A 71,905-nucleotide genomic window follows, 5' to 3' on the forward strand; every position below is an offset into this window, starting at 1 on the left:
GAAAATAATAATAGAAAAAAGGAGAGAGTAATAGCAATAATAATAATAATTACAATAAAAGAAATAGTAAAAAATAAGGCAACACTAAAAAAGGAAAAGAAAAAAGGAAGAGAGTAGAAATATAACAAAAGAAGTCAAATGGGTTAAAAAAGAAAATAGAAAGGGGAAAAGAAACAAAGAGAAAGATACTAAAAGAAAGAAATAGAGAGAGAGCATAGAGAAGAAAAAGAAAAAGGAAAAAAAGTATCACCTAGCATTATTCAGCCACCCAGAAACCGTTACATTCATTTAAATCAAAATATAATATTTTGTTGTCTTGTTACATAGTATATTCCATTATTCCTTTCTCCAATCTGTCCAGATATGTATCTTTTCCATTTCAAAGTCATCAAAGTTATGAGTTCTACAAAGTTAATTCTGAAGCTATTCCATATACGGTATCATCATGTCCTTCTTCTATTGCCACACCCTTCTTTTGTTGCCACGTTTATTAGTTCAGTTTTCATTGTTCCATTTAATTTCTTCTTTCTAATCTTCAATAAATCTTCCAGTGAACAGATTATGTATCCTAAATCAAGTTCTCTAAGTCTTTTCCTCAAAATAGTCAATCTTAAATAACAAGCAACAAAGTTTCTCTTTTGGTTTTTGAATTGTTGTTGTTGTTGTTGAAAATAGAAGATGTTGGAGATGTTGATTTTAGATTTCAGTGAATCTGTCCAAGATGCAAGTAAGAGCCATGGAAATTTAGGAGTAAAATCTGTAGGTCGAAAGATGGTATTTCTCCATTCTTCAACCAAAACATTTTTTCAGTTACTCACAGAAATCTTGAGTCTTCATTCAATGTAGTCTTGAACTCTTAAATCGTTTGTCTCCTAAAACAGTGTGCTTTTATTTTTCCAAGCCATTTTTTTTTTACAAATTCTTTAGATTTCCCACTTTAAAAAGGAGAAGATTTGCCTTAGAAAGAAGGACAGTTCCTGGAGAAAACTCTTCGAAACAGATGATATTAACTGGTGTGAACACGACAAAATTCATATCATACAACTTCAAATATATTCTAGTTTCTTCATTAGAGGCTTAGATTTCCAATTCTTGTCATTCCGTTTTATACCTTCATCCCTTCCAGGTCCTTCAGAGCATTTTAAGAGCAGTTATTTTGAAAAATAATAATAATAAACTAGTTCTTTAGGTAGCTACATCCTTCACTGCATAATTTCCATTAGGAGAAAACTTGGCGAACGGATTTTAGCTGCAAAGCATTTAATCAGGACATGCTCTTCCTCAATGCTATTTATTTTCTTAATTAATTATCCTTGTCTTGATCAATATAAGCAAGGGAAAGATCTAAGCTTTAAAGAAATGTTTCCTTAAGAGAAGAGAGCCTTTCCTGCTGGACCTAATTCCCTGAAGGTTTTCCTTTTATCAGTTGAGAATATGGTACCTTTTAATGATCGCTTATTTCTTCTTAATGCATTTCCCTTTGGGTATTTTTGCATTTAGCACTTCATTCATTTGCCCTTTAGGGATTTCAGGAGCTTTCTTTCTTTCTTTCTTTCTTTCTCTCTCTCTCTCTCTCTCTCTCTCTCTCTCTCTCTCTCTCTCTCTCTCTCTCTCTCTTAGTTCAGAATTAATCAGGGGTGGGCTGCTGGGGGTTCGCAGGAGTTCGGGAGAACCTCTAGCTAAGTTTCTGTGCAGTTTGGAGAACCCCCAAATCCCATTCCTGGCTGGCCCCACCCACCCCACCTCACCCCTCCCAGGAGTCCCCACGCAGCCCATTTTGGATACAGGTAAGTGCAGGGCAAGCATAGAGCCTTGGGGAGGGTGAAAAATGGGCCTACCAGAAGTTTGGGAAAGCAGGAAATGGGCCCGTTTCCTACCTACAGAGGACCTCCGGAGCCTGGGGAAGCTGTTTTCACCCTCCTGGAGGCTCAAGGAACCCGGGGAGGGCAAAAACACCCTTCCCAGGCTCTGGATGCAGGGTGCTGACTAGGCCATGGCCACTATGGCCACGCTCACCCAGCAACCAGGCAGAGAACTCTGTGCTAAAATTTTTGAAGACCCACCCCTGGAATTAGTCCATGAAGCATTTATGAAGATCAGAATGTGCTGTGCTGCACATGAAATTCATTAAGGAAAACTGATGGTTTATAGAAGTGTGTGCAGTTGTTTTAGTTCCCCAAAATTAGTCATTTAAAGTGGATTAGAATCCAGGGGCCAGGTTCTGAAGATGAAACTCAAATACTTTGGCCACCTAATGAGAAGGAAGGACTCACTGAAGAAGAGCCTAATGTTGGGAAAGATTGAGGGCAAAAAAAGAAGGTGATGACAGAGAACGAGGTGGCTGGATGGAGTCACTGAAGCAGTAGGCATGAGGTTAAATGGACTCCAGAGGATGGTAGAGGACAGGAAAGCCTGGAGGAACATTGTCCATGGGGTCGCAATGGGTCAGACATGACTTTGCAATGAACAACAACAACAATAGAGTCCAGGGGCAAAAATAGGGTGAGTGGGTAATTGAAAATGGGACTTTGGAAGAGCCCTGGTGGCACTGGGATTACAATGCATTATTGCAGACTAACTCTGCCCACAGCCAGGAGTTTGATCTTGACCGGCTCAAGATTGAGTCAATCTTTCATCCTTCTGAGATTAGTAAAATGATGACTCCGATTGTTGGGGGCAATATGCCGATTCTGTAAACTGCCTTAGAGAGTGCTGTAAAGCACTATGAAGTGGAATTTAAGTCTAAGTGCTATTGCTGTTGTGTGATTTATGCCTGATGCACATTGCAATTCTAAAATGAATTCATTAGCTTGCTGTATGTGCCTCTTTTCTAGATAAAATGAATCCTCAAAGTAGCTTCCAGTCCAATAAAATGCAAATGCATACGAGAATAAATAAATAACATAACACATTCAAGCAGGATGAATAAATCACCTTTTGAGTTGTGAGGCCTGCCCCGTGGAATAGTCACTCCCCCTTAAATTTAATGCCTTAAATCTGGTCTTCAAAAGTTGAGTCCTATGGACCATGTGCAGCTCTTTGAGTCATCAGTCATCAGAAAGGGGAAGGGGTAATTTTAAAAAGTGAGGATAGTAGTTGTAATTGTGCAATCAAACTTTGCCTTTTCAATCACACCGTTGCAACCATCATCTTGGCTTTTGTTCTATGCCCCCTGCCATGGCCTCTCTGGGATCTGGGCTTCAAGATGTATCAAGGAGAAGCTGTTGCAGCAGAAAGGTTAAGAAGATCAACACGTGGTGATCCATCAGCTCTACAAACGGGGGTTCTCCTGAAACCAAACTATATATTCACCTGGTCATGTTTCATGGAATAACATAAAAAAGGACGCCGGTCTGCAGTCAACTATTTGACATACAGAAAAGATGTCAGGCATAAAGAATCAGGACCACACATAAAGTTCCAGTCAAGTTGATTTATTGTCCATGTCTATACTTGAGAATCTAGTCACCTGACAGCACTTAATTGGCACCAGATAAGAGTTAAAGCTAAAGGTAAAAGTTCCCCTCACACATGCGTGCTAGTCATTCCCGACTCTAGGGGGCGGTGCTCATCTTCGTTTCAAAGCCGAAGAGCCAGCGCTGTCTGAAGACGTCTCCATGGTCATGTGGCCGGCATGACTAAATGCCAAAGGCGCACAGAACTCTGTTACCTTCCCACCAAAGGTGGTCCTTATTTTTCTACTTGCATTTGTTATGTGCTTTCGAACTGCTAGGTTGGCAGCAGCTGGGACAAGTAACGGGAGCTCACCCTGTTATGAGGCACTAGGGATTCGAACTGCTGAACTGCTGACCTTTCGATCGACAAGCTTGGCATCTTAGCCACTGAGCCACCGAGTCCCCTTAGAGATAAGAGTTACTGGAATCTGAAAGGGAATGAACTTAGACCCTTTCTGAGAACATAATGACACTAGTCTGATTCTTCTCTTGACTCCACCATCAGACTCTGCCTGAACTTCTCCTACACCTCAGAGGGTTTGCCGCTCCAAAGGATGGGTGCCATGGCAGAAAAGGCTCTCCTCCTGTGTCCCATCAGATGTAAGTTCTTAATAGACAGGACCCCCAACGCGCCTCTCCTTCCGGATCTGAGTGGATGGGTAAGCAGAGTGGTGTTCAGCTGGTTTGGATCGATTCGCCCAAACCGGTAGTGGAAATCACGGGTGGCCCTGCCCATCTACCCCGGCTCTATGCCATCCTATTTAGGCATGTTTTTGAGGCCAGGTGCACGCGCGGAAGGCGCACATACCAGCAAAACACATGCGTGGAAGGCCGGGCGGATGCATGGACTGGGGAGAAATAACTGGGGAGAGGAGGTCCCTCAACTAATCTGGCCCTGTGCCATGTAGAGCTTTAAATGTCAAAACCAGCATCTTGAATTGCATCTGGAAGCAAACTATCTCTAGTTGTCCTGTTCTATTCATTAATAATCCCAGAGCTGATTCCACCACAATGTTTGTTTTCTGAAATCTGCTCACTCCACTTTCTAAATCGGTCTCAAACTGACTCATTAGGAGGTGCGGTGGTGTTTAATGAGACATCCAAAGACGCTGAATTAAGAAGACCAGGTCCTTGGTGATGGAAATGCAAGTGGGACTTGGAGAGAGGAACAACATGGGAGCATAGACAGTAACACTGTTTTAAAGGCAGTAGAAAAGAGAATAAGATTGGAGTTTAAAAAGGAGAGCTCAGCTTCCTCCTTATTAAGACAATGGACGGATTGCATGAACCATTTCCTCCTTCTACCACTACCTTGAGCAGTGTCTCTCAGACTCTTGGAGAGAAGACAAAATGCAAGCCTTTATCAAGCTGCCTGCAATAAACTTCTCTTCATCCTCAGTTGTGCTCTGACTACAGTTGGCATTAGCGGCAAAGTCTCCATCTGAGTGGGCTAGAAGGAAGGGGTTTGGGAAAGTGTCCACAAGCATCTCAACATGTGACCGAAGACATCTGAAAAGAAGTTAAGATCATAACCAATCTGGAGCCGTCTAATTCAGAAGTTACTCCTTCAACATTGCCTGATATACGTTTTTAAGGTAAGATAATGTCATCTTGGAGTCCTAGTAGAAAAGCATTTAAATATGAGCCAGCCGTGTGCAGCAGCTGCCAAAAAAGCCAACACAGTTCTAGGCTGCATAAACAGAGGGATAGAATCAAGATCACGTGAAGTGTTACTACCACTTTATAATGCCTTGGTAAGGCCACACTTGGAATACTTTTTGGTCATCACGATGTAAAAAAATAGTGGAGACTCTAGAAAGAATGCAGAGAAGAATAACAAAGATGATTAGGGGACTGGAGGCTAAAACATATGAAGAACGGTTGCAGGAACTGGGTACGTCTAGTTTAGTGAAAAGAAGGACATAGGGAGACATGACATCAGTGTTCCAATATCTCAGGGGCTGCCACAAAGACGAGGGAGTCAAGCTATTCTCCAGAGCACCTGAAGGCAGGACAAGAAGCAATGGGTGGAAACTAATCAAGGAGAGAAGCAACCTAGAACTGAGGGGAAATTTTCTGACAGTTAGAACAATTAATCAATGGAACAACTTGCCTCCAGAAGTTGTGAATGCTCCAACACTGGAAGTTTTTAAGAAGATGTTGGATAACCATTTGTCTGAAGTGGTGTAGGGTTTCCTGCCTAAGCAGGGGGTTGGACTAGAAGCCCTCCAAGGCCTATTATTACTCTACTATTCTACTCTATCTTTATATGCAGCTGCAAAAGGAGTTGGATGTGGAAGCTTCAAGCTTCCCCCAAGACATTTGAGCAGCCTTTTGGGGGATTGTTCAAGGCTGAGGGGATCAGCAAGGAACAAAGAGAGTGGTATAGAGACTTTAAGCTTATTGTTTTGCCCTCTTTCCATGATTGATTATACCCTTGATTTTTATTTATTTATTTTTTGGTTGCACAGATGGAAGCTAAGAATCAGACTTCATTGAATGGGTTTATCCTTGTTGGCTTTCCATATCCCGATAGTCTGAAGGAACCTTTACTTATCTTCTTCCTACTCATCTATTTAATGACACTGTTTGGCAATCTTCTGATCCTGTTGGTTGTTGTATCTAATCCCCATCTCCACAAGCCCATGTACTGGTTCCTTTGCCATTTGTCTTTTCTGGACATGACAGTCTCCACCGTGATTGTTCCCAAGGTCATTGCGGGATTTTTAGAAGGTGGGAGAATCATATCCTTTGGAGGCTGTGTCTGTCAACTTTTCTTCTTCCACTTTTTGGGTTGCACAGAATGCTTCCTTTATACATTGATGGCCTATGATCGCTTTCTGGCTATTTGCAAACCACTCCATTATGGCAACCTCATGAATCATAGGACGTGTCTCTTCCTGGCCATGGGCACCTGGGTTGGAGGATGCCTTCACTCCATAATGGAGACAGCCCTTGTTTTTCGCTTGCCCTTTGGTCGGGAAAACCGGGTCAACTATATCTTCTGTGATATCCCTGCTGTGCTGAAGCTGGTCTCTGCTGACACAACCCTCAATGAGATGGTAACCATGGTGGATGTCGGTCTTGTGGCCACCACGTGCTTCCTTCTGATTTTGACTTCCTACATGTACATTGTCTCCACCATCCTGAAGATCCGCAGTGCCCAAGGTCGTAAAAGGGCTTTCTCTACCTGTACTGCTCATATAACTGTGGTGGTGACCTACTATGTGCCCCTTGTCTTCATCTATCTGAGACCAGGATCTCAGGATCCACTGGATGGAGTGGTGGCTGTCTTCTATACCTCACTGACTCCACTTTTGAATCCCATTATCTATACGCTGAGGAACAAGGACATAAAAGCTGCCCTTGTAAACTTGTCGAGGAGATCATCCTAAGCTGGTTCTGTGAACATTTCTGGAATCTCATAGAGAGAATCTCTACTGGCATTGCCATACAACGTTGATTAGAGGACTTCCAATTCCATACATACATTTTATAGGAATTAACTTGTAAACACAGGCACCATGTAAGTCATCTTGAGATTGTTTGGCTGGGGTGGACATAAATTCAAATTCAAATAAATAAAAAGAGAACTGGATGCCATCAGCGCATGATTATTGACAATCCAGTTAATCAAACGGTGCTTGTTGTTACATTTATTGCTATACAATGTTGATTGGAAGACTTTTAATTCTACAAACTCTACAAGAATGGTTTCCTATGCATTAACTCATAGGCATGAGCACCAAAGCTTTTAAGAGGAGGCGTATCAGGGCTCACCCAGTTCAATCTGTTTTTCGTGATTCTAGCTGATTTTCAGTAACTACTTGCTTACTTCTAATTTTTCATAAGCTGAATCAGAAAAATATTCCGTCCATCTTAGAAAAGTCCTCATCCGTTTATCTTCTTGTGCCCAGAAAACAAGCTCGGGATCCAAAAAGATCTTGACAGAGTTGAACAGTAGGACATATCCAACAAGATGAAATTTAATGTGGAGAAAAGCAAGGTTTTGGGGCCATCCAGGTCTCAGGAGGATTTCCATTCCCATAGCTTGTTTTCTTGCAGAAATTTCATTAGCCTAACTAGGTAATATCATCCGTGCTAGTCACTGATTAGCACTGAACATGTTACCTAGTTACAGGGGTTGGGATTCTACCAGTTTAGACCGGTCAGATCTGGAAGCCATCTTTTACATTTGGGCCTTCAGGCCTGCCACATTTTCTACTGTGGGAAACTGGGAGGGGGGATTGCACAGAGTATGGGTGATATACAGTCAAAATAACATTTTTTTCTCAGAGAGTCAAGGCCACCTTGCCCTGCAGCTATGATGAGGTGACTGGGAGAGATCTCCAGTTTTGGATGGTGCTTGATTGGACCATGTGATTGACATGTGGGTGGTGGGCAGGGACTTGAACTTTCTTTTGGGTAGGGAAAACCTGGACACTTTCAGATTTGGGTTTTCCTAGATGTGCCAATATGATACCTCTAATAAAATGGAACTTTGCGGAAACTCAAGCCTCGGAGTCTTCTTTCATTGGGGGTGTCACTTGGAACCCTGACACAAGATTTTACATCTGGGCAGGAAAAACCAAGGTTACAAGTTCAGATTTGGCTTACAAAGAGTAACTGTGAGAGGGACTCTGGAGTGCTAGTGGATGATCACTTAAATATGAGCCAGCAGTGTGCAACAGTACCCCCAAAAAGCTACTACAATCCCTGGTTGGCTAAACAGAGGCACAGAATCAAAATACCACTTTATAAAACTTTAGTAAAACCACACCTGGAATGTTGCCTCCAGTTTTGGTCACCACGTTACAAAAAAGATATTGAGGCTTTGGAAAAAGTGCAGAGAAGAGCAACTAAGATGATTAAAGGCCTGGAGACTAAAACTTATGAAGAACGATTGCAGGAATTGGGTGTGGCTAGTTTAGAGAAAAGAAAGATGTGGGGGTAATATGATAGCAATATTTGAAGGGATGCCACAAAGAAAAGAGGGTTTTTTTTCCAAAGCATCAGAAAGCAAGATAAGAAACATGGATGGAAATTAATCCATCCAAAATGAGTACAATTATTCACATTCCCTCAATCAATTTTGTTCAAAATTTTATCCATTTACGTCTTAAAAAAAGAAAGAAAGAAAAAATATCTTATTCTAAACATTTATAATTCTACTATTACACCCAAAATTCTAAACATTAAACACCGTTCTAAATCTTTATCATTTTAACAATCAATATTTCATATATATTCCTCAATCCTAAAACCCATTACCTCAAATCTATATTTTACTTCTCTTAAATGACATCTAATATCCATAATCTTAACAAAAAGTATTTTCCTCCTCTCTTAAAGTCATTTCATAAACAATCAACATTTCCTTCTATAGTTTGTTACTTCCACAATATTTTATTTTTTTTACTTCAAGTTTATTCTCATATTTTATTGAATCTAATTTTTAACTGGTTCATAGTTTAAGTATCTAATTCCCAGCTGTATTTTCCAATACTCCTGTCTGTATTTATTTAAACTGGTTCACAGTTTAGCTACTATTCTCCAGTAAAATCTCTTCCACTTCCTCCTAAATGTATTTTTAGCTGGTTTGCATCTTAATCAGCTGCTTCCCAGCAATGCTTTCCTCCACTCCTTACCTTAATTATTTTAGCTGGTTCACAGTATAATTTTAACTGCACACCAACCTTCTCCTTAACTCCTCCTAAATCTATAATAAAACTGGTTCACAACTCCATATAATAATAAATTTATTTACGGTCACAGACCAAAATGCAAGCATAGCTACAGAAAAACATAGGGAAAAGAACATCACGAACAGCCGGCCACCGGAAGCCCCGGCTGAGAGGGACCACAGCGCTCTCCTCTAATGGTTACGGCTCTTAGAAAAAATTTTGAGACCTGAGAGGTAGTGTATGAGGAGCCATCCCCTAAACAATACAAGGCCAAATCACTATCATTGGGCCCACAGAAATCTGTCTCTAAGAGAGACATCAAATTAATCCTGGCTACGTTGTACATGGGGCAGTGTAAAAGGACATGCTCCACAGTCTCAACCTCCGCTCTACCACAGGGACATAGCCGCTCGCCCCTCGGAAGCCTCTTGAATCGACCGTCCAGCAATGCTGAAGGCAAGACGTTAAAACGAGCAAGGGAGAAGACTCTTCTATACTTAGGGATGGTTAGAGTATAGAAATATGAGGCCATCCTCAGTCCAAAATTATTAAGTTGGCTGAAGACCAGAGGGGAGCAGGTTTTATTGGCTCTAGCTCTCAGATATTGTAAGTCTATGTCCACAAGCCGTTGGACTACCCTACATTGGGCATCTTTAAGGCCATAGTCTCCCATGGCATCCCCCGAAAAACCTAACAGGTGGAGTTTCTTCGTCAGATCCCTCTCCCACCGAGACGTATAGGGGTCAGCTAACACCAGGGAGAGGTAGCTGCCAGGGGCTGCCAAAAAGAGTGCCCGAAACCACCATTTAAAGGTGTTGATCCACGCCATGCATTCGACTGATCGAATGCCCAGTTCCAGATACATCGGAGCAAAGCCAACACAGGGAGGGAGACCCAAAAGTTTCCTTAAAAAAGCAGCCTGCGTTCTTTCAATACACTCCTTGAAGCCCTGTATCCATATCGGAATTCCATAAAGAGTTTGGGCCAAGGTTTTGGCTTTGTAAATACGCAGAGCAGAAGGAATAAATTGGCCACCTTGGGTATAGAAAAATCTTAAAATCTGCTGATGGCTACAAAAAGCTGAATTCAGCACCTGGGTTCGGTGTCTAGTCCAAGCACCAGTGTTCTGAAAATGTATACCTAAATACTTAAAATGGGAAACCTGCTTAACAGCATTACCCTTAATAGCCCAGTTGTGTAACTTCCGGGCACTAGAGAACACCAAGACTTTTGATTTGTCGTAGTTAATGGACAAGTGATTCTCAGCACAGTAGGACCCAAATGCAGAGAGAAGCCTTTTCAGGCCAAGCCTCGTCAGTGATAGGAGGACCGCGTCATCAGCATAAAGGAGAAGCGGGATCTTCGTTGTTGACAGCTTTGGGGCGTGAGACTCAATACATCCAATATAAGAGGCCAAATCAGATAAAAATAGGTTAAACAAAAGAGGAGCCAGGAGACAGCCCTGCCTTACTCCACTCTTTATCGGGATAGGGTTAGAGAGTTCTCCCTGCAAACTACACCTGACCTGACTAGAAGTCTGATTGTATAGGGATCTAATTAGGAACAACAGACGTCTGTCGATGGAGCTTTTGAACAATTTTGTCCACAACAATTCCCTTGGGATTGAATCAAATGCTGCCTTTAGATCGATAAAAGCAGTAAAAAGTTTACCACCTGGTATGGTGGCATATTTGTCAACCAGATGCGCTAGGACAAAGCAGTGGTCCAATGTGGCACAGCCTGCTTTAAACCCAATCTGTTCAGCACCAATAATGTTGGACTCCTCGACCCAGGTGAGGAGTCTGCGTTGGAGATATTTAGCGTACAATTTCCCAATGATGGAGAGCAGACTTATAGGACGATAATCGGCTGGGTTGTTCCTATTTCCTCGTTTAAAAATAGGGACAATAATTGCTTGGTTCCAGGAGGTAGGAATCCTGCCAGAGGTATTGATATGGGTAAAGAGTGTTGCTAAAAGAGGAGACCACCACTTGGGATTAGATTTTAACAGATCAGGGGGTATAGCATCAGGGCCAGGAGCTTTGCCTGACTTAAGTTCAGAGATAAGCTCGTTGATCTCAGCATGAGTCACGGGGTGCCAGTCCGGAATTGCAGGGGGCAGTTGTTGTCCGAGTCCGGTCGTGACTATTGAAGCCTGGAAGATTGATCCAAAATGACTTTCCCAATCTCTGTTGGAAATACAACAGAGAGGGAGTTCTTGATGACCAGGCAGCGAACAGGCGACCATTTGCCAAAATAGTCGGGTGTTCTTCTGCTGAATAGAGAGGAGAAGTAGGTCCCACTTCTCTTTTTCTTTAGCCCTCTTTTTCTTAACAATTAGTCGTTTATACTCCCGCTTCAGGTGGTAATAGTCCTCAGGTAGGCGTTTATCCCCTCGATTACGATAGAGCAGGTAAACCTGTCTGATCTTGTTCCTGAGCAGCACACATTCTTCATCGAACCAGGGATTGCTTCTTGGACGATATGGGCCACTTGGCCTACGATCAGCTCCTAGTTCCCTTTGAATACTGTTAATTAATGATTCGAAGGTCGAGATTGCCGCTGAGTCACTGCATGTTAAGGCCTGATTGTATAGGCTAAGACACTCCGGCGATGATAAAAGAGAGTGGAACTTTCTTTCAGTCTTGGGAGACCATTTGATCCTCCTTGCATAAGAGGTCACATAAGGATCCAGTATTTGGGGGCCCTTAGGCAGATGTATATTTGTAAAGAGCCCAATGATTGTGACCAGGGGGTAGTGGTCGCTCTCTGTGAGGCAGTCCACAAAAAAAACATGGACTGCCTGTCTTAGTGGCTGGGAAACCATCACAAAATCAATAACACTACTCCCCCGTGAAGAGCTAAAAGTAAATTCACCCGCTAGATCGCCTGGGGTACTCCCGTTAAGGATTGTCATATTGTGTTGGGATGCTAAGAGGGCTAATTGAACGCCGGCAAAATTTGTTAGCTCATCCTTAGAATGCCTGGCTGAGAACTGGTGTCCTATGGCCTGGCAGATTTCTTGGGAGTAGAGTGCCTCAATTGGTGGGGGAATTTGGCCTCCCAATCGGGCATTAAAGTCACCCCCTATAAAGATGTACGGCGCTGGAAATTTAGTTTCTGTATGGGTAATATAGCTCTCCAGTTCGCCCCATTGAGCCTTAGTGTCGGCTTGCCTCACCGTCGGGGGAAGGTAAACGTTGAACACTAGCATGTTACTGTGTCCTCTCTTAATTAGGAGCGCCATGGCTAAGGACCCACTGGGGGGGAGCTCCACTGTCTCCACTTTCAGGGAGGTAGAGACCAAACAAGCTAAACCACCCTTAGGTCTTCCCGACTTGAATTGTTTGGTAGCAGCCAAAGAAATGGCCGTAAACCCTGTAAGGGATATCTTATCGCATGCCCAGGTCTCCTGAAGCAGGACCACATCAAATGACTGAATATAGTTAATAAAATCGGTGGTGCCGCACCTTCTCCCCCAACCTGCTATATTCCATGAAAGGCATCTAAGTGTGCAAGGGGGGGATGCCGGGTTTGCTAGTCATTCTGTATAATTAATTTTTTCCAGAGAGCCCTTCAAATCCGAAAAAATACAGCCGTTATTCGATGGAAGTGTCACCCTTTTGGGAGATAAAGGCAAAGAAAAGTGGAAGGGAGGCGAGCCTTGTTCATGAGGCTGTAGGGCTCTACACGCAGTCCAGTTTATGCTTCTATCGTTCATTGGTTGCTTACCTGGCAAGCATTCGGTGACATCAACAGATGGGGTTTGGAGTAGCCCTGGATCTTCAAGTTTACAAGTTGGACATTCTGGAGGGAGGGCCGAGGGAACTGCCTCTGATAAATTGATGTGGACTCCCTGGGGTCCAGGGGGATCCTTATCAGGTAGTGAAAGACTCCAGAGCTTGGATTTAACTGCAGACAGGCGCGTTATAATTTGGGCCCTTTCTGGTTGTGGAAGTGCGCGAAAGGAGTCGAAAAGCTGTATCTCCTCCAGATTCCAAAAATTGTCTTGAGATGGAATGGTTTCATAGATGGGTGGAATCCCAGAGGCACTAGCCTGAGGCTTATTCACTAAGGAACTTTGGAGGCCCTGGGCTGGTGTCGCTTCCTTTGGGGCCATTTCTTCCCAGCTGATCAGATCGTGACAAACTTCCTGATGAGATGGGCCTCGCTGAGGGGAGAAGATTTGACCAGCTGTAGGAGGAACAGACAAAGCATCAGAAAGCAAGATAAGAAACATGGATGGAAATTAATCCAACCAAAATGAGTACAATTATTCACATTCCCTCAATCAATTTTGTTCAAAATTTTATCCATTTACGTCTTAAAAAAAAGAAAGAAAGAAAAAATATCTTATTCTAAACATTTATAATTCTACTATTACACCCAAAATTCTAAACATTAAACACCGTTCTAAATCTTTATCATTTTAACAATCAATATTTCATATATATTCCTCAATCCTAAAACCCATTACCTCAAATCTATATTTTACTTCTCTTAAATGACATCTAATATCCATAATCTTAACAAAAAGTATTTTCCTCCTCTCTTAAAGTCATTTCATAAACAATCAACATTTCCTTCTATAGTTTGTTACTTCCACAATATTTTATTTTTTTTACTTCAAGTTTATTCTCATATTTTATTGAATCTAATTTTTAACTGGTTCATAGTTTAAGTATCTAATTCCCAGCTGTATTTTCCAATACTCCTGTCTGTATTTATTTAAACTGGTTCACAGTTTAGCTACTATTCTCCAGTAAAATCTCTTCCACTTCCTCCTAAATTTATTTTTAGCTGGTTCGCATCTTAATCAGCTGCTTCCCAGCAATGCTTTCCTCCACTCCTTACCTTAATTATTTTAGCTGGTTCACAGTATAATTTTAACTGCACACCAACCTTCTCCTTAACTCCTCCTAAATCTATAATAAAACTGGTTCACAACTCAAGTAGTTGCCTTCCAGCAATGCTTTCCTCCACTCCTACCCCTATTTTTAACTGGTTCACAACTTTATTTCAATTGATCCCCAGGTGTAGTCTCCTCCACTCCTAACTTTTTATTTTTGGCTAGTTCACAGTTTTGCTTTAACTGTTACCCAGCGTATGCTTTCCTCCACTCCTAACTCAGTATTTTGGCTGGTTCACAGCTTTGCTTTAACTGTTTTCCAGCACATGCTTTCCTCCACTCCTAAATTCATTTATTTAACTAATTCATAACATTTATCTCTTATTCAGTTGTTTAGCTCCAAATTACTTTGAAATGTATTACCAATATTGTTTTCCAATCTATTCTCCTCCATATCTCTTACCAATTTAAGATAAAAGTATATTTCAATAAATATCTTATCTCCTATTCTCTCTTGTTTTCTCCCATTCCATGCTTATTTCTTATTTTCAATAGGAAACATTTTGAAACACTTTAAAATCAATTTTTTATGGTTCTTAATTTTATAAATAATTAAACAACACCTTTAAAGGTAAACATTTTCTTCCAGATTATTAAATCTGTAGGTAGTGCTAGTTAAAAATTCAAAGTTTAAAAAAGGCATTAGAACATCCAAAAATCATGTTTTTCTTCAATCATTTATGCTCTTATTTCTTAATCAAATTGTTTATATATTTATATGAAAATAATAATAGAAAAAAGGAGAGAGTAATAGCAATAATAATAATAATTACAATAAAATACTAAAAAATAAGGCAACACTAAAAAAGGAAAAGAAAAAAGGAAGAGTAGAAATATAACAAAAGAAGTCAAATTGGTTAAAAAAGAAAATAGAAAGGGGAAAAGAAACAAAGAGAAAGATACTAAAAGAAAGAAATAGAGAGAGAGCATAGAGAAGGAAAAGGAAAAAAAAAAAGTATCTCCTAGCATTATTCAGCCACCCAGAAACCGTTACATTCATTTAAATGAAAATATAATATTTTGTTGTCTTGTTACATAGTATATTCCATTATTCCTTTCTCCAATCTGTCCAGATATGTATCTTTTCCATTTCAATGTCATCAAAGTTATGAGTTCTACAAAGTTAATTCTGAAGCTATTCCATATACGGTATCATCATGTCCTTCTTCTATTGCCACACCCTTCTTTTGTTGCCACGTTTATTAGTTCAGTTTGCATTGTTCCATTTAATTTCTTCTTTCTAATCTTCAATAAATCTTCCAGTGAACAGATTATGTATCCTAAGTCAAGTTCCCTAAGTCTTTTCCTCAAAATAGTCAATCTTAAATAACAAGCAACAAAGTTTCTCTTTTGGTTTTTGAATTGTTGTTGTTGTTGTTGAAAATAGAAGATGTTGGAGATGTTGATTTTAGATTTCAGTGAATCTGTCCAAGATGCAAGTAAGAGCCACGGAAACTCAGGAGCAAAATCTGTAGGTTGAAAGATGGTATTTCTCCATTCTTCAACCAAAACATTTTTTTCAGTTACTCACAGAAATCTTGAGTCTTCATTCAATGTAGTCTTGATCTCTTAAATCGTTTGTCTCCTAAAACAGTGTACTTTTATTTTTCCAAGCCATTTTTTTTTACAAATTCTTTAGATTTCCCTCTTTAAAAAGGAGAAAATTTGCTTTAGAAAGAAGGACAGTTCCTGGAGAAAACTCTTCGAAACAGATGATATTAACTGGTGTGAACACGACAAAATTCATATCATACAACTTCAAATATATTCTAGCTTCTTCATTAGAGGCTTAGATTTCCAATTCTTGTCATTTCGTTTTATACCTTCATCCCTTCCAGGTCCTTCAGAGCATTTTAAGAGCAGTTATTTTGAAAAAATAATAATAATAAACTAGTTTTTTAGGTAGCTACATCCTTCACTGCATAATTTCCATTAGGAAATAACTTGTCGAACGGATTTTAGCTGCAAAGCATTTAATCAGGATATGCTCTTCCTCAATGCTATTTATTTTCTTAATTAATTATCCTTGTCTTGTACAATATAAGCAAGGGAAAGATCTAAGCTTTAAAGAAATGTTTCCTTAAGAGAAGAGAGCGTTTCCTGCTGGACCTAATTCCCTGAAGGTTTTCCTTTTATCCGTTGAGAATATGGTACCTTTTAATGATCACTTATTTCTTCTTAATGCATTTCCCTTTGGGTATTTTTGCATTTAGCACTTCATTCATTTGCCCTTTAGGGATTTCAGGAGCTTTCTTTCTTTCTTTCTTTCTTTCTTTCTTTCTTTCTTTCTTTCTTTCTTTCTTTCTTTCTCTCTCTCTCTCTCTCTCTCTCTCTCTCTCTCTCTCTCTCTCTCTCTCTCTCTCTCTCTCTCTCTCTCTCTCTTAGTTCAGAATTAATCAGGGGTGGGCTGCTGGGGGTTCGCAGGGGTTTGGGAGAACCTCTAGCTAAGATTCTGTGCAGTTTGGAGAACCCCCAAATCCCACTCCTGGCTGGCCCCACCCACCCCACCTCACCCCTCCCAGGAGTCCCCACGCAGCCCATTTTGGATACAGGTAAGTGCAGGGCAAGCATGGAGCCTTGGGGAGGGTGAAAAACGGGCCTACCAGAAGTTTGGGAAAGCAAGAAACAGGCCCGTTTCCTACCTACAGAGGACCTCCAGAGCCTAGGGAAGCTGTTTTCACCCTCCTGGAGGCTCAAGGAAAGCCTCCAGAGCCTGGGGAGGGCAAAAACACCCTCCCCAGGCTCTGGATGCAGGGTGCTGACTAGGCCATGGCCACGCTCACCCAGCAACCAGGCAGAGAACTCTGTGCTAAAATTTTTGAAGACCCACCCCTGGAATTAATCCATGAAGTATTTATGAAGATCAGAATGTGCTGTGCTGCACATGAAATTCATTAAGGAAAACTGATGGTTTATAGAAGTGTGTGCAGTTGTTTGAGTTCCCCAAAATTAGTCATTTAAAGTGGATTAGAATCCAGGGGCCAGGTTCTGAAGATGAAACTCAAATACTTTGGCCACCTAATGAGAAGGAAGGACTCACTGAAGAAGAGCCTAATGTTGGGAAAGATTGAGGGCAAAAAAAGAAGGTGATGACAGAGAACGAGGTGGCTGGATGGAGTCACTGAAGCAGTAGGCATGAGGTTAAATGGACTCCAGAGGATGGTAGAGGACAGGAAAGCCTGGAGGAACATTGTCCATGGGGTCGCAATGGGTCAGACATGACTTTGCAACGAACAACAACAACAATAGAGTCCAGGGGCAAAAATAGGGTGAGTGGGTAATTGAAAATGGGACTTTGGAAGAGCCCTGGTGGCACCGGGGTTACAATGCATTATTGCAGACTAACTCTGCCCACAGCTAGGAGTTTGATCTTGACCGGCTCAAGATTGAGTCAATCTTTCATCCTTCTGAGATTAGTAAAATGATGACTCCGATTGTTGGGGGCAATATGCCGATTCTGTAAACTGCCTTAGAGAGTGCTGTAAAGCACTATGAAGTGGAATTTAAGTCTAAGTGCTATTGCTGTTGTGTGATTTATGCCTGATGCACATTGCAATTCTAAAATGAATTCATTAGCATGCTGTATGTGCCTCTTTTCTAGATAAAATGAATCCTCAAAGTAGCTTCCAGTCCAATAAAATGCAAATGCATACGAGAATAAATAAATAACATAACACATTCAAGCAGGGTGAATAAATCACCTTTTGAGTTGTGAGGCCTGCCCCGTGGAATAGTCACTCCCCCTTAAATTTAATGCCTTAAATCTGGTCTTCAAAAGTTGAGTCCTATGGACCATGTGCAGCTCTTTGAGTCATCAGTCATCAGAAAGGGGAAGGGGTAATTTTAAAAAGTGAGGATAGTAGTTGTAATTGTGCAATCAAACTTTGCCTTTTCAATCACACCGTTGCAACCATCATCTTGGCTTTTGTTCTATGCCCCCTGCCATGGCCTCTCTGGGATCTGGGCTTCAAGATGTATCAAGGAGAAGCTGTTGCAGCAGAAAGGTTAAGAAGATCAACACGTGGTGATCCATCAGCTCTACAAACGGGGGTTCTCCTGAAACCAAACTATATATTCACCTGGTCATGTTTCATGGAATAACATAAAAAAGGACGCCGGTCTGCAGTCAACTATTTGACATACAGAAAAGATGTCAGGCATAAAGAATCAGGACCACACATTAAGTTCCAGTCAAGTTGATTTATTGTCCATGTCTATACTTGAGAATCTAGTCACCTGACAGCACTTAATTGGCACCAGATAAGAGTTAAAGCTAAAGGTAAAAGTTCCCCTCACACATGCGTGCTAGTCATTCCCGACTCTAGGGGGCGGTGCTCATCTTCGTTTCAAAGCCGAAGAGCCAGCGCTGTCTGAAGACGTCTCCATGGTCATGTGGCCGGCATGACTAAATGCCAAAGGCGCACAGAACTCTGTTACCTTCCCACCAAAGGTGGTCCTTATTTTTCTACTTGCATTTGTTATGTGCTTTCGAACTGCTAGGTTGGCAGCAGCTGGGACAAGTAACGGGAGCTCACCCTGTTATGAGGCACTAGGGATTCGAACTGCTGAACTGCTGACCTTTCGATCGACAAGCTTGGCATCTTAGCCACTGAGCCACCGAGTCCCCTTAGAGATAAGAGTTACTGGAATCTGAAAGGGAATGAACTTAGACCCTTTCTGAGAACATAATGACACTAGTCTGATTCTTCTCTTGACTCCACCATCAGACTCTGCCTGAACTTCTCCTACACCTCAGAGGGTTTGCCGCTCCAAAGGATGGGTGCCATGGCAGAAAAGGCTCTCCTCCTGTGTCCCATCAGATGTAAGTTCTTAATAGACAGGACCCCCAACGCGCCTCTCCTTCCGGATCTGAGTGGATGGGTAAGCAGAGTGGTGTTCAGCCGGTTTGGATCGATTCGCCCAAACCGGTAGTGGAAATCACGGGTGGCCCTGCCCATCTACCCCGGCTCTATGCCATCCTATTTAGACATGTTTTTGAGGCCAGGTGCACGCGCGGAAGGCGCACATACCAGCAAAACACATGCGTGGAAGGCCGGGCGGATGCATGGACTGGGGAGAAATAACTGGGGAGAGGAGGTCCCTCAACTAATCTGGCCCTGTGCCATGTAGAGCTTTAAATGTCAAAACCAGCATCTTGAATTGCATCTGGAAGCAAACTATCTCTAGTTGTCCTGTTCTATTCATTAATAATCCCAGAGCTGATTCCACCACAATGTTTGTTTTCTGAAATCTGCTCACTCCACTTTCTAAATCGGTCTCAAACTGACTCATTAGGAGGTGCGGTGGTGTTTAATGAGACATCCAAAGACGCTGAATTAAGAAGACCAGGTCCTTGGTGATGGAAATGCAAGTGGGACTTGGAGAGAGGAACAACATGGGAGCATAGACAGTAACACTGTTTTAAAGGCAGTAGAAAAGAGAATAAGATTGGAGTTTAAAAAGGAGAGCTCAGCTTCCTCCTTATTGAGACAATGGAAGGACTGCGTGAACCATTTCCTCCTTCTACCACTACCTTGAGCAGCGTCTCTCAGACTCTTGGAGAGAAGACAAAATGCAAGCCTTTATCAAGCTGCCTGCAATAAACTTCTCTTCATCCTCAGTTGTGCTCTGACTACAGTTGGCATTAGCGGCAAAGTCTCCATCTGAGTGGGCTAGAAGGAAGCGGTTTGGGAAAGTGTCCACAAGCATCTCAAGATGTGACCGAAGACCTCTGAAAAGAAGTTAAGATTGTAACCAATCTGGAGCCGTCTAATTCAGAAGTTACTCCTTCAACATTGCCTGATATACGTTTTTAAGGTAAGATAATGTCATCTTGGAGTCCTAGTAGAAAAACATTTAAATATGAGCCAGCCGTGTGCAGCAGCTGCCAAAAAAGCCAACACAGTTCTAGGCTGCATAAACAGAGGGATAGAATCAAGATCACGTGAAGTGTTACTACCACTTTATAATGCCTTGGTAAGGCCACACTTGGAATACTTTTTGGTCGTCACGATGTAAAAAAATAGTGGAGACTCTAGAAAGAATGCAGAGAAGAATAACAAAGATGATTAGGGGACTGGAGGCTAAAACATATGAAGAACGGTTGCAGGAACTGGGTACGTCTAGTTTAGTGAAAAGAAGGACATAGGGAGACATGACATCAGTGTTCCAATATCTCAGGGGCTGCCACAAAGACGAGGGAGTCAGGCTATTCTCCAGAGCACCTGAAGGCAGGACAAGAAGCAATGGGTGGAAACTAATCAAGGAGAGAAGCAACCTAGAACTGAGGGGAAATTTTCTGACAGTTAGAACAATTAATCAATGGAACAACTTGCCTCCAGAAGTTGTGAATGCTCCAACACTGGAAGTTTTTAAGAAGATGTTGGATAACCATTTGTCTGAAGTGGTGTAGGGTTTCCTGCCTAAGCAGGGGGTTGGACTAGAAGCCCTCCAAGGCCTATTATTACTCTACTATTCTACTCTATCTTTATATGCAGCTGCAAAAGGAGTTGGATGTGGAAGCTTCAAGCTTCCCCCAAGACATTTGAGCAGCCTTTTGGGGGATTGTTCAAGGCTGAGGGGATCAGCAAGGAACAAAGAGAGTGGTATAGAGACTTTAAGCTTATTGTTTTGCCCTCTTTCCATGATTGATTATACCCTTGATTTTTATTTATTTATTTTTTGGTTGCACAGATGGAAGCTAAGAATCAGACTTCATTGAATGGGTTTATCCTTGTTGGCTTTCCATATCCCGATAGTCTGAAGGAACCTTTACTTATCTTCTTCCTACTCATCTATTTAATGACACTGTTTGGCAATCTTCTGATCCTGTTGGTTGTTGTATCTAATCCCCATCTCCACAAGCCCATGTACTGGTTCCTTTGCCATTTGTCTTTTCTGGACATGACAGTCTCCACCGTGATTGTTCCCAAGGTCATTGCGGGATTTTTAGAAGGTGGGAGAATCATATCCTTTGGAGGCTGTGTCTGTCAACTCTTCTTCTTCCACTTTTTGGGTTGCACAGAATGCTTCCTTTATACATTGATGGCCTATGATCGCTTTCTGGCTATTTGCAAACCACTCCATTATGGCAACCTCATGAATCATAGGACGTGTCTCTTCCTGGCCATGGGCACCTGGGTTGGAGGATGCCTTCACTCCATAATGGAGACAGCCCTTGTTTTTCGCTTGCCCTTTGGTCGGGAAAACCGGGTCAACTATATCTTCTGTGATATCCCTGCTGTGCTGAAGCTGGTCTCTGCTGACACAACCCTCAATGAGATGGTAACCATGGTGGATGTCGGTCTTGTGGCCACCACGTGCTTCCTTCTGATTTTGACTTCCTACATGTACATTGTCTCCACCATCCTGAAGATCCGCAGTGCCCAAGGTCGTAAAAGGGCTTTCTCTACCTGTACTGCTCATATAACTGTGGTGGTGACCTACTATGTGCCCCTTGTCTTCATCTATCTGAGACCAGGATCTCAGGATCCACTGGATGGAGTGGTGGCTGTCTTCTATACCTCACTGACTCCACTTTTGAATCCCATTATCTATACGCTGAGGAACAAGGACATAAAAGCTGCCCTTGTAAACTTGTCGAGGAGATCATCCTAAACTGCTTCTGTGAACATTTCTGGAATCTCATAGAGAGAATCTCTACTGGCATTGCCATACAACGTTGATTAGAGGACTTCCAATTCCATACATACATTTTATAGGAATTAACTTGTAAACACAGGCACCATGTAAGTCATCTTGAGATTGTTTGGCTGGGGTGGACATAAATTCAAATTCAAATAAATAAAAAGAGAACTGGATGCCATCAGCGCATGATTATTGACAATCCAGTTAATCAAACGGTGCTTGTTGTTACATTTATTGCTATACAATGTTGATTGGAAGACTTTTAATTCTACAAACTCTACAAGAATGGTTTCCTATGCATTAACTCATAGGCATGAGCACCAAAGCTTTTAAGAGGAGGCGTATCAGGGCTCACCCAGTTCAATCTGTTTTTCGTGATTCTAGCTGATTTTCCATAACTACTTGCTTACTGATTCTTTCTGATCCTTTTCTTTTCTTGTGCCCAGAAAACAAGCTTGGGATCCAAAAAGATCTTGACAGAGTTGAACAGTAGGACATATCCAACAAGATGAAATTTAATGTGGAGAAAAGCAAGGTTTTGGGCCATCCAGGTCTCAGGAGGATTTCCATTCCCATAGCTTGTTTTCTTGCAGAAGTTTCATTAGCCTAACTAGGTAATATCATCAATGCTAATCACTGATTAGCACGGAACATGTTACCTAGTTACAGGGGTTGGGATTCTACCGGTTTAGACCAGTCAGATCTGGAAGCCATCTTTTACATTTGGGCCTTCAGGCCTGCCACATTTTCTACTGTGGGAAACTGGGAGGGAGGGTTGCACAGAGTATGGGTGATATATAGTCAAAATAACATTTTTTTCTCAGAGAGTCAAGACCACCTTGCCCTGCAGCTGTGATGAGGTGACTGAGAGAAATTTCCAGTTTCGGATGGTGCTTGATTGGACCATGTGATGGACATGTGGGTGGTGGGCAGGGACTTGAACTTTCTTTTGGGTAGGGAAAACCTGGACACTTTCAGATTTGGGTTTTCCCAGATGTGCCAATATGATACCTCTAATAAAATGGAACTTTGAGGAAACTCAAGTCTCGGAGTCTTCTTTCATTGGGGGGGTGTTACTTGGAACCCTGACACAAGGTTTTACATCTGGGCAGGAAAAACCAAGGTTACAAGTTCAGATTTGTCTTACAAAGAGTAACTGTGAGAGGGACTCTGGAGTGCTAGTGGATGATCATTTAAATATGAGCCAGCCGTGTGCAACAGTACCCAAAAAAAGCTACTACAATCCCTGGTTGGATAAACAGAGGCACAGAATCAAAAATACCACTTTATAAAACTTTAGTAAAACCACACCTGGAATGTTGCCTCCAGTTTTGGTCACCACGTTACAAAAAAGATATTGAGGCTTTGGAAAAAGTGCGGAGAAGAGCAACTAAGATGATTAAAGGCCTGGAGACTAAAACTTATGAAGAACGATTGCAGGAATTGGGTGTGGCTAGTTTAGAGAAAAGAAAGATGTGGGGGTAACATGATAGCAATATTTGAAGGGATGCCACAAAGAAAAGAGGGTTTTTTTTCCCAAAGCATCAGAAAGCAAGATAAGAAACATGGATGGAAATTAATCCAACCAAAATGAGTACAATTATTCACATTCCCTCAATCAATTTTGTTCAAAATTTTATCCATTTACGTCTTAAAAAAAAGAAAGAAAGAAAAAATATCTTATTCTAAACATTTATAATTCTACTATTACACCCAAAATTCTAAACATTAAACACCGTTCTAAATCTTTATCATTTTAACAATCAATATTTCATATATATTCCTCAATCCTAAAACCCATTACCTCAAATCTATATTTTACTTCTCTTAAATGACATCTAATATCCATAATATTAACAAAAAGTATTTTCCTCCTCTCTTAAAGTCATTTCATAAACAATCAACATTTCCTTCTATAGTTTGTTACTTCCACAATACTTTATTTTTTTTACTTCAAGTTTATTCTCATATTTTATTGAATCTAATTTTTAACTGGTTCATAGTTTAAGTATCTAATTCCCAGCTGTATTTTCCAATACTCCTGTCTGTATTTATTTAAACTGGTTCACAGTTTAGCTACTATTCTCCAGTAAAATCTCTTCCACTTCCTCCTAAATTTATTTTTAGCTGGTTCGCATCTTAATCAGCTGCTTCCCAGCAATGCTTTCCTCCACTCCTTACCTTAATTATTTTAGCTGGTTCACAGTATAATTTTAACTGCACACCAACCTTTTCCTTAACTCCTCCTAAATCTATAATAAAACTGGTTCACAACTCAAGTAGTTGCCTTCTAGCAATGCTTTCCTCCACTCCTACCCCTATTTTTAACTGGTTCACAACTTTATTTCAATTGATCCCCAGGTATAGTCTCCTCCACTCCTAACTTTTTATTTTTGGCTAGTTCACAGTTTTGCTTTAACTGTTTTCCAGCACATGCTTTCCTCCACTCCTAAATTCATTTATTTAACTAATTCATAACATTTATCTCTTATTCAGTTGTTTAGCTCCAAATTACTTTGAAATGTATTACCAATATTGTATCCAATCTATTCTCCTCCATATCTCTTACCAATTTAAGATAAAAGTATATTTCAATAAATATCTCATCTCCTATTCTCTCTTGTTTTCTCTCATTCCATGCTTATTTCTTATTTTCAATAGGAAACATTTCGAAACACTTTAAAATCAATTTTTATGGTTCTTAATTTTATAAATAATTAAACAACACCTTTAAAGGTAAACATTTTCTTCCAGATTATTAAATCTGTAGGTAGTGCTAGTTAAAAATTCAAAGTTTAAAAAAGGCATTAGAACATCCAAAAATCATGTTTTTCTTCAATCATTTATGCTCTTATTTCTTAATCAAATTGTTTATATATTTATATGAAAATAATAATAGAAAAAAGGAGAGAGTAATAGCAATAATAATAATAATTACAATAAAAGAAATACTAAAAAATAAGGCAACACTAAAAGAGGAAAAGAAAAAAGGAAGAGAGTAGAAATATAACAAAAGAAGTCAAATGGGTTAAAAAAGAAAATAGAAAGGGGAAAAGAAACAAAGAGAAAGATACTAAAAGAAAGAAATAGAGAGAGAGCATAGAGAAGGAAAAGAAAAAGAAAAAAAAGTATCACCTAGCATTATTCACCACCCAGAAACCGTTACATTCATTTAAATGAAAATATAATATTTTGTTGTCTTGTTACATAGTATATTCCATTATTCCTTTCTCCAATCTGTCCAGATATGTATCTTTTCCATTTCAAAGTCATCAAAGTTATGAGTTCTACAAAGTTAATTCTGAAGCTATTCCATATATGGTATCATCATGTCCTTCTTCTATTGCCACACCCTTCTTTTGTTGCCACGTTTATTAGTTCAGTTTTCATTGTTCCATTTAATTTCTTCTTTCTAATCTTCAATAAATCTTCCAGTGAACAGATTATGTATCCTAAATCAAGTTCTCTAAGTCTTTTCCTCAAAATAGTCAATCTTAAATAACAAGCAACAAAGTTTCTCTTTTGGTTTTTGAATTGTTGTTGTTGTTGTTGAAAATAGAAGATGTTGGAGATGTTGATTTTAGATTTCAGTGAATCTGTCCAAGATGCAAGTAAGAGCCACGGAAACTCAGGAGCAAAATCTGTAGGTTGAAAGATGGTATTTCTCCATTCTTCAACCAAAACATTTTTTCAGTTACTCACAGAAATCTTGAGTCTTCATTCAATGTAGTCTTGAATTCTTAAATCGTTTGTCTCCTAAAACAGTGTGCTTTTATTTCTCCAAGCCATTTTTTTTTTTTTTACAAATTCTTTAGATTTCCCACTTTAAAAAGGAGAAAATTTGCCTTAGAAAGAAGGACAGTTCCTGGAGAAAACTCTTCGAAACAGATGATATTAACTGGTGTGAACACGACAAAATTCATATCATACAACTTCAAATATATTCTAGCTTCTTCATTAGAGGCTTAGATTTCCAATTCTTGTCATTCCGTTTTATACCTTCATCCCTTCCAGGTCCTTCAGAGCATTTTAAGAGCAGTTATTTTGAAAAATAATAATAATAAACTAGTTTTTTAGGTAGCTACATCCTTCACTGCATAATTTCCATTAGGAAAAAACTTGGCGAACGGATTTTAGCTGCAAAGCATTTAATCAGGATATGCTCTTCCTCAATGCTATTTATTTTCTTAATTAATTACCCTTGTCTTGTACAATATAAGCAAGGGAAAGATCTAAGCTTTAAAGAAATGTTTCCTTAAGAGAAGAGAGCATTTTCTGCTAGACCTAATTCCCTAAAGGTTTTCCTTTCATCAGTTGAGAATATGGTACCTTTTAATGATCACTTATTTGTTCTTAATGCATTTCCCTTTGGGTATTTTTGCATTTAGCACTTCATTCATTTGGCCTTTAGAGATTTCAGGATCTTTCTTTCTTTCTTTCTTTCTTTCTTTCTTTCTTTCTTTCTTTCTTTCTTTCTTCAGAATTAATCAGGGGTGGGCTGCTGGGGGTTCGCAGGGGTTCGGTAGAACCTCTAGCTAAGATTCTGTGCAGTTTGGAGAACCCCCAAATCCCACTCCTGGCTGGCCCCACCCACCCCACCTCACCCCTCCCAGGAGTCCCCACGCAGCCCATTTTGGATGCAGGTAAGTGCAGGGCAAGCATGGAGCCTTGGGGAGGGTGAAAAACGGGCCTATCGGAAGTTTGGGAAAGCAAGAAACAGGCCCGTTTCCTACCTACAGAGCACCTCCAGAGCCTAGGGAAGCTGTTTTCACCCTCCTGGAGGCTCAAGGAAAGCCTCCAGAGCCTGGGGAGGGCAAAAACACCCTCCCCAGGCTCTGGATGCAGGGTGCTGACTAGGCCATGGCCACGCTCACCCAGCAACCAGGCAGAGAACTCTGTGCTAAAATTTTTGAAGCCCCACCCCTGGAATTAGTCCATGAAGCATTTATGAAGATCAGAATGTGCTGTGGTGCACATGAAATTCATTAAGGAAAACTGATGGTTTATAGAAGTGTGTGCAGTTGTTTGAGTTCCCCAAAATTAGTCATTTAAAGTGGATTAGAATCCAGGGGCCAGGTTCTGAAGATGAAACTCAAATACTTTGGCCACCTAATGAGAAGGAAGGGCTCACTAAAGAAGAGCCTAATGTTGGGAAAGATTGAGGGCAAAAAATAGAAGGGAATGACAGAGAATGAGGTGGCTGGATGGAGTCACTGAAGCAGTAGGCATGAGCTTAAATGGACTCCAGAGGATGGTAGAGGACAGGAAAGCCTGGAGAAACGTTGTCCATGGGGTCGCAATGGGTCAGACATGACTTTGCAACGAACAACAACAACAATAGAGTCCAGGGGCAAAAATAGGGCGGGTGGGTAATTGAAAATGGGACTTTGGAAGAGCCCTGGTGGCACCAGGGTTACAATGCAGTATTGCAGACTAACTCTGCCCACAGCCAGGAGTTTGATCTTGACCGGCTCAAGATTGAGTCAGTCTTTCATCCTTCTGAGATTAGTAAAATGATGACTCCGATTGTTGGGGGCAATATGCCGACTCTGTAAACTGCCTTAGAGAGTGCTGTAAAGCACTATGAAGTGGAATTTAAGTCTAAGTGCTATTGCTGTTATTGTTGTTGTGTGATTTGTGCCTGATGCACATTGCAATTCTAAAATGAATTCATTAGCTTGATATATGTGCCTCTTTTCTAGATAAAATGAATCCTCAAAGTAGCTTCCAGTCCAATAAAATGCAAATGCATACGAGAATAAATAAATAACATAACACATTCAAGAATAAATCACCTTTTGAGTTGCGAGGCCTGCCCTGTGGAATAGTCACTCCCCCTTAAATTTGATCGATGGTCTCAATCCTGAGAGCCTTTAGAAATGCTGTGAAGTCCTCACTGATATTCTGACATTAGGACAAGAACATCAGATAAGTTCATCACGGGAGGTGTAAGAAATGTTTCAAGTTTCAAGTTTATTAGATTTCTATACCACCCTTCTCCCGAAGGACTCAGGGCGGTGTACAGCCATATTAAAACACATAGATTTATAAAATTTAAAACCAAATTAAAATCAATATATAAAATTGGCCCGCAAATTTAAAACACACATACACCCATAATAAAATTCATATTAGGCCAGGCCGGCTTGCTGGAACAGGAGGGTCTTAAGGGCGCAGCGAAAAGTACACAGGTCAGGGCTAATACAGAGCTCTAGGGGCAGCTCATTCCAGAGGGCTGGTGCCCCCACAGAGAAGGGTCTCCCCCTGGGTGTTGCCAGTCAGCATTGTTTGGCCGACGGCACCCTGAGGAGCCCCTCTCTGTGGGAGCGTATTGGCCGGTGGGAGGTTGTTGATGGCAGAAGGCGGTCTCATGTATATACCCCGGTCCTAAGCCATGGAGCGCTTTAAAGGTGGTGACCAACACCTTGAATCGCACCCAGAAGACCACCAGGAGCCAGTGTAGCTCGCGCAGGAGGGGTGTTATGTGGGCGCGCTGATTCGCACCCATAACCACCCGCGCAGCTGCATTCTGGACCAGTTGGAGCCTCCGAGTGCTCTTCAAGGGGAGCCCAATGTAGAGAGCATTGCAGTAGTCCAGATGGGACGGTACGAGGGCATGAGTGACCATGCGCAGGGAATCCTGATCCAGAAAGGGATGCAACTGGTGCATCAGGCAAACCCGATAGAAAGCTCCCCTGGCCACGGCCATCATATGATCTTCCAAAGACAGCCGTGCATCCAGGAGAACACCCAAGTTGTGAGCCCTCTCTGTGGGGGCCAGTATCTCGCCCCCAATAGTCAGCGATGGAGCCCGGGATGCCGGTATAGTCAATGTTGATGTGTGGTTTTCTTGTTTTTGTTGATTTTTGATCATTTTTGTCATTAAAATATTGTAATGTTTGACAAACATCACATCAATTAAAAAGCAGGAGCCACGAACACCGGATTGCAGTCAAATGCCATGATCCCTAATTCTTAATCTCTACCCACACTGACACCAAACAACACCAGTTCAATGGGAACAATACAAAAATCATTGGACATGCTACCATCTGCCACACTTGTGAATTCATTGAAGCCTGGCACTCCACAAGCAGTTCCATCAACAGACAAATTGACCTACCACCAGCCTACAAACCCCTCAGAATCCAAATCAACCACACAGCCAACCAGAGATAGCACCAACCCTCAACCAACCCACACAACTTCTCCCAACCACCACTTCACCTCCCAATGACCCTCACCTGATGAAATCTCCTTATCACAAGACCCATCACAAGAGTCACTGATGACTCACAGCTGACCCATCACTTGACACACCCACATCTGAAACCAGTGGTGGGATTCAACTAATTTAAGAATCAGTTCTCTGCCCTAATGACCAGCTGGGTGTGGTGTGGCCATGGTGGGCATGGCCAGGGGGTGTGACAACAGACCTCCCGCACCCCTTTGGGAGCAAAAATGGGCTAGGGGGGCACATCACCCCCCGCACCCCTTTTTGGACCTAGTAGGCCTCCCTGCAGCACCCTGGGAGCAAAAACAGGCTGCGGAAAGGGGCATGCCGCACCCCCCTGAGCCCCGTTTTGGGCCTAGTAGGCATCCCTACATTTACCTGGGAGGCAAAATGGGTCACATGGGGACTCCTGGAAGGGGTGGGGAGGGGAGGGGCCAGCCAGCAATTTAACAACCAGTTTGCCTGAACCAGCTCAAAGCAGCTGAATCCCATCACTGTCGGAAACCCTTATAAACAACACTGACACCAATATTCCCTAAACTCTGCTGAAGATCTTACAAGCTTCCATAATCCAGAAAAAGGAATTTTTAACTCTAGGGGCTGTTCAGTAATATGATATAACTTGCATCCTGTGGATTTTAACAACAGAAGATATGTCTAATAGGAAGGGAGTCCCTTAGATCAAAGATGTCAAACTCAAGGCCCATAGGCCGAATCTGGCCCACAGAGCTGCCCTGGAAACAGCAAAGGACCAGCCTGTGGAGCCTCTACCAGTGAAAATAGAGCTTGAGAGGGCAACATGTGGTCCTCCCGAGCTCCGTTTTTGCTGGCAAAGGGTTGCAAGAGGCCGTCACAGGTGAAACCGGAGCTCGGGAGCCCATTTTTTATGGCAGAGTGCTCAGGCCACCACAGACGCCCCTGTCATGACTGACGTTGAGCCAACCACACCCACTCTGGCCACACCCATCCCAGCCCCCTGAAGTCAAACACAACCCTGATGCGGTCCTCAATGAAATTGAGTTTGACATCCCTGCCTTAGACCATCAGGCTCTAAGGCGGGGCTGCCAAATTCCCAGCCCATGGATCAGATGCGTCATGTCCACGCTCAGTTTAGTGAAGGGGGGAAAGTCCCGATAAAGTCAGATGTAAGTTCTCAATAGACAGGAACCCCAACGCACCTCTGCTTCCGGATCTGAGTGGATGGGTAAGCAGAGTGGTGTTCAGCCGGTTTGGATCGATTCGCCCAAACCGGTAGTGGAAATCACGGGTGGCCCTGCCCATCTACCCCGGCTCTATGCCATCCTATTTAGGCATGTTTTTGAGGCCAGGTGCACGCGCGGAAGGCGCACATACCAGCAAAACACATGCGTGGAAGGCCGGGCGGATGCATGGACTGGGGAGAAATAACTGGGGAGAGGAGGTCCCTCAACTAATCTGGCCCTGTGCCATGTAGAGCTTTAAATGTCAAAACCAGCATCTTGAATTGCAACTGGAAGCAAACTATCTCTAGTTGTCCTGTTCTATTCATTAATAATCCCAGAGCTGATTCCACCACAATGTTTGTTTTCTGAAATCTGCTCACTCCACTTTCTAAATCAGTCTCAAACTGACTCATTAGGAGGTGCGGTGGTGTTTAATGAGACATCCAAAGACGCTGAATTAAGAAGACCAGGTCCTTGGTGATGGAAATGCAAGTGGGACTTGGAGAGAGGAACAACATGGGAGAATAGACAGTAACACTGTTTTAAAGGCAGTAGAAAAGAGAATAAGATTGGAGTTTAAGAAGGAGAGCTCAGCTTCCTCCTTATTGAGACAATGGACGGATTGTGTGAACCATTTCCTCCTTCTACCACTACCTTGAGCAGTGTCTCTCAGACTCTTGGAGAGAAGACAAAATGCAAGCCTTTATCAAGCTGCCTGCAATAATCTTCTCTTCATCCTCAGTTGTACTCTGACTACAGTTGGCATTAGCGGCAAAGTCTCCATCTGAGTGGGCTAGAAGGAAGGGATTTGGGAAAGCGTCCACAAGCATCTCAACATGTGACCGAAGACATCTGAAAAGAAGTTATGATCGTAACCAATCTGGAGGCATCTAATTCAGAAGTTACTCCTTCAACATTGCCTGATATAGGTTTTTAAGGTAAGATAATGTCAAATCGGAGTCCTAGTAGACAAGCATTTAAATATGAGCCAGCCGTGTGCAGCAGCTGCCAAAAAAGCCAACACAGTTCTAGGCTGCATAAACAGAGGGATAGAATCAAGATCACGTGAAGTGTTACTACCACTTTATAATGCCTTGGTAAGGCCACACTTGGAATACTGCATCCAGTTTTGGTCGTCACGATGTAAAAAAAATGTTGAGACTCTAGAAAGAGTGCAGAGAAGAACAACAAAGATAATTAGGGGACTGGAGGCTAAAACATATGAAGAACGGTTGCAGGAACTGGGTACGTCTAGTTTAGTGAAAAGAAGGACATGGGGAGACATGACATCAGTGTTCCAATATCTCAGGGGCTGCCACAAAGACGAGGGAGTCAAGCTATTCTCCAGAGCACCTGAAGGCAGGACAAGAAGCAATGGGTGGAAACTAATCAAGGAGAGAAGCAACCTAGAACTAAGGAGAAATTTTCTGGCAGTTAGAACAATTAATCGGTGGAACAACTTGCCTCCAGAAGTTGTGAATGCTCCAACACTGGAAGTTTTTAAGAAGATGTTGGATAACCATTTGTCTGAAGTGGTGTAGGGTTTCCTGCCTAAGCAGGGGGTTGGACTAGAAGCCCTCCAAGGCCTATTATTACTCTACTATTCTACTCTATCTTTATATGCAGCTGCAAAAGGAGTTGGATAGGGAAGCTTCAAGTTTCCCCCAAGACATTTGAGCAGCCTTTTGGGGGATTGTTCAAGGCTGAGGGAATCAGCAAGGAACAAAGAGAGTGGTATAGAGACTTTAAGCTTATTGTTTGCCCTCTTTCCATGATTGATTATACCCTTGATTTTTATTTATTTATTTTTTGGTTGCACAGATGGAAGCTAAGAATCAAACTTTATTGAATGGGTTTATCCTTGTTGGCTTTCCATATCCCGATAGTGTGAAGGAACCTTTACTTATCTTCTTCCTACTCATCTATTTAATGACACTGTTTGGCAATCTTCTGATCCTTTTGGTTGTTGCATCTAATCCCCATCTCCACAAGCCCATGTACTGGTTCCTTTGCCATTTGTCTTTTCTGGACATGACAGTCTCCACCGTGATTGTTCCCAAGGTCATTGTGGGATTTTTAGAAGGTGGGAGGATCATATCCTTTGGAGGCTGTGTCTGTCAACTCTTCTTCTTCCACTTTTTGGGTTGCACAGAATGCTTCCTTTATACGTTGATGGCCTACGATCGCTTTCTGGCTATTTGCAAACCGCTCCATTATGGCAACCTCATGAATCATAGGACATGTCTCTTCCTGGCCATGGGCACCTGGGTTGGAGGATGCCTTCACTCCATAATGGAGACAGCCCTTGTTTTTCGCTTGCCCTTTGGTCGGGAAAACCGGGTCAACTATATCTTCTGTGATATCCCTGCTGTGTTGAAGCTGGTCTCTGCTGACACAACCCTCAATGAGATGGTAACCATGGTGGATGTCGGTCTTGTGGCCACCACGTGCTTCCTTCTGATTTTGACTTCCTACATGTACATTGTCTCCACCATCCTGAAGATCCGCAGTGCCCAAGGTCGTAAAAGGGCTTTCTCTACCTGTACTGCTCATATAACTGTGGTGGTGACCTACTATGTGCCCCTTGTCTTCATCTATCTGAGACCAGGATCTCAGGATCCACTGGATGGAGTGGTGGCTGTCTTCTATACCTCACTGACTCCACTTTTGAATCCCATTATCTATACGCTGAGGAACAAGGACATAAAAGCTGCCCTTGTAAACTTGTCGAGGAGATCATCCTAAACTGCTTCTGTGAACATTTCTGGAATCTCATAGAGAGAATCTCTACTGGCATTGCCATACAACGTTGATTAGAGGACTTCCAATTCCATACATACATTTTATAGGAATTAACTTGTAAACACAGGCACCATGTAAGTCATCTTGAGATTGTTTGGCTGGGGTGGACATAAATTCAAATTCAAATAAATAAAAAGAGAACTGGATGCCATCAGCGCATGATTATTGACAATCCAGTTAATCAAACGATGCTTGTTGTTACATTTATTGCTATACAATGTTGATTGGAAGACTTTTAATTCTACAAACTCTACAAGAATGGTTTCCTATGCATTAACTCATAGGCATGAGCACCAAAGCTTTTAAGAAGAGGCGTATTAGGGCTCACCCAGTTCAATCTGTTTTTCGTGATTCTAGCTGATTTTCAGTAACTACTTGCTTACTTCTAAGTTGTCATAAGCTGAATCAGAAAAATATTCCGTCCATCTTAGAAAAGTCCTCATCCTTTTCTCTTCTTGTGCCCAGAAAACAAGCTCGGGATCCAAAAAGATCTTGACAGAGTTGAACAGTAGGACATATCCAACAAGATGAAATTTAATGTGGAGAAAAGCAAGGTTTTGGGGCCATCCAGGTCTCAGGAGGATTTCCATTCCCATAGCTTGTTTTCTTGCAAAAATTTCATTAGCCTAACTAGGTAATATCATCCGTGCTAGTCACTGATTAGCACTGAACATGTTACCTAGTTACAGGGGTTGGGATTCTACCAGTTTAGACCGGTCAGATCTGGAAACCATCTTTTACATTTGGGCCTTCAGGCCTGCCACATTTTCTACTGTGGGAAACTGGGAGGGAGGATTGCACAGAGTATGGGTGATATATAGTCAAAATAACATTTTTTTCTCAGAGAGTCAAGGCCACCTTGCCCTGCAGCTGTGATGAGGTGACTGGGAGAGATCTCCAGTTTTGGATGGTGCTTGATTGGACCATGTGATTGACATGTGGGTGGTGGGCAGGGACTTGAACTTTCTTTTGGGTAGGGAAAACCTGGACACTTTCAGATTCGGGTTTTCCCAGATGTGCCAATATGATACCTCTAATAAAATGGAACTTTGCGGAAACTCAAGCCTCGGAGTCTTCTTTCATTGGGGGTGTCACTTGGAACCCTGACACAAGATTTTACATCTGGGCAGGAAAAACCAAGGTTACAAGTTCAGATTTGGCTTACAAAGAGTAACTGTGAGAGGGACTCTGGAGTGCTAGTGGATGATCACTTAAATATGAGCCAGCAGTATGCAACAGTACCCAAAAAAAGCTACTACAATCCCTGGTTGGATAAACAGAGGCACAGAATCAAAATGCCGCTTTATAAAACTTTAGTAAAACCACACCTGGAATGTTGCCTCCAGTTTTGGTCACCACGTTACAAAAAAGATATTGTGGCTTTGGAAAAAGTGCGGAGAAGAGCAACTAAGATGATTAAAGGCCCAGAGACTAAACCTTATGAAGAACGATTGTGGGAATTGGGTGTGGCTAGTTTAGAGAAAAGAAAGATGTGGGGGTGACATGATAGCAGTATTTGAAGGGATGCCACAAAGAAAAGAGGTTTTTTTTCCCCAAAGCATCAGAAAGCAAGATAAGAAACATGGATGGAAATTAATCCATCCAAAATGAGTACAATTATTCACATTCCCTCAATCAATTTTGTTCAAAATTTTATCCATTTACGTCTTAAAAAAAAGAAAGAAAGAAAGAAAGAAAATCTTATTTTAAACATTTATAATTCTACTATTACACCCAAAATTCTAAACATTAAACACCGTTCTAAATCTTCATCATTTTAACAATCAATATTTCATATATATTCCTCAATCCTAAAACCCATTACCTCAAATCTATATTTTACTTCTCTTAAATGACATCTAATATCCATAATCTTAACAAAAAGTATTTTCCTCCTCTCTTAAAGTCATTTCATAAACAATCAACATTTCCTTCTATAGTTTGTTACTTCCACAATATTTTATTTTTTTTACTTCAAGTTTATTCTCATATTTTATTGAATCTAATTTTTAACTGGTTCATAGTTTAAGTATCTAATTCCCAGCTGTATTTTCCAATACTCCTGTCTGTATTTATTTAAACTGGTTCACAGTTTAGCTACTATTCTCCAGTAAAATCTCTTCCACTTCCTCCTAAATGTATTTTTAGCTGGTTCGCATCTTAATCAGCTGCTTCCCAGCAATGCTTTCCTCCACTCCTTACCTTAATTATTTTAGCTGGTTCACAGTATAATTTTAACTGCACACCAACCTTCTCCTTAACTCCTCCTAAATCTATAATAAAACTGGTTCACAACTCAAGTAGTTGCCTTCCAGCAATGCTTTCCTCCACTCCTACCCCTATTTTTAACTGGTTCACAACTTTATTTCAATTGATCCCCAGGTGTAGTCTCCTCCACTCCTAACTTTTTATTTTTGGCTAGTTCACAGTTTTGCTTTAACTGTTACCCAGCGTATGCTTTCCTCCACTCCTAACTCAGTATTTTGGCTGGTTCACAGCTTTGCTTTAACTGTTTTCCAGCACATGCTTTCCTCCACTCCTAAATTCATTTATTTAACTAATTCATAACATTTATCTCTTATTCAGTTGTTTAGCTCCAAATTACTTTGAAATGTATTACCAATATTGTTTTCCAATCTATTCTCCTCCATATCTCTTACCAATTTAAGATAAAAGTATATTTCAATAAATATCTTATCTCCTATTCTCTCTTGTTTTCTCCCATTCCATGCTTATTTCTTATTTTCAATAGGAAACATTTTGAAACACTTTAAAATCAATTTTTTATGGTTCTTAATTTTATAAATAATTAAACAACACCTTTAAAGGTAAACATTTTCTTCCAGATTATTAAATCTGTAGGTAGTGCTAGTTAAAAATTCAAAGTTTAAAAAAGGCATTAGAACATCCAAAAATCATGTTTTTCTTCAATCATTTATGCTCTTATTTCTTAATCAAATTGTTTATATATTTATATGAAAATAATAATAGAAAAAAGGAGAGAGTAATAGCAATAATAATAATAATTACAATAAAATACTAAAAAATAAGGCAACACTAAAAAAGGAAAAGAAAAAAGGAAGAGTAGAAATATAACAAAAGAAGTCAAATTGGTTAAAAAAGAAAATAGAAAGGGGAAAAGAAACAAAGAGAAAGATACTAAAAGAAAGAAATAGAGAGAGAGCATAGAGAAGGAAAAGGAAAAAAAAAAAGTATCTCCTAGCATTATTCAGCCACCCAGAAACCGTTACATTCATTTAAATGAAAATATAATATTTTGTTGTCTTGTTACATAGTATATTCCATTATTCCTTTCTCCAATCTGTCCAGATATGTATCTTTTCCATTTCAATGTCATCAAAGTTATGAGTTCTACAAAGTTAATTCTGAAGCTATTCCATATACGGTATCATCATGTCCTTCTTCTATTGCCACACCCTTCTTTTGTTGCCACGTTTATTAGTTCAGTTTTCATTGTTCCATTTAATTTCTTCTTTCTAATCTTCAATAAATCTTCCAGTGAACAGATTATGTATCCTAAGTCAAGTTCCCTAAGTCTTTTCCTCAAAATAGTCAATCTTAAATAACAAGCAACAAAGTTTCTCTTTTGGTTTTTGAATTGTTGTTGTTGTTGTTGAAAATAGAAGATGTTGGAGATGTTGATTTTAGATTTCAGTGAATCTGTCCAGGATGCAAGTAAGAGCCACGGAAACTCAGGAGCAAAATCTGTAGGTTGAAAGATGGTATTTCTCCATTCTTCAACCAAAACATTTTTTTCAGTTACTCACAGAAATCTTGAGTCTTCATTCAATGTAGTCTTGATCTCTTAAATCGTTTGTCTCCTAAAACAGTGTGCTTTTATTTTTCCAAGCCATTTTTTTTTACAAATTCTTTAGATTTCCCTCTTTAAAAAGGAGAAAATTTGCTTTAGAAAGAAGGACAGTTCCTGGAGAAAACTCTTCGAAACAGATGATATTAACTGGTGTGAACACGACAAAATTCATATCATACAACTTCAAATATATTCTAGTTTCTTCATTAGAGGCTTAGATTTCCAATTCTTGTCATTTCGTTTTATACCTTCATCCCTTCCAGGTCCTTCAGAGCATTTTAAGAGCAGTTATTTTGAAAAATAATAATAATAAACTAGTTTTTTAGGTAGCTACATCCTTCACTGCATAATTTCCATTAGGAGAAAACTTGGTGAACGGATTTTAGCTGCAAAGTATTTAATCAGGATATGCTCTTCCTCAATGCTATTTATTTTCTTAATTAATTATCCTTGTCTTGTACAATATAAGCAAGGGAAAGATCTAAGCTTTAAAGAAATGTTTCCTTAAGAGAAGAGAGCATTTTCTGCTAGACCTAATTCCCTAAAGGTTTTCCTTTCATCAGTTGAGAATATGGTACCTTTTAATGATCACTTATTTCTTCTTAATGCATTTCCCTTTCGGTATTTTTGCATTTAGCACTTCATTCATTTGGCCTTTAGAGATTTCAGGATCTTTCTTTCTTTCTTTCTTTCTTTCTTTCTTTCTTTCTTTCTTTCTTTCTTTCTTTCTTTCTTTCTTTCTTTCTTTCTTCAGAATTAATCAGGGGTGGGCTGCTGGGGGTTCGCAGGGGTTCGGTAGAACCTCTAGCTAAGATTCTGTGCAGTTTGGAGAACCCCCAAATCCCACTCCTGGCTGGCCCCACCCACCCCACCTCACCCCTCCCAGGAGTCCCCACGCAGCCCATTTTGGATGCAGGTAAGTGCAGGGCAAGCATGGAGCCTTGGGGAGGGTGAAAAACGGGCCTATCGGAAGTTTGGGAAAGCAAGAAACAGGCCCGTTTCCTACCTACAGAGCACCTCCAGAGCCTAGGGAAGCTGTTTTCACCCTCCTGGAGGCTCAAGGAAAGCCTCCAGAGCCTGGGGAGGGCAAAAACACCCTCCCCAGGCTCTGGATGCAGGGTGCTGACTAGGCCATGGCCACGCTCACCCAGCAACCAGGCAGAGAACTCTGTGCTAAAATTTTTGAAGCCCCACCCCTGGAATTAGTCCATGAAGCATTTATGAAGATCAGAATGTGCTGTGCTGCACATGAAATTCATTAAGGAAAACTGATGGTTTATAGAAGTGTGTGCCATGATCCCTAATTCTTAATCTCTACCCACACTGACACCAAACAACACCAGTTCAATGGGAACAATACAAAAATCATTGGACATGCTACCATCTGCCACACTTGTGAATTCATTGAAGCCTGGCACTCCACAAGCAGTTCCATCAACAGACAAATTGACCTACCACCAGCCTACAAACCCCTCAGAATCCAAATCAACCACACAGCCAACCAGAGATAGCACCAACCCTCAACCAACCCACACAACTTCTCCCAACCACCACTTCACCTCCCAATGACCCTCACCTGATGAAACCTCCTTATCACAAGACCCATCACAAGAGTCACTGATGACTCACAGCTGACCCATCACTTGACACACCCACATCTGAAACCAGTGGTGGGATTCAACTAATTTAAGAATCAGTTCTCTGCCCTAATGACCAGCTGGGTGTGGTGTGGCCATGGTGGGCATGGCCAGGGGGTGTGACAACAGACCTCCCGCACCCCTTTGGGAGCAAAAATGGGCTAGGGGGGCACATCACCCCCCGCACCCCTTTTTGGACCTAGTAGGCCTCCCTGCAGCACCCTGGGAGCAAAAACAGGCTGCGGAAAGGGGCATGCCGCACCCCCCTGAGCCCCGTTTTGGGCCTAGTAGGCATCCCTACATTTACCTGGGAGGCAAAATGGGTCACATGGGGACTCCTGGAAGGGGTGGGGAGGGGAGGGGCCAGCCAGCAATTTAACAACCAGTTTGCCTGAACCAGCTCAAAGCAGCTGAATCCCATCACTGTCGGAAACCCTTATAAACAACACTGACACCAATATTCCCTAAACTCTGCTGAAGATCTTACAAGCTTCCATAATCCAGAAAAAGGAATTTTTAACTCTAGGGGCTGTTCAGTAATATGATATAACTTGCATCCTGTGGATTTTAACAACAGAAGATATGTCTAATAGGAAGGGAGTCCCTTAGATCAAAGATGTCAAACTCAAGGCCCATGGGCCGAATCTGGCCCACAGAGCTGCTCTGGAAACAGCAAAGGACCAGCCTGTGGAGCCTCTACCAGTGAAAATAGAGCTTGAGAGGGCAACATGTGGTCCTCCCGAGCTCCGTTTTTGCTGGCAAAGGGTTGCAAGAGGCCGTCACAGGTGAAACCGGAGCTCGGGAGCCCATTTTTTATGGCAGAGTGCTCAGGCCACCACAGACGCCCCTGTCATGACTGACGTTGAGCCAACCACACCCACTCTGGCCACACCCATCCCAGCCCCCTGAAGTCAAACACAACCCTGATGCGGTCCTCAATGAAATTGAGTTTGACATCCCTGCCTTAGACCATCAGGCTCTAAGGCGGGGCTGCCAAATTCCCAGCCCATGGATCAGATGCGTCATGTCCACGCTCAGTTTAGTGAAGGGGGGAAAGTCCCGATAAAGTCAGATGTAAGTTCTCAATAGACAGGAACCCCAACGCACCTCTGCTTCCGGATCTGAGTGGATGGGTAAGCAGAGTGGTGTTCAGCCGGTTTGGATCGATTCGCCCAAACCGGTAGTGGAAATCACGGGTGGCCCTGCCCATCTACCCCGGCTCTATGCCATCCTATTTAGGCATGTTTTTGAGGCCAGGTGCACGCGCGGAAGGCGCACATACCAGCAAAACACATGCGTGGAAGGCCGGGCGGATGCATGGACTGCGGAGAAATAACTGGGGAGAGGAGGTCCCTCAACTAATCTGGCCCTGTGCCATGTAGAGCTTTAAATGTCAAAACCAGCATCTTGAATTGCAACTGGAAGCAAACTATCTCTAGTTGTCCTGTTCTATTCATTAATAATCCCAGAGCTGATTCCACCACAATGTTTGTTTTCTGAAATCTGCTCACTCCACTTTCTAAATCAGTCTCAAACTGACTCATTAGGAGGTGCGGTGGTGTTTAATGAGACATCCAAAGACGCTGAATTAAGAAGACCAGGTCCTTGGTGATGGAAATGCAAGTGGGACTTGGAGAGAGGAACAACATGGGAGAATAGACAGTAACACTGTTTTAAAGGCAGTAGAAAAGAGAATAAGATTGGAGTTTAAAAAGGAGAGCTCAGCTTCCTCCTTATTGAGACAATGGACGGATTGTGTGAACCATTTCCTCCTTCTACCACTACCTTGAGCAGTGTCTCTCAGACTCTTGGAGAGAAGACAAAATGCAAGCCTTTATCAAGCTGCCTGCAATAATCTTCTCTTCATCCTCAGTTGTACTCTGACTACAGTTGGCATTAGCGGCAAAGTCTCCATCTGAGTGGGCTAGAAGGAAGGGATTTGGGAAAGCGTCCACAAGCATCTCAACATGTGACCGAAGACATCTGAAAAGAAGTTATGATCGTAACCAATCTGGAGGCATCTAATTCAGAAGTTACTCCTTCAACATTGCCTGATATAGGTTTTTAAGGTAAGATAATGTCAAATTGGAGTCCTAGTAGACAAGCATTTAAATATGAGCCAGCCGTGTGCAGCAGCTGCCAAAAAAGCCAACACAGTTCTAGGCTGCATAAACAGAGGGATAGAATCAAGATCACGTGAAGTGTTACTACCACTTTATAATGCCTTGGTAAGGCCACACTTGGAATACTGCATCCAGTTTTGGTCGTCACGATGTAAAAAAAATGTTGAGACTCTAGAAAGAGTGCAGAGAAGAACAACAAAGATAATTAGGGGACTGGAGGCTAAAACATATGAAGAACGGTTGCAGGAACTGGGTACGTCTAGTTTAGTGAAAAGAAGGACATGGGGAGACATGACATCAGTGTTCCAATATCTCAGGGGCTGCCACAAAGACGAGGGAGTCAAGCTATTCTCCAGAGCACCTGAAGGCAGGACAAGAAGCAATGGGTGGAAACTAATCAAGGAGAGAAGCAACCTAGAACTAAGGAGAAATTTTCTGGCAGTTCTGTTCCCAAGGTCATTGTGGGATTTTTAGAAGGTGGGAGGATCATATCCTTTGGAGGCTGTGTCTCTCAACTCTTCTTTCTCCACTTTTTGGGTTGCACAGAATGCTTCCTTTATACGTTGATGGCCTACGATCGCTTTCTAGCTATTTGCAAACCACTCCATTATGGCAACCTCATGAATCATAGGACGTGTCTCTTCCTGGCCATGGGCACCTGGGTTGGAGGATGCCTTCACTCCATAATGGAGACAGCCCTTGTTTTTCGCTTGCCCTTTGGTCGGGAAAACCGGGTCAACTATATCTTCTGTGATATCCCCGCTGTGTTGAAGCTGGTCTCTGCTGACACAACCCTCAATGAGATGGTAACCATGGTGGATGTCGGTCTTGTGGCCACCATGTGCTTCCTTCTGATTTTGACTTCCTACATGTACATTGTCTCCACCATCCTGAAGATCCGCAGTGCCCAAGGTCGTAAAAGGGCTTTCTCTACCTGTACTGCTCATATAACTGTGGTGGTGACCTACTATGTGCCCCTTGTCTTCATCTATCTGAGACCAGGATCTCAGGATCCACTGGATGGAGTGGTGGCTATCTTTTATACCTCACTGACTCCACTTTTGAATCCCATTATCTATACATTGAGGAACAAGGACATAAAAATTGCCCTTGTAAACTTGTCGAGGAGATCATCCTAAACTGGTTCTGTGAACATTTCTGGAATCTCGTAGAGAGAATCTCTACTGGCATTGCCATACAACATTGATTAGAGGACTTCAAATTCCATACATACATTTTATAGGAATTAACTTGTAAACACAGGCACCATGTAAGTCATCTTGAGATTGTTTGGCTGGGGTGGACATAAATTCAAATTCAAATAAATAAAAAGAGAACTGGATGCCATCAGCGCATGATTATTGACAATCCAGTTAATCAAACGATGCTTGTTGTTACATTTATTGCTATACAATGTTGATTGGAAGACTTTTAATTCTACAAACTCTACAAGAATGGTTTCCTATGCATTAACTCATAGGCATGAGCACCAAATCTTTTAAGAGGAGGCGTATCAGGGCTCACCCAGTTCAATCTGTTTTTCGTGATTCTAGCTGATTTTCCATAACTACTTGCTTACTGATTCTTTCTGATCCTTTTCTTTTCTTGTGCCCAGAAAACAAGCTTGGGATCCAAAAAGATCTTGACAGAGTTGAACAGTAGGACATATCCAACAAGATGAAATTTAATGTGGAGAAAAGCAAGGTTTTGGGCCATCCAGGTCTCAGGAGGATTTCCATTCCCATAGCTTGTTTTCTTGCAGAAGTTTCATTAGCCTAACTAGGTAATATCATCAGTGCTAGTCACTGATTAGCACGGAACATGTTACCTAGTTACAGGGGTTGGGATTCTACCGGTTTAGACTGGTCAGATCTGGAAGCCATCTTTTACATTTGGGCCTTCAGGCCTGCCACATTTTCTACTGTGGGAAACTGGGAGGGAGGGTTGCACAGAGTATGGGTGATATATAGTCAAAATAACATTTTTTTCTCAGAGAGTCAAGACCACCTTGCCCTGCAGCTGTGATGAGGTGACTGAGAGAAATTTCCAGTTTCGGATGGTGCTTGATTGGACCATGTGATGGACATGTGGGTGGTGGGCAGGGACTTGAACTTTCTTTGGGGTAGGGAAAACCTGGACACTTTCAGATTTGGGTTTTCCCAGATGTGCCAATATGATACCTCTAATAAAATGGAACTTTGAGGAAACTCAAGTCTCGGAGTCTTCTTTCATTGGGGGGGTGTTACTTGGAACCCTGACACAAGGTTTTACATCTGGGCAGGAAAAACCAAGGTTACAAGTTCAGATTTGGCTTACAAAGAGTAACTGTGAGAGGGACTCTGGAGTGCTAGTGGATGATCATTTAAATATGAGCCAGCCGTGTGCAACAGTACCCAAAAAAAGCTACTACAATCCCTGGTTGGATAAACAGAGGCACAGAATCAAAAATGCCGCTTTATAAAACTTTAGTAAAACCACACCTGGAATGTTGCCTCCAGTTTTGGTCACCACGTTACAAAAAAGATATTGAGGCTTTGGAAAAAGTGCGGAGAAGAGCAACTAAGATGATTAAAGGCCCAGAGACTAAACCTTATGAAGAACGATTGTGGGAATTGGGTGTGGCTAGTTTAGAGAAAAGAAAGATGTGGGGGTGACATGATAGCAGTATTTGAAGGGATGCCACAAAGAAAAGAGGTTTTTTTTCCCCAAAGCATCAGAAAGCAAGATAAGAAACATGGATGGAAATTAATCCATCCAAAATGAGTACAATTATTCACATTCCCTCAATCAATTTTGTTCAAAATTTTATCCATTTACGTCTTAAAAAAAAGAAAGAAAGAAAGAAAATCTTATTTTAAACATTTATAATTCTACTATTACACCCAAAATTCTAAACATTAAACACCGTTCTAAATCTTCATCATTTTAACAATCAATATTTCATATATATTCCTCAATCCTAAAACCCATTACCTCAAATCTATATTTTACTTCTCTTAAATGACATCTAATATCCATAATCTTAACAAAAAGTATTTTCCTCCTCTCTTAAAGTCATTTCATAAACAATCAACATTTCCTTCTATAGTTTGTTACTTCCACAATACTTTATTTTTTTTACTTCAAGTTTATTCTCATATTTTATTGAACTAATTTTTAACTGGTTCATAGTTTAAGTATCTAATTCCCAGCTGTATTTTCCAATACTCCTGTCTGTATTTATTTAAACTGGTTCACAGTTTAGCTACTATTCTCCAGTAAAATCTCTTCCACTTCCTCCTAAATTTATTTTTAGCTGGTTCGCATCTTAATCAGCTGCTTCCCAGCAATGCTTTCCTCCACTCCTTACCTTAATTATTTTAGCTGGTTCACAGTATAATTTTAACTGCACACCAACCTTTTCCTTAACTCCTCCTAAATCTATAATAAAACTGGTTCACAACTCAAGTAGTTGCCTTCTAGCAATGCTTTCCTCCACTCCTACCCCTATTTTTAACTGGTTCACAACTTTATTTCAATTGATCCCCAGGTATAGTCTCCTCCACTCCTAACTTTTTATTTTTGGCTAGTTCACAGTTTTGCTTTAACTGTTTTCCAGCACATGCTTTCCTCCACTCCTAAATTCATTTATTTAACTAATTCATAACATTTATCTCTTATTCAGTTGTTTAGCTCCAAATTACTTTGAAATGTATTACCAATATTGTTTCCAATCTATTCTCCTCCATATCTCTTACCAATTTAAGATAAAAGTATATTTCAATAAATATCTCATCTCCTATTCTCTCTTGTTTTCTCTCATTCCATGCTTATTTCTTATTTTCAATAGGAAACATTTCGAAACACTTTAAAATCAATTTTTATGGTTCTTAATTTTATAAATAATTAAACAACACCTTTAAAGGTAAACATTTTCTTCCAGATTATTAAATCTGTAGGTAGTGCTAGTTAAAAATTCAAAGTTTAAAAAAGGCATTAGAACATCCAAAAATCATGTTTTTCTTCAATCACTTATGCTCTTATTTCTTAATCAAATTGTTTATATATTTATATGAAAATAATAATAGAAAAAAGGAGAGAGTAATAGCAATAATAATAATAATTACAATAAAAGAAATACTAAAAAATAAGGCAACACTAAAAAAGGAAAAGAAAAAAGGAAGAGAGTAGAAATATAACAAAAGAAGTCAAATGGGTTAAAAAAGAAAATAGAAAGGGGAAAAGAAACAAAGAGAAAGATACTAAAAGAAAGAAATAGAGAGAGAGCATAGAGAAGAAAAAGAAAAAGGAAAAAAAGTATCACCTAGCATTATTCAGCCACCCAGAAACCGTTACATTCATTTAAATCAAAATATAATATTTTGTTGTCTTGTTACATAGTATATTCCATTATTCCTTTCTCCAATCTGTCCAGATATGTATCTTTTCCATTTCAAAGTCATCAAAGTTATGAGCTCTACAAAGTTAATTCTGAAGCTATTCCATATACGGTATCATCATGTCCTTCTTCTATTGCCACACCCTTCTTTTGTTGCCACGTTTATTAGTTCAGTTTTCATTGTTCCATTTAATTTCTTCTTTCTAATCTTCAATAAATCTTCCAGTGAACAGATTATGTATCCTAAATCAAGTTCTCTAAGTCTTTTCCTCAAAATAGTCAATCTTAAATAACAAGCAACAAAGTTTCTCTTTTGGTTTTTGAATTGTTGTTGTTGTTGTTGAAAATAGAAGATGTTGGAGATGTTGATTTTAGATTTCAGTGAATCTGTCCAAGATGCAAGTAAGAGCCATGGAAATTTAGGAGTAAAATCTGTAGGTCGAAAGATGGTATTTCTCCATTCTTCAACCAAAACATTTTTTCAGTTACTCACAGAAATCTTGAGTCTTCATTCAATGTAGTCTTGAACTCTTAAATCGTTTGTCTCCTAAAACAGTGTGCTTTTATTTTTCCAAGCCATTTTTTTTTTACAAATTCTTTAGATTTCCCACTTTAAAAAGGAGAAGATTTGCCTTAGAAAGAAGGACAGTTCCTGGAGAAAACTCTTCGAAACAGATGATATTAACTGGTGTGAACACGACAAAATTCATATCATACAACTTCAAATATATTCTAGTTTCTTCATTAGAGGCTTAGATTTCCAATTCTTGTCATTCCGTTTTATACCTTCATCCCTTCCAGGTCCTTCAGAGCATTTTAAGAGCAGTTATTTTGAAAAATAATAATAATAAACTAGTTCTTTAGGTAGCTACATCCTTCACTGCATAATTTCCATTAGGAGAAAACTTGGCGAACGGATTTTAGCTGCAAAGCATTTAATCAGGACATGCTCTTCCTCAATGCTATTTATTTTCTTAATTAATTATCCTTGTCTTGATCAATATAAGCAAGGGAAAGATCTAAGCTTTAAAGAAATGTTTCCTTAAGAGAAGAGAGCCTTTCCTGCTGGACCTAATTCCCTGAAGGTTTTCCTTTTATCAGTTGAGAATATGGTACCTTTTAATGATCGCTTATTTCTTCTTAATGCATTTCCCTTTGGGTATTTTTGCATTTAGCACTTCATTCATTTGCCCTTTAGGGATTTCAGGAGCTTTCTTTCTTTCTTTCTTTCTTTCTCTCTCTCTCTCTCTCTCTCTCTCTCTCTCTCTCTCTCTCTCTCTCTCTCTCTCTTAGTTCAGAATTAATCAGGGGTGGGCTGCTGGGGGTTCGCAGGAGTTCGGGAGAACCTCTAGCTAAGTTTCTGTGCAGTTTGGAGAACCCCCAAATCCCATTCCTGGCTGGCCCCACCCACCCCACCTCACCCCTCCCAGGAGTCCCCACGCAGCCCATTTTGGATACAGGTAAGTGCAGGGCAAGCATAGAGCCTTGGGGAGGGTGAAAAATGGGCCTACCAGAAGTTTGGGAAAGCAGGAAATGGGCCCGTTTCCTACCTACAGAGGACCTCCGGAGCCTGGGGAAGCTGTTTTCACCCTCCTGGAGGCTCAAGGAACCCGGGGAGGGCAAAAACACCCTTCCCAGGCTCTGGATGCAGGGTGCTGACTAGGCCATGGCCACTATGGCCACGCTCACCCAGCAACCAGGCAGAGAACTCTGTGCTAAAATTTTTGAAGACCCACCCCTGGAATTAGTCCATGAAGCATTTATGAAGATCAGAATGTGCTGTGCTGCACATGAAATTCATTAAGGAAAACTGATGGTTTATAGAAGTGTGTGCAGTTGTTTTAGTTCCCCAAAATTAGTCATTTAAAGTGGATTAGAATCCAGGGGCCAGGTTCTGAAGATGAAACTCAAATACTTTGGCCACCTAATGAGAAGGAAGGACTCACTGAAGAAGAGCCTAATGTTGGGAAAGATTGAGGGCAAAAAAAGAAGGTGATGACAGAGAACGAGGTGGCTGGATGGAGTCACTGAAGCAGTAGGCATGAGGTTAAATGGACTCCAGAGGATGGTAGAGGACAGGAAAGCCTGGAGGAACATTGTCCATGGGGTCGCAATGGGTCAGACATGACTTTGCAATGAACAACAACAACAATAGAGTCCAGGGGCAAAAATAGGGTGAGTGGGTAATTGAAAATGGGACTTTGGAAGAGCCCTGGTGGCACTGGGATTACAATGCATTATTGCAGACTAACTCTGCCCACAGCCAGGAGTTTGATCTTGACCGGCTCAAGATTGAGTCAATCTTTCATCCTTCTGAGATTAGTAAAATGATGACTCCGATTGTTGGGGGCAATATGCCGATTCTGTAAACTGCCTTAGAGAGTGCTGTAAAGCACTATGAAGTGGAATTTAAGTCTAAGTGCTATTGCTGTTGTGTGATTTATGCCTGATGCACATTGCAATTCTAAAATGAATTCATTAGCTTGCTGTATGTGCCTCTTTTCTAGATAAAATGAATCCTCAAAGTAGCTTCCAGTCCAATAAAATGCAAATGCATACGAGAATAAATAAATAACATAACACATTCAAGCAGGATGAATAAATCACCTTTTGAGTTGTGAGGCCTGCCCCGTGGAATAGTCACTCCCCCTTAAATTTAATGCCTTAAATCTGGTCTTCAAAAGTTGAGTCCTATGGACCATGTGCAGCTCTTTGAGTCATCAGTCATCAGAAAGGGGAAGGGGTAATTTTAAAAAGTGAGGATAGTAGTTGTAATTGTGCAATCAAACTTTGCCTTTTCAATCACACCGTTGCAACCATCATCTTGGCTTTTGTTCTATGCCCCCTGCCATGGCCTCTCTGGGATCTGGGCTTCAAGATGTATCAAGGAGAAGCTGTTGCAGCAGAAAGGTTAAGAAGATCAACACGTGGTGATCCATCAGCTCTACAAACGGGGGTTCTCCTGAAACCAAACTATATATTCACCTGGTCATGTTTCATGGAATAACATAAAAAAGGACGCCGGTCTGCAGTCAACTATTTGACATACAGAAAAGATGTCAGGCATAAAGAATCAGGACCACACATAAAGTTCCAGTCAAGTTGATTTATTGTCCATGTCTATACTTGAGAATCTAGTCACCTGACAGCACTTAATTGGCACCAGATAAGAGTTAAAGCTAAAGGTAAAAGTTCCCCTCACACATGCGTGCTAGTCATTCCCGACTCTAGGGGGCGGTGCTCATCTTCGTTTCAAAGCCGAAGAGCCAGCGCTGTCTGAAGACGTCTCCATGGTCATGTGGCCGGCATGACTAAATGCCAAAGGCGCACAGAACTCTGTTACCTTCCCACCAAAGGTGGTCCTTATTTTTCTACTTGCATTTGTTATGTGCTTTCGAACTGCTAGGTTGGCAGCAGCTGGGACAAGTAACGGGAGCTCACCCTGTTATGAGGCACTAGGGATTCGAACTGCTGAACTGCTGACCTTTCGATCGACAAGCTTGGCATCTTAGCCACTGAGCCACCGAGTCCCCTTAGAGATAAGAGTTACTGGAATCTGAAAGGGAATGAACTTAGACCCTTTCTGAGAACATAATGACACTAGTCTGATTCTTCTCTTGACTCCACCATCAGACTCTGCCTGAACTTCTCCTACACCTCAGAGGGTTTGCCGCTCCAAAGGATGGGTGCCATGGCAGAAAAGGCTCTCCTCCTGTGTCCCATCAGATGTAAGTTCTTAATAGACAGGACCCCCAACGCGCCTCTCCTTCCGGATCTGAGTGGATGGGTAAGCAGAGTGGTGTTCAGCTGGTTTGGATCGATTCGCCCAAACCGGTAGTGGAAATCACGGGTGGCCCTGCCCATCTACCCCGGCTCTATGCCATCCTATTTAGGCATGTTTTTGAGGCCAGGTGCACGCGCGGAAGGCGCACATACCAGCAAAACACATGCGTGGAAGGCCGGGCGGATGCATGGACTGGGGAGAAATAACTGGGGAGAGGAGGTCCCTCAACTAATCTGGCCCTGTGCCATGTAGAGCTTTAAATGTCAAAACCAGCATCTTGAATTGCATCTGGAAGCAAACTATCTCTAGTTGTCCTGTTCTATTCATTAATAATCCCAGAGCTGATTCCACCACAATGTTTGTTTTCTGAAATCTGCTCACTCCACTTTCTAAATCGGTCTCAAACTGACTCATTAGGAGGTGCGGTGGTGTTTAATGAGACATCCAAAGACGCTGAATTAAGAAGACCAGGTCCTTGGTGATGGAAATGCAAGTGGGACTTGGAGAGAGGAACAACATGGGAGCATAGACAGTAACACTGTTTTAAAGGCAGTAGAAAAGAGAATAAGATTGGAGTTTAAAAAGGAGAGCTCAGCTTCCTCCTTATTAAGACAATGGACGGATTGCATGAACCATTTCCTCCTTCTACCACTACCTTGAGCAGTGTCTCTCAGACTCTTGGAGAGAAGACAAAATGCAAGCCTTTATCAAGCTGCCTGCAATAAACTTCTCTTCATCCTCAGTTGTGCTCTGACTACAGTTGGCATTAGCGGCAAAGTCTCCATCTGAGTGGGCTAGAAGGAAGGGGTTTGGGAAAGTGTCCACAAGCATCTCAACATGTGACCGAAGACATCTGAAAAGAAGTTAAGATCATAACCAATCTGGAGCCGTCTAATTCAGAAGTTACTCCTTCAACATTGCCTGATATACGTTTTTAAGGTAAGATAATGTCATCTTGGAGTCCTAGTAGAAAAGCATTTAAATATGAGCCAGCCGTGTGCAGCAGCTGCCAAAAAAGCCAACACAGTTCTAGGCTGCATAAACAGAGGGATAGAATCAAGATCACGTGAAGTGTTACTACCACTTTATAATGCCTTGGTAAGGCCACACTTGGAATACTTTTTGGTCATCACGATGTAAAAAAATAGTGGAGACTCTAGAAAGAATGCAGAGAAGAATAACAAAGATGATTAGGGGACTGGAGGCTAAAACATATGAAGAACGGTTGCAGGAACTGGGTACGTCTAGTTTAGTGAAAAGAAGGACATAGGGAGACATGACATCAGTGTTCCAATATCTCAGGGGCTGCCACAAAGACGAGGGAGTCAAGCTATTCTCCAGAGCACCTGAAGGCAGGACAAGAAGCAATGGGTGGAAACTAATCAAGGAGAGAAGCAACCTAGAACTGAGGGGAAATTTTCTGACAGTTAGAACAATTAATCAATGGAACAACTTGCCTCCAGAAGTTGTGAATGCTCCAACACTGGAAGTTTTTAAGAAGATGTTGGATAACCATTTGTCTGAAGTGGTGTAGGGTTTCCTGCCTAAGCAGGGGGTTGGACTAGAAGCCCTCCAAGGCCTATTATTACTCTACTATTCTACTCTATCTTTATATGCAGCTGCAAAAGGAGTTGGATGTGGAAGCTTCAAGCTTCCCCCAAGACATTTGAGCAGCCTTTTGGGGGATTGTTCAAGGCTGAGGGGATCAGCAAGGAACAAAGAGAGTGGTATAGAGACTTTAAGCTTATTGTTTTGCCCTCTTTCCATGATTGATTATACCCTTGATTTTTATTTATTTATTTTTTGGTTGCACAGATGGAAGCTAAGAATCAGACTTCATTGAATGGGTTTATCCTTGTTGGCTTTCCATATCCCGATAGTCTGAAGGAACCTTTACTTATCTTCTTCCTACTCATCTATTTAATGACACTGTTTGGCAATCTTCTGATCCTGTTGGTTGTTGTATCTAATCCCCATCTCCACAAGCCCATGTACTGGTTCCTTTGCCATTTGTCTTTTCTGGACATGACAGTCTCCACCGTGATTGTTCCCAAGGTCATTGCGGGATTTTTAGAAGGTGGGAGAATCATATCCTTTGGAGGCTGTGTCTGTCAACTTTTCTTCTTCCACTTTTTGGGTTGCACAGAATGCTTCCTTTATACATTGATGGCCTATGATCGCTTTCTGGCTATTTGCAAACCACTCCATTATGGCAACCTCATGAATCATAGGACGTGTCTCTTCCTGGCCATGGGCACCTGGGTTGGAGGATGCCTTCACTCCATAATGGAGACAGCCCTTGTTTTTCGCTTGCCCTTTGGTCGGGAAAACCGGGTCAACTATATCTTCTGTGATATCCCTGCTGTGCTGAAGCTGGTCTCTGCTGACACAACCCTCAATGAGATGGTAACCATGGTGGATGTCGGTCTTGTGGCCACCACGTGCTTCCTTCTGATTTTGACTTCCTACATGTACATTGTCTCCACCATCCTGAAGATCCGCAGTGCCCAAGGTCGTAAAAGGGCTTTCTCTACCTGTACTGCTCATATAACTGTGGTGGTGACCTACTATGTGCCCCTTGTCTTCATCTATCTGAGACCAGGATCTCAGGATCCACTGGATGGAGTGGTGGCTGTCTTCTATACCTCACTGACTCCACTTTTGAATCCCATTATCTATACGCTGAGGAACAAGGACATAAAAGCTGCCCTTGTAAACTTGTCGAGGAGATCATCCTAAACTGCTTCTGTGAACATTTCTGGAATCTCGTAGAGAGAATCTCTAGTGGCATTGCCATACAACGTTGATTAGAGGACTTCCAATTCCATACATACATTTTATAGGAATTAACTTGTAAACACAGGCACCATGTAAGTCATCTTGAGATTGTTTGGCTGGGGTGGACATAAATTCAAATTCAAATAAATAAAAAGAGAACTGGATGCCATCAGCGCATGATTATTGACAATCCAGTTAATCAAACGATGCTTGTTGTTACATTTATTGCTATACAATGTTGATTTGAAGACTTTTAATTCTACAAACTCTACAAGAATGGTTTCCTATGCATTAACTCATAGGCATGAGCACCAAAGCTTTTAAGAAGAGGCGTATTAGGGCTCACCCAGTTCAATCTGTTTTTCGTGATTCTAGCTGATTTTCAGTAACTACTTGCTTACTTCTAAGTTGTCATAAGCTGAATCAGAAAAATATTCCGTCCATCTTAGAAAAGTCCTCATCCTTTTCTCTTCTTGTGCCCAGAAAACAAGCTCGGGATCCAAAAAGATCTTGACAGAGTTGAACAGTAGGACATATCCAACAAAATGAAATTTAATGTGGAGAAAAGCAAGGTTTTGGGGCCATCCAGGTCTCAGGAGGATTTCCATTCCCATAGCTTGTTTTCTTGCAGAAATTTCATTAGCCTAACTAGGTAATATCATCCGTGCTAGTCACTGATTAGCACTGAACATGTTACCTAGTTACAGGGCTTGGGATTCTACCAGTTTAGACCGGTCAGATCTGGAAGCCATCTTTTACATTTGGGCCTTCAGGCCTGCCACATTTTCTACTGTGGGAAACTGGGAGGGAGGATTGCACAGAGTATGGGTGATATACAGTCAAAATAACATTTTTTTCTCAGAGAGTCAAGGCCACCTTGCCCTGCAGCTATGATGAGGTGACTGGGAGAAATCTCCAGTTTTGGATGGTGCTTGATTGGACCATGTGATTGACATGTGGGTGGTGGGCAGGGACTTGAACTTTCTTTTGGGTAGGGAAAACCTGGACACTTTCAGATTCGGGTTTTCCCAGATGTGCCAATATGATACCTCTAATAAAATGGAACTTTGAGGAAACTCAAGTCTCGGAGTCTTCTTTCATTGGCGGGTGTTACTTGGAACCCTGACACAAGGTTTTACATCTGGGCAGGAAAAACCAAGGTTACAAGTTCAGATTAGGTGAAACTTGGCTTACAAAGAGTAACTGTGAGAGGGACTCTGGAGTGCTAGTGAGTGATCATTTAAATATGAGCCAGCCGTGTGCAACAGTACCCAAAAAAAGCTACTACAATCCCTGGTTGGATAAACAGAGGCACAGAATCAAAATGCCGCTTTATAAAACTTTAGTAAAACCACACCTGGAATGTTGCCTCCAGTTTTGGTCACCATGTTACAAAAAAGATATTGAGGCTTTGGAAAAAGTGCGGAGAAGAGCAACTAAGATGATTAAAGGCCTGGAGACTAAAACTTATGAAGAACGATTGCAGGAATTGGGTGTGGCTAGTTTAGAGAAAAGAAGGATGAGGGGTGACATGATAGCAATATTTGAAGGGATGCCACAAAGAAAAGAGGTTTTTTTTCCAAAGCATCAGAACGCAAGATAAGAAACATGGATGGAAACTAATCAGGAGAGAAGCAACTTGGAATTAAGGAGAAACTTCCTTAACTCAGAAACAGTGAGAACAATTGACCAATCGAACAGCTTGCCTTCAAAAGTTGTGGGTGCTTCATCACTGGAGGCTTTTAAGAAGAGACTGGCAGTGGTGGGCTGCTGTTGGTTGTAACAACCAGTTCGCCCAGCACCGAAAATGTGCGCACATGCGCACAGCTTCAAAAACACAGCCATATAGGACAGAATAGCGCTGGGGCGGGCCCACTCACAGGTCACAACTACCGGTTCACCCGAACCAGTCTGAATCAGCAGCAGCCCACTTCTGGGGCAGGATGTCAAACGTGTGATGACACGTTGTCATCACATGACATATCACAACTTTTTACCCCTTCGCTAAACCAGGGGTGGACATGGCCAGCACATGATGCAGCCGGGCTACAGGCCACGAGTTTGACACCCCTTAGTATAGGGCCGTGATGGTGCACTCATGGTACGCATGCCACAGGTGGCATGCGGAGCCATATCTGAGGACACGCAAGCATTGCCTTAGCTCAGGTCCAGCGCACATTCATTTGCCAGCCAGCTGATTTTCAGACCTTCCGGGCCCACCGGAAGTCGGGAAACGGGCTGTTTCTGGCCTCCAGAGGGTCTCCAGGGATGTGGGGAAGGCTATTTTTTGCCCTCCCCAGAGTCCAAGAAAGCCTCTGGAGCCTGAGGAGGGCAAAAACCAGGCCCACCATGCCATTGCATGCAAAAAATGGGGGGGAGTGCAGGGGGAAGCATGCGCATGTGTGGGGCGCATTGAATTATTGGTGTGAGCACATGTGCGCATGACCTACCCGTCCTCCCCCTACTTTTGGCAGGTGGCAGCAAAAAGGTTAGCCATCACTGATATAGGGTCTCCTGCTTGAGCAGGGGGTTGGATTAGTAGACCTCTAAGATCCCTTCCAGCTCTATTCTGATTGTGATTAAGATCTTACTTCTATAAATAACAGTGACATACAGTGGCATTGTGTTAAGATATGAGTGGTAAAGGACCTCTTTGCAAAGAGTAAATCAACTTTGATCCTAGCATACCACCACCTCAACACATAACTAGGGACAGTTATACAACCAAGGTCATTTGCATTTATGGGTTTTACTCTGTCTTCAGTGGAGGGCTTGGGAGTGTGTGTGTGTGTGTTTAGCTTGCAATAAACTTATACTAGGGGTGAAGTGCTCCCGGTTCGGACCAGATCACCCGATCCGGTAGCGATGGAGGTGGGTGGTTCAGAGAACCGGTAGCAAAAATCCCTGCCCCCCCTGCAATGCCCAGCTGAGCCACGCAATCATCAGAGGCTTTTTAAAAAAAAAAATTCAGAGGTTGTAGAAAAGATGGTGTCAAGTTTCCGAAAGATGCCCTAATTAATTCATGAGCCATGATCCAAACTTCAAAGGAAATATATTCATTTATTAGGAGCAACATTCCGGCAATACTCGGATGCAGTTAGGACTGATCCTACGTAGATTTACGTTCCCCTATGACCCTGTCTCTCCCCTCCTCTCTGGCCATGTGATGAATCACATTCTCCAATTAACCACTTTGGCTGGCTGTGAAATGTAACATCCTCTTTCTGATTGCAGTCAGAAAGAATATATGGAATTCACTTCAGTTCTCCCTCCCTCCTGCTCATGGCAACTTGAAAGCTTTGCAAGTTGACAAATGGTTTTAAAAGCCTCTGATGATCCTAGCTGGGATCATCCAAGCCTTTTGAAAACATCTTTTTACAACCTCTTTGCCAAAGAGGTTGTAGAAAAAATGGTTTTAAAAGTAAAAAAAAAAAATGGCCATGCCCACCCAGTCACATTACCCCCACCACCACCAAGCCATGCCCACAGAACCAGTAGTAACAAATTTTAGATTTCACCATTGACTTATATTTATTTCAAACTGTGGTTGATAAACAAGGATGATAAAGGGTCTGTGAGTTAAACCATATGATGGATAGTTGAGGGAGCTAGATATGTCTAGCGACCAATTGAAGAAAAGGCTTAGGGGATACATGATAACTGTCTTCCAGTAGCTGAGGGACTTTCACAAAGAGGAGGATGTCAGAGTTTCTTGCAAAATCAAATCCAGAAAGCACATGGATGCATCAGGATTCATTAACTTCTTTATATACATAATAATACATGAAGATAAATGTACAATACCAATATAGAAGATTCTTCCAATGTAGCAGTTAGAAGCAAAACACAAGGCAGGAGAGAACAGTTAGTTTTGTTTCAGCAGAGCAGACTAGATTCAGTTCCTCTGCATAGACTCAGAAGCTGCAGACTAAGACACGCCCTGGCTCCAGTCTGTCTCTGCTCCCATTAGCTGACTTAGTTGCTATGCCTATACATTGGCTGATCTTGTTACCATGTCTTGTTACCATCTTGTTACCATAATAGAAAAAAAAATTGTCCTATTCCAGCTGATGAATATTCTCTGACAGAGGATATTTTGAGACTTATTCTCTCACCAGAGGGCTGGAGAAGAAGTAACGGGTGGAAGCTTATTAAAGAGAAACCCAAATTTCTTGACAGTGAGAACAATTAATCAATGGAACAGCTTGCCTTCTGGAGTTGTGGGTGCTCCATCACTGGAGGTTTTCAAAAATCGACTTGATAAACATTTGACTTATTCCACTGGGATAGAATAAGGTCTCCTGATTTGAGCAGAGGGTTGGACCAGAAGATCTCCAAGATCCCTTCCAGCCCTATGATTCTATGCTCTATTCTCTCCAAGGAGCGGAGACAGAAAATAGTATAACCAAGGACAATTCTCCAAGACCTTTAATTAATACTGTAGAACTGCCCATGCCACCACACTCTACACCACCTGTAGCTTCCAAATGCCTTTCAAGGGTAGCGCCATGTAGAGCACATGAAGGGGACTAGAGTTTTGTTGCTTCCATAAAGGTGAGGCAGTCGGCATCAGTTGCTTCTATTTTGCTGCTCAACCTCTTCTCAACATGAATAACTGTTGCACTGGGAATAAAATAGAGATTGCCCTGTACATTTAGCCACCTTGAGATTCTTGAAGGAATAGGTGGGCCGGGTATAAATTCAACAAATAAATAAAAAGAGAAATGTATGCTGGCTAATCAAAGAGTGTTTATTTTTATTTTAGATAGATAACCTTTAGTGTCATCTTTTTCCTGTGGGCACACTAGCATACATTAAAAATGAAATTCTGTTGCCTGCTCTTAAAAGTGTACACATACATAACACACATATAGATATCCTAGTAAAGGTAAAGTTTCCCCTTGCACATATGTGCTAGTTATACCTGACTCTAGGGGGCGCTGCTCATCTCTGTTTCAAAGCCGAAGAGCCAGCGCTGTCTGAAGACGTCTCTGTGGTCATGTGGCTGGCATGACTAAATGCCAAAGGCGCATGGAACTCTGTTACCTTCCCACCAAAGGGTGGTCCCGATTTTTCTACTTGCATTTTTTACGTGCTTTCAATTGCTAGGTTGACAGAAGCTGGGACAAGTAACGGGAGCTTACCCCATTACGTAGCACTAGGGATTCGAACCACTGAACTGCTGACCTTTCGATCGACAAGCTCAGCGTCTTAGCCACTGAGCCACCTCATCCCTCTATAGATATGCTACATACATACATATGTATACAGTAAACCTACACTCTAACATAGCATCATCATCTTTTAATGACCCCCAAATTCCTTGTGGGGTGGAGTCTGGCCAACTGAATGGAGCCAGCAGTGTTTAATGGCTGAATTGGTGACTTCCTGTCACCAATGTGGAGTTTTGTTCAGCAGATATATTCTTATTATGCCCAGAGAGAGAAATATCTGCTTCTACCTAGGATCAAACTCACAGCCTCTTGATTATGAGATGAGAGCTCCACCTCTAGTCCACTGCACCACTCCTTACATCCTAACATATAATACGTATAAATATTAATCACAGTCCATCTTGAATACATAGTGGAAAGAGGAAGCTTGTGCGTTCACAAGGTTGAAACTGTATGGAACAAAACTGTGGCTGAATCTGGATATTCTGCTTTGGATGCCATGAAGCCCCCTCCCAGAAGCTAACAAGGAAAACCGGTTGTGAAGAGGATGTGTAGCGTCCCACACAATCCGGTAGACCCTGCTCAAGCATCGCTTATGCGCTATGTCTGGGGTAGAAGACATAGCGCATAAGACATGTGACAGCAATGCTCGTTAAGACTTGGCCTGGCTGTGTGGGAGCGGGGGCTGAAATCTAGGAGTTTAATGTCCTTGGTGTTGAATGGGGTGGCACTTCCCCAGACGGACCTTAAACATAATCTGGGGATCCTATTTATCAATCTGCCACCTATCCATATCTATCCATCTAACTCTGGATATAACTCTAGATACATCAGCTATCTTGAGCTCTAGCTGTTCCTAGATAGAGCTCTATCGTTCTTTTATCTGTCTTTCACTAAATAATAACTCTTATCTGTCTATTATCAAATTATCTGCACATCTGTATCTAAACCTGGCTTCTTACCGTCCCTTAACTGTCTCCTTCCAAATTCATACCAGAATTCCTTGGTGCTCGGATAAGCTCACCCACTTAAACACCTGTTTATTGTCGTTTTACGTCCCATAATTTAAAGCGGAAGAAGGAAAGAAGGCAAAACGGATGGTTTTGTTTGTGTGTGTGTGTCTGTGTGTTTGTGTGTTTCTGGTATTACCACCATTTTGATCCAACTGTTCTTTTAGATTCCAGCTCTGCCTTTTCCAAATGTCTTTGTACCAGCGAAGTCTCTTTCTGATCTTTAAAATAAAGTTCTATTAAGTTTCTACTACTACATTTAATTAGTGCTTAATAAACATCATCTTGTCTGGGTTATTTTTTTTTGCTGAACGATACAAATTATATTCCTATTTTTTACCCCCTTTTTTCCAGCCATTGATAAAATAAATTCCATGTTTGATAGTATTCTGTATCTTCTTTCTTTTTGATCTTCAATGAAAGTTTGTCCATTTCTGTACAATCCAATGTCTTCTTAATTGTCTCTTCATCTAGTGGTACTTCTTCATTTTTCCAATGCTGAGCGAATACAATCCTCGCTGCTGTTAATACATGCAATGTTAAATATACACTTCGTTTATCAAATTTTTCTGGTGCTATACCTAATTAAAAAAAGTTCCGGTTTTAAGATCTCCATGTTTTTCTAATGGAGAGTAGAATAGAATTCTTTATTGGCCAAGTCTGATTGAACACACAAGGAATATTGGTCTCTGGTGCATAAGCTCTCGGTGTACACGCATATAGCCACAGAGGGATAGGTCATAGGTCATAATCATAATTACAATCATTCATCTTAAAATACAAACAGCAAAAGATCAATCGTAAGATACCAATGGGAGAAGATAGTCTCTAAGAAGATGTTCTCTAAGTGTCAAGTAAACCAGTCAGGAAACTAACTAATTCTGCTTTATTGTAAATCTACATTAGCAATAGCACGTAGGCTTAAATACTGCTTCACAGTGCTTTTACAGCCATCTCTAAGTGGTTTACAGAGTCAGCATATTGCCCTCAATAATTTGGGTCCTCATTTTATCCACCTCGGAAGGATGGAAGGCTGAGTCAACCTTGAGCCTGGTGAGATTTGGACTGCCAAGTTACAGGCAGTCAGCAGAAGTAGCCTGCAGTGCTGCACTCTAACCAATGTGCCACCGCAGCTCATTAGCAAAACCTTGTAGATTTGAAGGTACAAAGCTCCCACTGTCACTTTTTTATATATATATTTTTTTATTTTATAAACAAACAAACATACAATACATAATCAATCATTCAGTGTATCATCTAAATGTTTCTAGTGTGTCTTCATCTTCTTCTTCTTCTTACTCCTCCAATCTTCATCGTTTCTTTATTTTTTCCATTTCTTTATTATAACATTCTCCCCATACTTCATTTATTATAACATTTTCTTGTTTACTATTAATACATTTATCTATATCTCTTCTCTAACCAATTGTAAAATTGTCTCCATACCTTGTAATATTCTGAATCCTCTCTTTCTTTAATTATCAAAGTCAGTCTATTCATTTCTGCACAATCTAATATTGTCTTAATTACTTCATCTTCTGAAGGGATTTTCTCTACTTTCCATTTCTGCGCAAATACTATCCTCGCTGCAGTTATTATATGTATAATCAAATATACCTGTCACTTTTAAAGGCTTGATCCATTAAGGAGGGTCTTTCCTTAGGTTTTTTTCCTGACTGTTAAGTGACTGGGATCCTTCCTCTCTTGTCTGACCACTCCTTAACCATCATCTCTTTCCCTCAACCCACAAGTCCATCACACTAAGCTTGTCCCTCAACCCACACAGTCCATCACACTAAGCTTGTCCCTCAACCCACACAGTCCATCACACTAACCTTGTTACCAATTGGCAAATCTTGTCCACCAGAAATGTTGGACACTGCATTATTTCGTCACCCTGAACCACCTTTTGAACACTCAAAAAAATGGCAAGAGTAATATAAGGGAAAAGTCTGTGTATCTAGGCTGTTAGTTAAACAATTCTCTGTGTTTCAAAGGTGGTGAAAACTTCTTATCTCCTTTTCTCTCGTATTCTTTCTTTGAGATGGAGTTTAGCTACAGGGAGGTGAGGCTTTTCAATTCTATGTTGTTCTGAATACATCTGGCTTAAATATTTCTAGCTCAAATATAATGGAGATCTATCAGCAGTGGGATTAACATTACATTAGTGGTGGCACAGTGGTTAGAGTGGCACAGTGGTTAGAGTGCAATACTGCAGGCTACTTCTGCTGACTGCCGGCTGCCTGCAATTTGGCAGTTCAAATCTCACCAGGCTCAAGGTTGACTCGGCCTTCCATCCTTCCGAGGTGGGTAAAATGAGGACCCAAATGGTTGAAGGCAATAGGCTGACTCTGTAAACCGCTTAGAGAGGGCTGTAAAAGCACTGTGAAGTGATCTATAAGTCTAAGTGCTATTGCTATTGCTACATTTACATTCAACTGTCCTTAAAGCCTTTTCTTCTTTTCAATGGAACCTTTTGCTGCTGAAATACCTGGCATTGTTTGAGCACTCTGCATATGCTCAGAAGCACACCGTCTAGCAGGGGCTCCCCCTGAATTCAAATCTCTAACCAAGGTTGCGACTTGGACCATTTTCATCATGAAATAGATAAATAAACAACAACATTTTCGATTGTTGATTAACTGTGTTTGCTTTATCTAGGACTTATGTGGAAAACAGATCATGTCATATGTTTGCAGAAATATTGAAAATTTGAAAGGATACACAAATACTTAAGTACATAGGCTATGTGGTTTGTCCAGTGTGATCCAATCTCTGGAGGAAACAGTTCTGGGAAGAAAGGAGTAAAAAAGGGGGGGCAAGACTGAGTTGAGGTGCAGAAATAAGACTTTGAGATAGCATCTCTCCTTCTGGTGCAAGAAAAAGCTGACTCAGAAAGTTGGTCATCCAGGTTATCAAAGAATTAAGATTTCCTGCCTTTTAATTTCAAGATGGCATTTTTCATCTCCTTGTTTCGGAGCGTATATATAACCGGATTCAGGAAAGGAGTCACCGCGGTATAGAATATAGCAACCGCCCCTCCGAGGTGAACTTCTGCTCCTGGCCTCAGGAATGTGAAACCGAGAGGCGTATAAAAGGTTATCACCAAGATTACATGAGCCGTGCAGGTGGAGAAGGCATGCCGTTGGCCGTCAGTATTGCGAATCCTCAGGATAGCAAAGACGATGTAGACATAGGACACCAGAATAAGCAGAAGACAACTCATGGCCACCAGACCAATGTCAATCAAGGTGAACATCTGATTGAAGGAGGTGTCCACGCACGCCAGCTTCAGCATGGCTGGGATGTCACAAAAGATGTAGCTCACCTCGTTCCGTGGTCCATAAGGCAACTGAAAAGTCAGGGTTGTCTCTATGATTGAATGCAAGCACCCACCAAACCAGGTGCCCATACAAAGCCAAAGGCAGATTTTGCGGTTCATGAGGATACTGTAGTGAAGCGGCCAGCAGATGGCCAAGAAGCGGTCGTAGGCCATCACGGTGTAAAGGAAGCATTCTGTGCAGCCCACGAAATGGTAGGAGAAGAGCTGAGTTACACAGCCTGCAAATGAGATGCCTTTGTTGCCGTCCAGAAAGGAAGCGATCATCTTGGGTACCACAATGGTGGAGGTGGCAATATCCACAATGGCTAAGTGGCAAAGGAACCAGTACATTGGCTTATGTAGCTGAGGTTCGTGGATCGTGGCCAAGAAGACCAGCAAGTTACTAAGAAGAGTCAACAGGTAGATGCACACGAAAAAGAATAACAACGGGACATGCAATACGGGTGGGTACGGGAACGCCAAGAGGACAAAATGCATCAGGGTTGTTTGGTTTTCGCACACCATTTCAGGCAACGTAGGCGACGTTGAGCTCTGTAATGCACACAATTTAGACAGCCTTAACAACTACGGGGGAGGGGGGTGTCTTTTGAAGAGCACTAACCTTTCTGTGGGGATGGTGTAAGATGGGGAAATGACATGATTTCTGAAAGATTTCTTAATCTTGGTTCCTCAAAGAAGCAAGCTTCATTCGCAGGTCTGAACAGATCCACTTCATCTTAAGGCTCATTCGACCTAAAAGTCCTGGTTTTGTTCCACAACTTGATCTGGATATCAGGGAAGTCCCGTAAAAAGAGAATTCTTCAGTCATGAATCTTATACTTCAGCTACCACCACTTCTTCCAGCAGCATTTAACCTATATGGAAGAGAGCTTCCATGTTAAACGATTCCATATGGTGTCTCTCTTTTTCGTATTTTGCCTAACTACGACACCGAGCTGTCAACCAAGAACATTAGGAAGGAGAGAGCCAAATACTATCCAGGTTGGCACTAGAATTTTATTTGTGTCTGACCTACCGATTGTTAAGATCTATCCTTTCCATGTTTAGAGGTAGCTAGCTACTATCATGGACACGAAGACCCATCAAGCCATTACTGAGATGGAATACTTGTTCAATATTGTTTCTGATGAATAAGCTTCTCAAACTGTTCTCCTTTCTCAGAGTAATTCTATGCTGAAGCCATCTCTACCTCTCCAGTCACTTCACGTTGTCTCTATAACTGTCGCACTCTCAAGCATCTCTTCTCAACATGGAGTCCCTCTGCTCAAAGCTCTTTTTTAAAAAAGGCACGTAATTGTGCCACATATTTTATTCGTAATAATGCACATTGTGCAACCTTGTTATAGATCCATTGGGAATCCAGGCTCATCTGAAAAATGCTTGTCGCTAAGGGAGAGGGGAGGATCGGATCTCAAGGGGGCACCCATGCTATGCTTGGATGAAATCCCAAGTTGCTGCCATCACTTCATAAAGCTGGGAATCTCAAGGGAATAGAAAAGAAAAAGGGAAATTATCCCCATTTGTCTTTTCCACTGTTGCTTATTTTTTTTCATTATTATTATTGTTGTTGCTTTTTGATGATGTCAAAAACATCATCAAAAAAGCACAACAAAGAATGTTCTTTCTGCGCCAACTCAGAAAGCTCAAACTGCCCAAAGAGCTGCTGATTAAGTTCTATGGAGGAATTATTGAATCTGTCAACTGCACCTCCATAACTGTCTGGTTTGGCTCTGCAACCCAACAAGATGGACACAAACTTCAAAGGATCATTAGAACTGCAGAAAAAACAGTGGCTACCAACCTGCCTTCCATTGAGGATCTGTATACAGCACGAGTCAAAAAGAGGGCCGTGAAAATATCTACAGTCCCCTCACATCCTGGACATAAATTGTTTCAACTTCTACCCTCAAAAAGACGCTATAGGGCACTGTACACCAGAACAACTAAACACAAGAACAGTTTTTTCCTGAATGCCATCACTCTGCTTAACAACCAATTCCCACAACACTGTCAAATAATTTACTAAGACTGTGTTACTATTATTCCTCTCTTCCTTACTAGTATCTATCTCTTCCCACTTATTACTATAACTATGTTGCTTGTATCTTTCAATTATATTGTTTTTATTTGTTTCCCAGTACAATTTGATAGCTTATTAGTAACCTTGACTATCACTAAGTGTTATATGTTTTTATTCTTGATGAATGTATTTTATTCTCCTTATATACACCTAAGACAAATTCCTTGTGTGTCCAATCACACTTGGCCAATAAAGAATTCTATATTCTATGTTCTATTAAGAATTAGAGGTTTTCTATATAGATTCATTTAAATTTTATAAAGAGTGGGTAAAGCTAAGTAGGGTTGGACCTGGTTCAAACTTGGATGGGAGACATTGTAGAAATCTTGATGGAAAGTCAAAAAAATCTTGGAAGAAGCTTAGGGAACTTCTGGGTTGTATGATACTCCAATGTACTAAGATCAGAAGACAAACTCAACATGATGGAATCTTTAGGCTTAGGTTTTCCTCACCTATTTTTTCTATTTTCTCCAGATCTTTTTTTATCACACCTTTTTCTAGCATAAATTCAGGTGTTTTTTTTACAGGGTGTACTGATAGAAGAAAATATTTGTAACTGAGGGTTGAACTGAGGGTTGCTTGATGCTCTCCTAGCTTAGTGATTTTCTTGCAGATGTTTCTGCAAGGCAACATCATCAGTGCTATATCCATCGCTGACTATTGGGGGTGAATCTTTGCCCCCCACAGAGAGGGCTCGCAATCTGGGTGTCCTCCTGGATGCATGGCTCTCTTTAGAAGAGCATATGATGGCCTTGGCCAGGAGGGCCTTTTATCAGGTTCGCCTGATTCGCCAGTTGCAGCCCTTTCTGGACTGGGATGCCTTGTGCACGGTCACTCACACCCTTGTCACCTCCCGGCTGGACTATTGTAATGCTCTCTACATGGGGCTCCCCTTGAAGAGCACTCGGAGGCTCCAACTGGTCCAGAATGCGGCCGCGTGGATGATTATGGGCGCAACTCGTTGTGCCCATGTGACACCCCTCCTGCACGAGCTGCACTGGCTCCCAGTGGTCTTCCGGGTGCGATTCAAGGTGTTGGTCACCACCTTTAAAGCGCTCCATGGCATAGGATCCGGGTACCTTCGAGACCGACTTCTGCCACCAATAGCCCCCCACCGGCCAATTCGCTCCCACAGAGAGGGTCTCCTCAGGGTGCCATCGGCCAAGTTATGTCGGATGGCGACACCCAGGGGGAGGGCCTTCTCTGTGGGCGTAAGATCTCCGACCTCCAGGTATTTCGTTGTGCACTCAAGACCCTGTTATTCCGCCAGGCCGGGCTATCAACATAATAATTTTAAATTGGGTGTTTTAAATTTCTGAGATTTTAAATTGAGCCAAATTATTTAATCATTTTAAATTATTTTAATTGATGTTTGTCTTGTGCTTTTAATAGGCTGTACACCACCCTGAGTCCTTCGGGAGAAGGGCGGTATAGAAATAAAATTATTATTATTATTATTATTATTATTATTATTATTATTATTATTATTATTATTATTATTATTATTATTATTATTATTATTATATAGGGCTGTCTTCAGGCAAAAGATAAAAAAAAAGATTGTGGCCACAGCCATGGGACTGAAACTCTGCCCCTTTTTCCTGAACCAGATTAAAAGGGGCAGAGTATTGGTCGCATGATGATGATTAACATCTTGACCTTTCCCCCCTTCCTGAAGAAATACCTAAGTATTGTGATTGTGATTGGCAGAGGGAAGGGGAAGCCGCTGTGACCTGCAATATTTTTTCTTACTATTTTTTGTCAACCCTTTGGGATGATCCTGCCCCCACCAGCACCAGGAGAAGAAATATGCTTTGGATCCCATCAGTCAAGGGATTTAGGCTGGCAAGATCCAGGAGAAGAGCCTATTCCTGGGAACATCATGTCCCTTGAGGTGACATCTAAACCCTCTCTAGAGTAGAATGGGGTGGGGTAGGGTGGGATGGGGTGGAGTGGAATGGAATAGAATAGAATAGACACAGACACTGGTTGAATTATATTCGATTGCTTGTGTTTGCATTAGATTGAATTCCAGTATGACGTGGTCACTCTCGCTCAAGGTACCAGCAACTTCAACTCCCTCTTTCACTTCTTCTCTGTTAGTAAGAAATAGGTCCAATATAATTTTCCTCTAGCTCCCTCATCTACCTTTTGGATAACTAAGTTGTCAGCTAAATTGGTTAGTAATCTGTTCAATCTCCCACTTGCTGCAGAGTTTGTTTCCCAGTTGACATCAGAGTAGTTAAAGTCTTCCATTACTATTGTGGTATATTTCCTACAGACATTTGTTAATTGATTAGCAAACAATACATCTATTTCTTCTGCTTGGTTGGGTAGCCTGTAGTATACACTTACAGCAATATCATTTTTTCCCCTTTTATATTGACCCATATGGATTCTTGGTGATTTTCATCCTAGAATAGAATTGGAATTGGAATTGGAATTAGAATCTCATTCTCTTTCCAATTCCTAGAATGGAATTTGTTGCTATTTTTCTTTCATAGAGGCCCAATAATCAGGATGCAAGTCATGAGAATATAAACAGTATTTATTTCTTTGTTTCTATTACAGGAGAACATCAGGCAAGGCAAGCAAGCAGTCCAGGATATCAGTATATATACACAGTAGGAGGAGTCAAAGGTAAGGAGGAGTTAGTGGGAGGGACAATTGATGTATTAATGATTAACCCTTACATGGCTTTAAGTATGTACATATAGTTAGGTATTTTCCATGTGTAACAGAATTGGAAAGGGGATGGGAGTGCAGTGCAGTGCAGTAATGTAAAATAATACAGTGGTTAACTAGACTACACTGTAGACTAGACTAGACTAGACTTGACTAAACTAGACTAGACTAGACTAGAGAATGGGAGTGGAGTGGAGAGGAGTGGAGCGGAGCAGAGCAGAGCAGAGCAGAGCAGAAGATTGGGATGGGATGGGATGGAATGGGATGGGATGGGATGGGATGGGATGGGATGGGATGGGATGGGATGGGATGGAATGGAATGGAATGGAATGGAATAGAATAGAATAGAATAGAATAGAATAGAATAGAATAGAATAGAATAGAATAGAATAGAATAGAATGTAACTATATTAATGCCTAAAGTTACATTTGTATTTTCATTTATGGATATAAAGATTTTATTTTTGTCTTGTGGCTCATGCCTTCCTGCCCCAGGAGGCACTCACCTGTTCACATATGTGACTGTCTCATTATCATTATGCAATTAGCCAGTTTCTCTCCTCCAGATCCTATGGGATCCATGGAAAAAGGAGGGACAGATTCTGAAGGATGCTATTTATCATCCCCATGATATTCCATCCCATGGCTTGATGCCTCAGAGCTCTGTGAATTGATCTGATAGTTCGTTGCACTTGCTATTTGTGTCTGAAAAACATCTCCAGATGACAGGTCGGTCTGATCTACTTCAAAGATCTTCTGGCAGACAGAGGCATCTGTACACAGAAAGAAGAAACTCATGGAAGATGTTAGTTTTCTTGGAGTTGCTGTTAATAGTAATGCCTCAAATTGTGTGCAAGAATCCTAGCCTTCAATGTGGCCATAGGGAGCCTCTTCCGATTCGTCACACATATCACCAACTCGGAGACATCAACATCGCTGGCATCATTTCTGCGTTGTTTACATTTTCTACTCCCATTGATTTCAGTCAACATCCTTCTCGGGCACTTCAGGATGGACTTATGTAAGTACTTCATCCATTCATTGTCAAGTTCTGGATCTTACTGTTAAATTATATGATGCTTGAACTAGAGATGGAGGCTTGAACTATTTTCAATGTATTGTAATGACAAAAGCTCCAGAAAGAAACATTTGGATAGGATAGGATAGGATAGGATAGGATAGGATAGGATAGGATAGGATAGGATAGGATAGGATAGGATAACAAAACAAAGATATTGGAAGTCTTCAAGCAGTAGAACCTATACCATTTCAGACAAATAGTTGTCCAATCTCTTTTTAAAAACCTCTAGGGTTGGAGCACCCACAATTTCTGGAGGTAAGTCATTCCACTGATTAATTGTTCTCACTGTCAGGAAATTTCTCCTTAGTTCTAAGTTGGTTCTCTCCTTGATCCTTTCTTCTTATTCTGGCTTCAGGTGCTTTGGAGAATAGGTTGACCTCTTCTTCTTCATGACAGCCTCTTAGATATTGGACACTGCTGTTTATTTAATGTGAAGTTATATTTAGCTTCCGTTTCCCCATTAAGTTGAAAAACGTTTATAATAAATCACATCTATATACTTATAACCGTAGAGATATGAGTGGCTTAATTTATGAAGCTGTAACTACTGCTAAGATCTCGGGAGTAGGATATATTTTCCATGATAACTATTTTCATTCGATATTTCTGGTACTGAAATTCAGTAATTTCCTCCTGATATAAGCCATTCTTAAAAGCTAAGGTTTGAAACTGGACCTTTCTTGTGTTTTCAGAAATAATGCTTCCAATTTTTGTCTCAAAAATAACTCCAGTTCCAGCAGGGGTATATATGAATTAGTGATATGCTTTACATTATCCAAGATCTTAGCTGAATAGTGAAAATATGACACTTAAGAGCCACGGTAGCGCCGTGGTTAGAGAGCAGTACTGCAGACTACTTCTGCTGATCATTGGCTGCCAGCAGTTTGACAGATCGAATCTCACCAGGCTCAAGGTTGACTCAACCTTCCATCCTTCCGAGGTGGGTAAAATGAGGATCCAGATTGTTGGGGGCAATAGACTGACTCTGTCAACCACTTAGACAGGGCTGGAAAGAACTGTGAAGTGGTATATAAGTTTAAGTGCATTGCTAAAACACATTCCATTAAACATGTTGTACAGAAAGATTGCAAGTGCCATGATATGAAGCAAACTGTTCTTAATGTTGTTGGTTTTTTTATTCTTTACAGAGTATTTTTTCAGAATTACCAGCATGTCCTGGCCTTAGTGTTTTCTCTAAAAGAGATCAATGAACATCGTCAGATCCTTCCCAATATCACGCTGGGCTTCCACATTTTTAACAGCCATTTCAGTCCAAGCTGGACTTACTTTGCTTCGATAGTGCTGCCTTTCACTCATGGAAAATTTATCCCTAACTACAAGTGTGGAGTCCCCAAACCTTTGGCTGCAGTGATTGGGGGACCTGATATCTCTCTTCACATGGCAGCTATACTGTGCATCTACAAAGTTCCTCAGGTAAGAGGTGCTAAATATATATATATTATTATTATTTTGCAATACTTCCACTGAAGTCTGCATGCTTTGTTCTCTAAAAAAAAGAATCAATTTTCAGATTCCTTGATATTATTTTTAATAGAATAGAACAGAACAGAACAGAACAGAACAGAACAGAACAGAACAGAACAGAATAGAATAGAATAGAATAGAATAGAATTCTTTATTGGCCAAGTGTGATTGGACACACAAGGAATTTGTCTTGGTGCATACGCTCTCAGTATACATAAAAGAAAAGATACGTTTTTCAAGAATCATAAGGTACAACACTTAATGATAGTCATAGGGTACAAATAAGCAATCAGGAAACAATATCAATATAAATCGTAAGGATACAAGCAACAAAATTACAGTCATACAGCCATAAGTGGGAGGAGATGGGTGGTGAGAACGATAAGAAGATTAATAGTAGTGCAGACTTAGTAAATAGTTTGACAGAATTGAGGGAATTATTTGTTTAGCAGAGTGATGGCATTTGGGAAAAAACTGTCCTTGTGTCTAGTTATTCTGGTGTGCAGTGCTCTATAGCGTCGTTTTGAGGGTAGGAGTTGAAACAGTTTATGTCCAGGATGTGAGGGATCTGTAGATATTTCCACAGCCCTCTTTTTGATAGGATTATGATAGCAGCATGAGTAATCATAACTCTGAATAAACGGTGGAGATATTTGACATGGCTAAACATTAGTTGCCACAATATCAAAAAAGATGTTGAGACTCCAGAAAGAGAGCAGAGAAGAGCAACAAAGATGATTAGGGGAGTGGACATATGAAAAGCAATTGGATACATCTAGTTTAATGAAAAGAACGATGAAGGGTGACATGATAGCAGTGTTCCAATATTAAGAGGCTGCCGCAAAGAAGATGGGGTCATTCTATTCTCCAAAGCACTTGAAGGCAGGACAAGAAGCAATGTATGGAAACAAGCCTCTGTTGATCCTAACACAGGTGCGTCTGTCATTCAATGGCGGACCTGAGGCCACGATAAACCAGCAAAGAGACAGGAAGCAAAGAAGAAGATCAGAGAAGACAGTGTGAGACGAGGGATTTATAACAGCCCCAACTACTGTAGAGATTGTAGTGACTCAGATCTGGAAGAGAACAAGGTCGGCCGTGTCAGACGAAAGGACTCACTGAAAGAAATAGAGCGGCGATTGGAAGGGAGGAGACAGATTGAAAAAGTGGAGAACTGACAGGTCAGCATGGGAGAATAAGAAGAGCGCTTTATAGGTGTTACAGTGCAAAGAGAAAGACCGGCGGGACACTGTAAGTAGCAATAAAGCGGGAAGGGGGGGAAAAAAAAGCAATGTTGCTGTCAAGAAGAGACTTAAGGATTGAAGAGGAAAGAAGCAGGAAGTGCAGTCATTGCAAGGAACTGACGGAGAAAGAAACAGAAGGGAGATAAATGGATCAAAGAGCTAAAAGAACTGAGATCTGAGAAATATACCTGGAAAAAAACGTCTTATGTGGATTTCTAACTATCTGTGATAAAGCTGAGAAATTGACTATTTAGAGTGGAGAAGAAGATTGAGGCTGAGAGGACTTTGGAAGTTTAAACAACAGGGACTTTCACTAACAAAACAGAGTAAAAGAACATTGGATTTAGCCTTTAAAGGCAAAACATTTTATTTCTAGTTTGATATTCCTTGGTGACTTCTACCCCCCCCCCTTTTTTTTCCCTTTTCTCTTTCCCCCTTTATGGTTGACAGAGTAATATTTAATATCTAATTAATATGTAATTATTATTCAGTAAATAAGTAGAAATATATTTGTGATATAAATTAGTAGTTGATTGTTAACCAATTAGAAATTAGATAGTAGCAAACTAAGATCAATTGTATATTTTAATGAATTGAATTAACTAGATATATTGATTAACTATACTTATAACTAAACTATATTTATATATATATTTACTTATACCATATTGAGATATACTTATGACTATAAGCAAATTGATTAATTTATTACTGACTGATATTTAGACTGCCTAAGACGATATTAAAAAGTGTAATAAAGATAGCCAAAGGAGGCAAGTAGATCAGGGGATACCAGTGGATGTTAATTTGGAGGAACATTGACAGGATAGTGAGAGACCAAAAAAAAATCCTGAAAGATATGACAAGTCTTGCTTCAACAGTGCTGAAAACAGGAAAGAAGACAACCTCTAATCCTACAATCACTATGACTTCTCCTGCAACCCAAAAATTGACGGAAGGATTATCTAAAGCAGAAAAATCCGTGGTTATTCCGACAATGCAAACTATGCAATCCACCCTGACATTAATCCAAGAAACAATGATGAAAATGCAAGAAAAAATGTCCAATAATCATGCTGAGTTGAAGACAGATATACAATGAGATACAAGAATCGATCCACGATAATGAAACAAGGGTGGAACAGAATGAGAAAAAGCTCGAATCAGTGGACCAGAAGTTGGTGGCGCAAAATAGAGAATTAGAGGACTCAATCATCCAATTAGAGATGGAACGGGCGGCCTTTTACTTGCGCTTTCAAAATATAGTGGAAGACAAAGAGGAAGATCTGGGGTAAGTGATGGCAGAGATGATAGCGGAAGCTCTGGAACAAGATAAGCAGCAAATAATAAGGGAGCTGGATGAAGTCTACAGAGTACAGACCAATTACACTAGAAGGAACAAGCTTCCAAGGGAAGTCCACATCAGGTTTGCTAGGAAGAAAGTCAGAGATATACTGTATAATGTTACGAGGGAGGAACCAATGATATATAAGGGGAAGGAAGTAACAATGCTGAAACAAGTTCCCAGAAGGGTTAGGGAACTAAGAAGGGATTATTGATTTCTAGCCATGCAATTGACCAAGAGAAATATTCTATTTAGATGGATTCTGCCAGAAGGTATGATAATTACATGGCTAGGGAAGAAAATCAAGATTGACAGCTTAGTAACTGCACAAGACTTCCTCGACCAGCTAGTGGGGAAGGAGGAAGAGCAGAGTAGAGTGTGGAGGGGGTTAGTGTCGGTGTGGAGGAGGGCGATTCCATCAGGATTATTGGTGGGAGGGGCCGATATGGTGGGAGCAGGGGGCCACATCATGTGGTGGGGGCACGTGCCCCTGTCTTCAAGCGGTGACATGCTCCGGTCCCCAATGCTCATCTCGCTCCCTGGGTTGTCCAGAGTCTCAGAGCCCTGGTCTTAGGCTGATGCTGTGCAACGCCAGGTCCGTGGTCAATAAAGCCCCCCTCATTTGCGAGTTAATTCAGGAAGGGGGAGCGGACCTGGCGGGTATTACAGAGACCTGGTTGGGCCGGGAGGGGGGGAGTCCCCCTCGTTGAGATGTGCCCACCGGGTTTCCGCGCATTTCATCAGCCGAAGGCTCAGGGTAGGGGTGGAGGAGTGGCGGTTATTGTAAAGGAAGGTCTTAATCCTAGAGAGGCCACTGTACCTCAGATTGCCGGATGTGAGTCTCTCCTTGTGAAGTGGGGCCATGGGATGCAGGTGGGCCTGCTGGTTGCGTACCTGGCTCCCTGCTGTGTGGCAGCAGCCCTGCCCGAGCTCCTCGGCGTCATAGCCGGGGTGGCGGTTGAGACCCCCAGGCTAATGGTCATGGGGGATTTC

At 41.4% G+C, this 71,905-nt stretch overlaps 6 protein-coding genes across 6 annotated transcripts; 5 read left to right on the top strand and 1 right to left on the bottom strand.

Moving 5' to 3' along the window:
- The first annotated feature begins 5,919 nt into the window (after window positions 1-5,919).
- On the top strand, window positions 5,920-6,850 carry LOC132709943 (olfactory receptor 10G6-like). The gene has a single exon (XM_060685000.2). It carries the CDS (start codon window positions 5,927-5,929, stop codon window positions 6,848-6,850), a length of 924 nt encoding a protein of 307 aa, XP_060540983.2. The 5' UTR covers window positions 5,920-5,926.
- Window positions 6,851-20,736: 13,886 nt separating this feature from the next.
- On the top strand, window positions 20,737-21,665 carry LOC148113757 (olfactory receptor 10G6-like). The gene has a single exon (XM_087893347.1). The coding sequence runs from the start codon at window positions 20,742-20,744 to the stop codon at window positions 21,663-21,665; it is 924 nt and encodes a 307-aa protein (XP_087749473.1). The 5' UTR covers window positions 20,737-20,741.
- A 10,251-nt stretch (window positions 21,666-31,916) lies between these two features.
- LOC132710526 (olfactory receptor 10G6-like) lies at window positions 31,917-32,876 on the top strand. Its single transcript, XM_087893348.1, has one exon. It carries the CDS (start codon window positions 31,953-31,955, stop codon window positions 32,874-32,876), a length of 924 nt encoding a protein of 307 aa, XP_087749474.1. The 5' UTR covers window positions 31,917-31,952.
- Window positions 32,877-40,816: 7,940 nt separating this feature from the next.
- On the top strand, window positions 40,817-41,664 carry LOC132709944 (olfactory receptor 10G6-like). Its single transcript, XM_060685001.2, has 2 exons — window positions 40,817-40,827; window positions 40,968-41,664. The coding sequence occupies exons 1-2, from the start codon at window positions 40,817-40,819 to the stop codon at window positions 41,662-41,664; spliced, it is 708 nt and encodes a 235-aa protein (XP_060540984.2).
- An 8,831-nt stretch (window positions 41,665-50,495) lies between these two features.
- On the top strand, window positions 50,496-51,426 carry LOC132710525 (olfactory receptor 10G6-like). The gene has a single exon (XM_060686957.1). It carries the CDS (start codon window positions 50,503-50,505, stop codon window positions 51,424-51,426), a length of 924 nt encoding a protein of 307 aa, XP_060542940.1. The 5' UTR covers window positions 50,496-50,502.
- Window positions 51,427-60,572: 9,146 nt separating this feature from the next.
- LOC117658014 (olfactory receptor 10G6-like) lies at window positions 60,573-61,496 on the bottom strand. The gene has a single exon (XM_034406143.3). It carries the CDS (start codon window positions 61,494-61,496, stop codon window positions 60,573-60,575), a length of 924 nt encoding a protein of 307 aa, XP_034262034.3.
- Window positions 61,497-71,905: the final 10,409 nt, after the last annotated feature.

The sequence above is a fragment of the Pantherophis guttatus genome, chromosome 4, assembly GCF_059756535.1.
Source record: "Pantherophis guttatus breed Tessera chromosome 4, ASM5975653v1, whole genome shotgun sequence".
NCBI lineage: Eukaryota > Metazoa > Chordata > Lepidosauria > Squamata > Colubridae > Pantherophis > Pantherophis guttatus.

Excerpts from the sequence above, each read along its gene's own strand:
- LOC148113757 (XM_087893347.1), top strand. The coding sequence starts at position 20,742 with ATGGAAGCTAAGAATCAGACTTCATTGAATGGGTTTATCCTTGTTGGC.
- LOC132710526 (XM_087893348.1), top strand. The coding sequence starts at position 31,953 with ATGGAAGCTAAGAATCAAACTTTATTGAATGGGTTTATCCTTGTTGGC.
- LOC132710525 (XM_060686957.1), top strand. The coding sequence starts at position 50,503 with ATGGAAGCTAAGAATCAGACTTCATTGAATGGGTTTATCCTTGTTGGC.
- LOC117658014 (XM_034406143.3), bottom strand. The coding sequence starts at position 61,496 with ATGGTGTGCGAAAACCAAACAACCCTGATGCATTTTGTCCTCTTGGCG.
- LOC132709943 (XM_060685000.2), top strand. The coding sequence starts at position 5,927 with ATGGAAGCTAAGAATCAGACTTCATTGAATGGGTTTATCCTTGTTGGC.